The following is a 60,948-nucleotide window of genomic DNA, read 5'->3' as shown; positions in this document are numbered from 1 at the left end:
TTCTTGGCTAAGTTGACTTGTTGAAGATTAGGTGACTGTATACAATCATGGGATTATTTCTGATATTTCTATTCTGTTTCATTAGTCTATATGTATGTTTTCATACCAGTACTTCATTGGTGAGTTCTATCTCTGGAAATATTTAAATATTAGAATTCACTGGACACTGGATGTTTGAAAAAATTCACTAAGAAACTCAATAAAGATGCTTTTATTGGTCAAAGAATTTCTGAATTTTCTTCAATTTTTCCACTTCTTGGGCAAACTGTGACACATCTATTCCTGGAGAATCTTTGTGTCACAAAAATATCAAATTTATTTTTATAGAGATGATCATTCAATTTCTTACATCTCTGTGGTTAACACATGCACTCTCTCTCCTCCCTCCTCCACCCTAGCGACTTATGTATAATTCTCCCCATTACTCTTTTTTTTTTTTTTTGAGACAGAGTCTCACTTTGTTGTCCAGGGTAGAGTGAGTGCCTTGGCATCAGCCTAGCTCAACTCCTGGGCTCAAGCGACCCTGCTGCCTCAGCCTCCTGAGTAGCTGGGACTACAGGCATGCACCACCATGCCCAGCTAATTTTTTGTATATATATATTAGTTGGCCAATTAATTTCTTTCTATTTATAGTAGAGATGGGTTCTCGCTCTTGTTTAGGCTAGTTTCTTTCTTTCTTTTTTTTTTTTTTTTGAGAGTCTTGCTTTGTTGCCCAGGCTAGAGTGAGTGTCATGGTATCAGCCTAGCTCACAGCAACCTCAAACTCCTGGGCTCAAGGGATCCTGCTGCCTCAGCCTCCCGAGTAGCTGGGACTACAGGCATGCACCACCATGCTCGGCTAATTTTTTCTATATATATTAGTTGGCCAATTAATTTCTTTCTATTTTTAGTAGAGATGGAGTCTCACTCTTGCTCAGGGTGGTCTCGAACTCCTGACCTCTAGCAATCCGCCCGCCTCAGCTTCCCAGAGTGCTAGGATTACAGGCGTGAGCCACCTGCCTGGCCCCAATTACTCTTTTGAGACAGAGTCTGACTTTGTTGCCCAGGCTAGAGTGAGTGCCTGGCTCATAGCAACCTCAAACTCCTGGGCTCAAGCAATCCTGCTGCCTCAGCCTCCCAAGTAGTTGGGACTACAGGCATGCGCCACCATGCCCAGCTAATTTTTTCCTCTCTCTATACATTAGTTGGCCAATTAATTTCTTTCTATTTATAGTAGAGATGGTGTCTTGTTCTTGCTCAGGTTGGTTTCGAACTCCTGACCTCAAAGGATCCGCCCGCCTTAGCCTTCCAGAGAGATAGGATTACAGGCGTGAGGCACCGCGCCCAGCTCCCCTTACTCTTGAGTTAGGGATCAACGTTACTTTTTTCTGCCGATTTATGCCTATCTGCTTTACATAAATGTATTGAAATTTTCTCTGGTTTCTTCAACTGATTTCTTAAACCAATTTAAAAAAAAAATATTGATGGATTCGGTTTCCGACGCTTTTAACCTTTTGTTTCTCACACAATGGGCAGAAGGTGCAGTGCGTCCCTAGGCGACCAGCGTTGCTACCACGTAAGGTCACCCACGTACCGCCGAGCAGTCTGGGTAATGTAGTCTGGGAGGCGCCGTACTCACGCGCACGCGCACTCTCAAGGTCCCCCCGTTTTCAGATCGCGCTTTCCTGCCCTTTGTGCTGCGCCGCCAGGTGAGAGGTGAGTGCGCGGGCGCGGGTGCGCGCGCACTCTCGCACCGACTTCGCTGCGGGTCTGGCTTTCCTTGTCGGGACGCGCGGGTCGCCTGGAGGCGCCGGAAGGGCGTGCACGGCTGGGGGCCCTGAGGCCGCGGGGTCGCGCGGTCCTGGTCGCGGCGTCGCGGTGCGGGCCCCTCGGTGAGCCTGGCGGCTGGGCGCGGCGGGCTCCACGACGGGCGGCGGGGTCGGGGGCCGCGGCGCGGGCGGGGGAGGGGCGGTCGTGTCGGCGCGCAGGCTTCACCCGGGCGGCGGGGTCGGGGGACCGGGCGCCGGCGGGTCCCCTGATCGGAGGCGGCTGGACCGAGGCGCCCCCGGGGCGGGCGTGCGGCGGAGCTGTCTGCGCCCCTGAGGGTGGGTCCGGGGGCCGACGGGCCTCGGTTTCTTTGGAGGTGTTTGGGGTCCCTTGGGTGGGTCAGTGACGGGAAGCTCTGCGGCGTCCCCTGAGGTGAGAGTTTGGGGCGCGGGGAGCAGGGAGGGTCTGGGTGCCGGCTGGGGACAGCCCTCCCCCCCACTGCTGCTTTTGCCTCCAGGGTTCTTCTGGTTCTTGGGTGTTTCCTCCCAGATTGATTTTTTTTTTAATTTATTTTTGAGACAGAGTCTCGCTGTGTTGCCGGGGCTAGAGTGAGTGCCGTGGCGTCAGCCTGGCTCACAGCAACCTCAAACTCCTGGGCTCAAGTGATCCTCCTGCCTCAGCCTCCCGCGTAGCTGGGACTACAGGCATGCACCACCATGGCCGGCTGATTTTTTCTATATATATATTTTAGTTGGCCAATTAATTTCTTTCTAGTTTTAGTAGAGATGGGGATCTCACTCTTGCTCAGGCTGGTTTTGAACTCACGACCTTAAGCGATCCACCCGCCTTGGCCTCCCACAGTGCTTAGGATTACAGGCGTGAGCTGCAGGGCCTGGCCCCAGATTTAATTATTTAAAGATCAGGCCTTCTCTATGTGATGCAGGCATCCCTGGATTTCTTGGCTGTGCCCTGTCTGGGCAGGGCAGATTGGAGGGCTGGGGCCCATGGCTGAACAAAATTAATTGCCTGAGTGTCTGTAGATCGAGCTGTGGTCCAGTGGTATTGGTGACTGGATGGCTGGGACTCATCCCTCCTTCAACCTGACTTCACCCAGCTCAGCTCTACTTAAGAGCGTTTATAAAGGGGCTTTTCCACTTATAAAACAAAACAAAACTTTTGACAATAGCTGGCATGGCATAGGGAACATTGGCCTGAAGTTATGTCTGATTTTATACCAGGTGTACTACTTAGTTTGGACAGTCCACTCACAATTTCTGGGTCTCATGTTTTTCATCTGAAAATGAGTGAGTGAAAAGAAGTTATTTTCTTTCCTACTCACTTCTGATGCTCTTTAAAATACTCCATCTTATTTTACATATTTATTGCTTACTTATTGAAGTTAAACTGCTCCGCTTACTTGTTTTCTTGGGTTAAGGACTGTAACTTATTAAGTATAAATGTATACTTTTTTCTGTTATGATAAATTTAAAATATGTAGTCAATTTGGAGCATCTTGATAAACAGTTTAAAATAAATATCATGATCCCATTGACAGGAGATAGCCACTGTTAACATTTTGGTATATTTCTTTTATTCAATAAATGTATGTATGTTTTTATTGTATCTGACCCTAATATATTTCTTTCCAAAATTGAGAATATGCTGCATGTGCTGCTTAAAGCCATTACAACATATCATCAGTATCTCTCCTTAACTTGAAATATTTTGTCCCAAGTGGGGAGTTTAAATTTACCTGGGAGTTTTTTCATCTGTCCCCTGTCTTGTGTCTATTCTTGGTCTATTTTGGTGACATCCATTGTGTTTTGGGGACTATATTGCACTTGTATTGGGAATATAGATGGGGACACTGGGGCCTTTGCCTGCTTCACCCTCCAGTATTGCAGAGGTAATGTCACAAGCTCTGGGATGGATTCTGTGGGTCTGGTGGGCCCAGAGTGCTACCTCCTGACTTTGTCATAAATGTTGGACAAGTGGCTGAACCTCTTTATGCCTTATCATTTTTCTTATAGTCGGTGCTGGTATGTTAAAAAGACAATATGGTATATAAAACGTATGACACCTAGTAAGTGTAAGTAAGTTATATTTTCTTATTCTCTACTTTTCCCTAAAATTCCTTTAGAACTTGATGATGAGTGGAACTACAGGTGATAATGAAGGTTGTCCCTTCTGAAGAGAAATGTGAGAGCTGTTACAGGGAAAGCTGCAGTGTTATTATGCAGGAAACTGCCAAGGTAAAAAACCAGAACAAAAAACAATGAAGTTAAAATGGGCCAAATTGTACACCGAAGGGCTTGTTGTTAAGGGATTTCGAGCGAGCCAGATGTAAGAGTTAATTCAGGGATAACTTCTCCCTCAAGGATCAACTTTAAAAAACATTTTTTGGCCAGGAGGGCGCAGTGGCTTGCGCCTGTAATCCTGCACTCTGGGAGGCTGGGGGGGGGGGGGATTGCTCAAGGTCAGGAGTTTGAAACCAGCCTGAGCAAGAGCGAGGCCCCATCTCTACTATAAATAGAAAGAAATTAATTGGCCAACTAATATATATAGAAAAAATTAGCTGGGCATGGTGGTGCATACCTGTAGTCCTAGCTACTTGGGAAGCTGAGGCAGCAGGATTGCTTGAGCCCAGGAGTTTGAGTTTGCTGTGAGCTAGGGTGACACCACAGCACTCACTCACTCTAGCCTGGGCAACAAAGTGAGACTCTGTCTCAAAAAAAAAAAAAAATGTGCATTTTGCTGTTTGCTTAATGAAATGGTTTTAGTGATAAACATAGTCTATTCTTCATGATGTCAGAATTTTTATTATGTGAAATTAAGTAAAAGCATAATGCAAAGTAAATGACATGTTTGTTGTAGGTATATTTTCCTGGATTGTGGTGTGTGTATGTATGTGGATGTTATGCTTTTTTAGCCATACAGAGGTTTTACATTTTTTAATGGTTACATTTACTAACTTTAAAAGAAAATGTTATGGCTTTTGCCTTTTGTGTTGTGTGTAATCTCCCCCCAAATTATACAGATATTCACTTGTGTTTTCTTTAGGCATTATTATGGTTTCTGTTATTTTAAATTCTAATCCCAAGTACTTTGTTGTATGAGATAGATAACTATCGTTTATTTTCTTTCAAATGTTAATCCTATTCATTAAGTAATCCAGTTTTACTTGTGGCTTTGAAGTGTTATTTATTACATGCTGTTGTATATTTTGACAGTTATGCATTTTTCATCTGTATGATGAAAGTGGTATCAGTGTCAAATGTTCTTCTGATTATTATAATTTTATAATATGTATTATTACATTGGTCCTGTTCACATTATTTTTTATTTCCAAAAGTATCCACACTGATCCTGAACCATTTTTCTTACAGATAAACTTTAAAATTGCTTGTTGAAGAAAAAATTTTGAGATTATGATTGGAGTTGAATTAACTATAAAAATCATTTGGGGTCACATTATCTTTATAATATGAAGTCTTTCTATCCCAGAATAAGGTAAAATTATAGATTTATGTAATTCTGTTTTTATAGTCCTCATTGATGTTTTTAGTTTGTTTCAAATGGGTCTTATATATTTATCAAGTATATTCCTACGTATTCTGTGTATTTTTTTAATTGAGTAGGATTTTATTTATCTTTTTATTATTTTAGAAAGCTGTTGATATTATAGAAATAAGTTTATTGAGCAGGAAAGATGTTCTTTATATAATGGGGAAAAAACAAAAACAGTTTGTTGTGTTTTTTGTTTTTTTGAGGCAGAGTCTTGCTCTGTTGCCCTGGCTAAGTGCAGAGTGCATCACTATAGCTCACTGCAACCCAAACTCCTGGGCTCAAGCAATCCTTCTGCCTCAGCCTCCCAAATAGCTGAGAATCCATGTGCATACCAACACATCTGTTGAATTTTTCTTTTTTTTTTTTTTTTAGAGACAGGATGTCTCTCAAATTCCTGATCTGAAGTGATCCTCTTGCCTTGGCCTCCCAGAGTGCTAGGATTACAGGCGTGAGCCACCACACCCAGCCCCAAAACAGTTTTTAAACATGAGCGTATGCTTAAATTTTTGTTCATCAGTATCAGAGTAGTTTCCACGATCTCTTAAGAATGATTGCTTGTGTTGTGGTGAGATCATAGATAATAGTTATTTCTTATGTAGCTGATACGCATTTTTTATATTTTGCCATTACATTTTACTTTTGTAATAATAATTGTGGCTAATACTTGTTTAGTGATGGCTGTGTGCCAGCTATAGTTTTAAGGTTTATATATTAAATTGGAGGTATAAAATAATCATTTCTTGTATAACAAAGAAATGAGGAAGAAACCTCAGTATGTATTTCTGAGTTGGCACTGAAATTTGAATCACAGAAAGGCATGAAAGGGAATAGTTTGGCTTTTTAAGTGCTGCTTTTTAGCGTGATACAAGGTGGAGCAGGTTGTTCTTCATTTGTGTTTTTGTAAGTATAAGTGACTGAATGTTTGCATGAAAATAAGAACTAATTCTAGGATTTATGTTGTGTGTGTGTGCATAAATATACACAAATGATGTTATGATTTGGGTAGCAAATGCTTTGAACATAGCAGGATGGAGGACAACATTCTAATTCTGCTCTTAATAGCTGTGTGATCATGAGCACACTCTAAATCACTCTAAGTTTCAGTTTTTTTCTGTGTAAAGTGGAGATTATTTTAAGTGCTTTATAGGGTTTTCTGTAAGGATTACGTTGTAAAATGCTTAGTATATTGCCTTACATATAGACAGCACTCAAATGTTAGCTATTATTATTGTTCCAAGACAGCAGTCACTTTCCTTTTAATATCTCACTTGTTCCTCAAACTCCCACTGTGAAGTCCACTTTATTTTCATCATTTTAGCAAATGAACAAATAGAGGTTCTGAAGGCAAGAGGAGGAAAAAAAAGAGCAATAATATAAAAACTACAGTAAATATAAAGGTATTGAATTTGTCAGTTAAAAGATAGCTTATTGGTTTGGATTACCAACAACTTTGAGATCTGAGATGCTTGAAAGGGACAAACATAATGATGGTGAAGTTTTAAATGTAGTTGGATGGAGGGTGATAGGTATATATCTATAAATATAGATATATAGATATAGATAAATACTAACCAAAAAAATGCTGATGTTGCCAACTTCATCTAAGATTATAATAGGTTTTTTAGGCAAAAGGCATTATTTGGGATACACATTATCATTGCATAATGATTGATAAAAACTATGATTAATAAATGATTAATAAATAAAAAAATATAATCCAAACATCAACAGAATTATAAGGAAAAACTGGTCTATAGTGATATTGGGAAATTTTAACACACTTCCTTCAGAAATTGATAGAAATGGCAGACAAAAATTAGAAAGGATATAGAAGATTTTAATAGTAGGAAAATAAAGCTCAGAAAGAAGAAGTTTGTTTTTGCCAAAAGTCACATAGCCAATAAAGGAAAAAGTTGATTGAAATTCAAATTTGTTTTAATACAAGTCACACGGGCTTTGAAGAATTCTGCCTACCTAGAGTTGTCTTTTTCTTCATAGGACTTGTTAAAGTGATTTGCATTTCAGTCCACAGTGAATATTGAACAACTCTTAGAATTATTTTATTTCTCATATTTCATTATCTGTTTACAGAGACATAGGCTTCTACTGTTCTGTTTTACTATATCCTATTTCTTTCCCTGAGAGCCCTGTTTCAATTATATAACAAACATATTCTGGCCTTGGATAATCATGAATTCTAAGTTCCTAGCAAGAGAGGAAAGGATTTCAGGAACAATGTGAATATACCAGTTGAGGTGCATTTGTCTCTAAGTCTACAGATCCTGGTTCCTCACAAGTAAGCCTGCTCATGTGAGATAAGAAGGGAATTTCTGGAATCAAGAATTCATTCTCAGTGTAGAAGACCTTGCCACGACCTCACTCCAGAGCTTTGAAACAGAGGCAAAAGGGACACAGAATAGAACAGATCACAGCTTTGTTAATCATCTCACACAGACAACAGACAATGAACATGCTGCAGGTGAGTAGATTGTTTATTTCTATTTTTTTTTTTTTACCCAAGGGGTTAGAAGAGATGTATAAGTCTTCCAGTGAAAAAGAAAACTATATATAGTTAAGAAGTCTGGAGAAAATAGCCTCAGAATAGAAGATCAGGTTTGGGGCAAAATTGGAGCAGTGATTTATTAACTATCAGGCCTTGAAAAGTTTGACTATAAGCCATGGTGTCCTGCATAATTATTGCATTTGAGCTGCAAACTTGGTTCTCAAATTGTTGGCAGTTTTAGTAAAGAAATGTGAACATTTATATGAGTTGCATAGTTCAAAGGAAAAAGCAAATCAATTTCTTATAGGAAGTAAACATTTATTGGTAATTACATACATTTTTTTCCTTTGATGAAGCCTTTAAGTAAGTGATATGCAATAATTTCCCCATCCAAAGTTTTGCTTTCTGTAGTTTCAGTTACCTGAGGTCAGCCACAGTTCAAAAATAATAAATGGGAGCTGGGCGAGGTGGCTCTTGCCTTTAATCTTAGCACTCTGGAAGTTCTAAGGTAAGACGATCGCTGGAGGTCAGGAGTTTGAGACCAGCCTGAGCAAGAGCAAGACCCTGTCTCTACCAAAAATAGAAAAATTAGCCCAGTGTGGTGGTACCCGCATGTAGTCCTAGATATTTGGGAGGTTGAGGCAGGAGGATCGCTTGAGCCCAGGACTTAGAGGTTATAGTGAGCTATGATGATGCCACTGCACTCTATCCCAGGTGACAGAGTGAGACTGTCTCAAAAAGAAAAAAAATTAAATAGAAAATTCCAGAAATAAGCAATTCATAAGATTTAAATTATGCATTTAATATGAGTATGAGTAGGGTGAAGTCTCAATTGCACACTCTCTCCACTGGGTACCCACCCTGTATATGCTACCTGCCCGGTAGTTACCCAGTAGCCATCTGAGTTATTAGATTGACCGTTGTGATATAGCAGTGCTTGTGATTAAGTAATAAACCTTATTTTACTTAATAATGGCCCCCAAAGCACTAGGGTACTCAGTCTACCAATTCAGATAGGCTAAAGAGAAGCCATAAAGTGCTTCCTGTACTTTCTCAACATAAGGACAGGAGAAAAATCATATGCTGACATTGCTGATATCTACAAGAACGAATCTTCTGTGAAATTGTGAAGAAGGAAAAGGAAATACTTGTTAGCTCTGCTATTGTACCTCAATCTGCAAAAGTTACCATAACAGTATGTGATATTTTCTTACGGCACATTGTTGTCCTATTTTAGTATTGTTAATCTCTCATTGTGCTTATTTATATACTAGACTTTATCATTGGTATCTATGTGTAGGAAAAAACATAGTATATGTAGGGATTGGTACTGTCCAGTTTCAAGCATCTACTGGAGACTTGGAACATCCTGGGTGGATAAGGTAGGGACTTATGCTGCAGTAGGTAAGGTTCTCAAGAGAAACAGCATAATAAGTGCTTGGGTCTAATGGCTATTTTTCATAGTATTCTTCAGAATATGACCGTAGTTATTTACTTATCTACCTTTTTAAATTGTGAAGCCTCATTTACATGCAGAAAAGTACATAAAAAATAAAAGTACAATTTAATGAATTATTGTCAAGTGAATATGCATGAAACCACCACTCAAGTCAAGCGCTTAGTACAACATTCCCAACCCAAACAAGCCCTTCATGTGCCTTCTCCCAATCACAATCTCTTCCTGACAAAGGTAACCAGGATCCTGGGTTTTCTGATAATTATTTCCTTGCTTTTCTTTATGGTTTTACTTCTATCTGTGCATCCTTAAACATTATGGTTTGGTTTTGTCTGTTGTATATGTTCATTTGTATCTTCTTTCCACTTAACATTTTGTTTATGAAATTTGTTGCGATTGCATCCCTTCCCCCAATTGAGGTAGCTTCTTAATATCACCAAATCTAGTAAGTGTTTAAATTTCCAATTCTCTCATAAAATTCATAAGTTGTTTGCAGTTTTAAAAAATCAGAATAAAAATAAAGTCATACAATGCAATTGGTTGATCTGTCTCTTAAGTCCCTTTTAATCTATTGGCTTGTCTTATTTTTTTCTAGTCAAATTATTTGTTGAAGAAGCCAGGTCTTTTTTTCTGCATAGTTTCCCTCTGTCTAGATTTTGCCAGTGGCATTGTCACAGTGTTGTTAATGTGTTTTTGTCACATGTATTTGGTATAAATTGGTAGACTTAAGAGTTGCACTGTCCAATATGGAAGCCACTGGCTACACATGACTATTTAAATTAATTAAAATTAAATCCCTCAGTCACAGTAGCCACATTTCAAGTGCTCGGTAGCCACCAAGTAGACAACTATGAATTGGATAGCACAGATAAAGAATATTTCCATCATCACAGAAAGTTCTGTTGGACAGATCTGATCTAGTTTGACTTTTTGTGTTGGCAGGAATGCTATAAGACTAAGTAGTTTTTGAGAGTTTTATTTTATCATGTTTCTTTTGCTACTACCTCTTTCAGTGCCAAATTTGAGATCCAGCAAATATTTTGTTGGTGGTTCAGGAGATTTACAGTTCTCATGTGTTGTGTGAGAATTGTCAGAATCAAAGTGGATTCTCTAGTGTTTTTTTAAAAACCCTGACAAATAGAGCTAGAGAAGCCCATGAAGAGAAGATTCTCATGCTTGTATGTTTGATAACAAAAAATACCACACAAGATTGCAAAAACCACAGCCTTGTACAAAGGCCACTGCAACCTTACACAAAAAATACTTCTGTGAGTACATCTGCCCTGAAACTGCCTGTTCAACCTTGGACTGGTGTCACCCTGTTGTTGATCTTTATAGCCAAGATTAATTATTTAAAACAATTATGTAATTCTCCTCATTTTTTCCTTTAAAACCTTTTGTCTTCCTTTTCCTTCCTGAATACACACATCGTTTAGAGTGCGTTTCTGTATTTGCTATTTAGGTTGACAGTTATACAAATGGAAAGATGGAAGAATGCACAATGGCATTTTGTCACACAAAATATGCAAAGATGGGGGCATAGTAAGTATTTTACATAACTTGTTATGAGGACAGTGTGCTCAAGCTCCAGTACTTCTTTCCCATGTCATGTACTGATAACTGCTTCAGACTTACTAGAATTGTGCTCTTACAGGAATCATTTTCATTTGAAGATTTATCTGTAGACTTCACCCAAAAGGAATGGCAGCTGTTGGATCCCTATCAGAAGAATTTATACAAGGATGTCATGTTGGAGAACTATAGTAGCCTAGTGTCACTGGGTAAGAAAAGCTTCCTTGAGTACCTTGGAGTGTGCCCAGTGTGTTGCATTGTCTTTTTTAGTTGCTTAAAGCAATAGACTTCTGAAATTTTTAATGATTTTGGACCAAAATTTAGGAGATCCAAGTTCCTTGGGCTGTGACACTGAGAAAGTATTTGGATCTCACCTTCCAGTAATAAATTCTTAAGTTTGTTGTGCAGCCTCTGAAACTTAAGTAGTAATAGGGATAGTAGTAGTGTAGCTCCTGAAGCATATAATTCACTATAGGCCACATACTGTACCAAGCGCTTTACATATATTGACTCATTTAATCATCAGAGCAGTCCTGTGTGGCAGGAATAATCATCCCTTTTTCTAGATGAGAAAATTGAGACAAAGAGAGCTTAAATAACTTTCTCAAGGACTGACAGCTAGTAAATGAAAGATCCTAGAAGTCAAAGGTTCTTAAACCCTATTAGCTCCCTTGGAGACTGTTACCATAACTTTGAGAATCATTGACTCTCTAGAGGTACAATTTTATCAGGCCAACTCTGATGTTAAACCTTGCTCATTCTTCAGAGGCCCTGAAGCCCAAGCAGTATTTGTGATTTCTCATGAACAGGATATGAAGTTATGAAACCAGATATCATCTTCAAGTTGGAGCAAGGAGAAGAGCCATGGATAGGAGATGGAGCAGTCCCAAGTTCAGACTCTCCAGGTGAGTGTATGACAACCATGGAGATGGGAGAAAGTAGAAAAGTTCAATCTCAGTTGGTCAGTGATGGGTTTGCATCTTTGAAATGTGCTTTAGACAGCTCTTTTCAAAACCTCTAAACTTTTGGTAGTGATTCAGAACAATTGACATCAGCTACTCGGGTAAATCACATTTAGATGTGGTTTCTTTTTTTGTAACTTAAAATGAAATGTGTCCTACTTATGTGAACCATGATGTTTTGCTATTCCCTGTCTGTCACATCTAAGACTTTGAATTCTTGTTTGGTATTCTGTCCCCTGACATATTTGACTACTTCTGTCCCTCCTTCCCCCATGCTCAAAGATACTTCTGTTTGTAAATTCAAGAATTCTGATTTTTTCCTCACGGTGGGTGTCTCTGGTACTTAGAGGACCACCTGCAAAGCCCCACTCCATTTGGTCTCATTGTATTAGAAAATGGAGCCATGATATCTCGCAAATAATTTGTACTTGTCTTCTCTTTAAAATTAGAATCTATTGGTTTTATTCTATAGTTTAGACACCATAGAATGTAGAAATAATCTCTACCATCCTTTCTTATTTTTAAGTTTTTTATTCTTTTTTTTTTTTTTTTTTTTGAGACAGAGTCTCACTTTGTTGTCCAGGCTAGAGTGAGTGCCGTGGCGTCAGCCTAGCTCACAGCAACCTCAAACTCCTGGGCTCAAGCGATCCTCCTGCCTCAGCCTCCCGAGTAGCTGGGACTACAGGCATGCGCCACCATGCCCGGCTAATTTTTTTTTTATATATATATCAGTTGGCCAATTAATTTCTTTCTATTTATAGTAGAGACGGGGTCTCGCTCTTGCTCAGGCTGGTTTTGAACTCCTGACCTTGAGCAATCCGCCCGCCTCGGCCTCCCAAGAGCTAGGATTACAGGCGTGAGCCACAGCGCCCGGCCTAAGTTTTTTATTCTTTACAAAATATCTTTTTAAAGCTTTCTCTTCCTCAGCTTCCACTTAAAACTAGGCCCATGATGTCTTGTTCCTGAAGTTCTCAAAAGCATCCAACACTACTGTGATCATTTTCATTATCTGCTGTGGGACATTGACTTACTTCAAGTTCCCTCAAAAGCATGCCCTAAAATACACGTCTGAGTGTAAGAATTTATTGAAGATGTAGTCCCCACAAGTGCAGTGAGGGAATGGAGGAGTGAGATTGGGGTAGTGCCAGGGAGACTAATGCGAGTGTATGGTGGACTGATGCTTGGACTGCTGTGGGCAGTAGGGGCTCATTTCTGCTGAGAGCTCTGACGCACCATGAGAACATACCTCAGACACAGAACATACCTCTGTGGGAACAGGAAGCCCAGGCATTTATCTTCCAACTCCCATCTCTTAGTGGTTGCAGATTCTCTGGGGCTTATTAAGTCCCCAGAATGTCCAGCGTACCTGCACACAGACCAAGCTTGCACTTGCAGCCCAAGAAAGGAAGGTCTTGGGAGAGAATTGAGGGTGACAGGGGTAGGCACTATGTCAGGAACCATCCATCAAAGTTGTAGGTGTCCACTGAATTTAGCTGAGGGCTGTGGGTGAGGCAACAAAAGCATCTGCTACAGACTTGTCATCTCTTCTTTCAGGGACCTCCATAGTATGACACTACGTTGCCTATTCATTTATTTTTACTTTCCCCCACCAAATTTATGGTTAATTCCATTTAAACATTTCTCATTGTTTACAGGCTTGTACTATTTACCCTTCTCTGTATTCAAACTTTTGATGGTGCCTTGCTAGTTACCTAGAAATTCTTTATCTTTTCTGAAGGAACTGTTTTCACTGCATTCAAGTTCACGAAATTTTCCTTGAATACTCCAGCCTAAATTTTTCTCACCTTTTTCTTTCTTTTCTTTTCTTTTTTTTTTTCAAGATAGGGTCTCACTCTGTCACTCAAGCTAGGGTGCAGTGGCATCATCATAGCTCACTGCAACCTCAAACTCCTGGGCTCAAGCGATCCTCCTGCCTCAGCCTCCCGAGTAGGTGGACTACAGGTGCATGCTACCATACCCAGCTAATTTTTCTCATTTTTTTTGCAGCAGTGGGGTCTTGCTGTTTTTGCTCAGGCTTCTCACCTTTTTCTTAGGTCCAGTCCCAGACCAGATCGCAGTGTGTATGATATTTCGTTGGTGGTCCCTGAGCTTTATTTACACACATATATGCAAGGCTTTATAACTTAATATCTTCACTACAGTTAGGGAACACATGGTATTCAATAAATTGTTTTCTACAAACTTTGGTTTTTTTTTTTTTTTTTTTTGAGGCAGAGTCTCACTTTGTTGCCCAGGCTAGAGTGAGTGCCGTGGCATCCTCCTAGCTCACAGCAACCTCAAACTCCTGGGCTCAAGCAATCTTCCTGCCTCAGCCTCCCCAGTAGCTGGGACTACGGGCATTCACCACCATGCCTGGCTAATTTTTTCTGGATGTATTAATTGACCAATTAATTTCTTTCTATTTATAGTAGAGACGGGGTCTTGCTCTTGATCAGGCTGGTTTCGAACTCCTGACTTTGAGCAATCCACCCGCCTCAGCCTCCCAGAGTGCTAGGATTACAGGCGTGAGCCACCACGCCCGGCCCAAACATTGTTTTAATACAGCTGTTTTTAGCCAGAGTGTGCATTACCTTACCTTGGGATTTTTTTCCAACTATAGGCATCATGGATCCAATAGCACAAACTGATTTAATAGAGTGATGTGTGTTTAGCTTTTGAATTTGTTATGGTAGGACTGGTATTTGTAATTTGAGAAACCTCTTGTGATTTGTATATGCCCTGTTTAGTTGAGACCCACACTTTAATGATTACTGAAAAGCATTAAAAAGTAAGAGACCAGAAAATAAGTTTCAGAAGTGTAGAACTTAGTTAAGAAGATGAGTCATTTGCATCTATTTTTTTTTAATTCAGGATTTAAAAATTGAGCATTTATTTTGTTGTAAGGCAGTGCAAGGTTAATTGTTAATTAATTATATAAATAGGGACTATGTGTCTAAGACCTATGTTTACAGAGTCACTAGGACTCACAGGACTCAGCATATAATTGTACTTATGACTAAGATTTATTACAATGAAATTACATAGACACATACAAAAGAACAAGGCACAGGGAGAGTCTGGAAGAATCCATGTGCAGGCTTCCTGTGCTCCCTCCCTTCCGTAAAGGTCACACAGTTTCCTATCCCCTTGCAACAAAATGTAGTAACATGTATTTGATGTTTCTGATCAGAGAAGCTAATTAGAGACTCAGTGCCCAAGATCTTTACTGGGGGCTGGTCATGTAGATTTTGTTTGCCTAGATCGTTCTAACATTTCAGACTCCAAGAAGGAAAGCAGATGCTAAGCATAGATCATATTGTTTGTATATAGTTGAGGCACAGTAAGACACTCTTATCATTTAGGGTATGGTGGGAATATCTCTGAAACCCAAGCAGGGCTTTCTATGGATAGCAGTCTCAAGCCTGATGCTAATTCTTTTCTGTACAGATTGCATTAGCAGGTTAGAGAAAATGGAATATTTATTGATTTCTTCTATTTTTCAGGTATTATGCTAGGTTCTCGGGCACAATAGGGAACATTAGAGAAATATTTTCTGCCCACATAGTGCTTACTTTTTAGTGGGAGGATAAAGAAAATGAACAAAGTAGCAAATAACCAAGATAAAATCTAGGCCCTGATAAATGCTATTATGGAAATAAATTAGGTGAAAGATTATATTACTCTTCTTAGGCTGCCATAACAAAATACCATAGACTGGGTGTGTTAAATAACAAATTTATTTTTCCCAATTCTGGAGACTGGAAAGTCCAAGATCACAAGGTTTCTACCATGATCAGTTTCTCATGATGCCTTTCTTCCTGGCTTGTAGACAGCGCCTTTTCAATGTGTCCTTACATGGCCCTTCTTTGGTGTGTGCATGTAGAGAGAAAGTGTGTGGTGTTTTGGGGTCTCTTTTTTTTTTTTTTTTTTTTTTTTTTTTGAGACAGAGTCTCACTTTGTTGCCCAGGCTAGAGTGAGTGCCGTGGCGTCAGCCTGGCTCACAGCAACCTCAAACTCCTGGGCTCAGCAATCCTACTGCCTCAGCCTCCCGAGTAGCTGGGACTACAGGCATGCGCCACCATGCCCGGCTAATTTTTTGTGTGTGTGTGTGTATATATATATATATATATATATATATATATATATATATATATCTTTAGTTGGCCAATTAATTTCTTTCTATTTTTGGTAGAGACGGGGTCTCGCTCAGGCTGGTTTCGAACTCCTGACCTTGAGCAATCCACCCGTCTCGGCCTCCCAAAGTGCTAGGATTACAGGGGGTCTCTTTTTATAGTCACTAATCCCATTGTATCAGGGTCCCACCCTTATGACCTTATTTAACCTTGATTACTTCCTTTAGAGGTTCCTTCTCCAAATAGTCATACTGAGGGTTAGGGATTCAACATATGAATTTTGTGAAGACACAAACATTTAGTCTGTAACAGAACAACATGAAGATGCCAATTCTAGATGTGAGGAATGTGAAATAGTAAAGCTATGTGAAGAATTAGGGGAAAACATCTCAAAAAGGAATGATGAAAATGAATGTGTTAAGTCAGGAACAGGCTTGGTAACTTTAAGAAACAAGCCTATGTGACTGAGATCAGTGGACCAGGAAGGTATAGAGACACTGGAGAGAGTGTGGGAACTAAATCATACCTCAATTTGTAGGTGATAGCAAGGAGTTAGAATTGAAGTAATTTTAAATAAAAGTTGGGTTATCTGATTTATAATTTTGAAAGCTCAATCTGACCACGGAGTGGAAAATGTAATTGGTAGCAGTGAAACCAATTAGAAGGATATTTAATCTAGATGATATGATGGATTAGAGTAGAGTAGAGAAAGTCATGGGGGATGGTATTTCCAATATACCAGAAGTGACCAAATACAAGGCAGTCCCAATTTTTCTAATAGGAAAAAAATTAAAAATTTGGAGAAAGGTAAATGATAATTTCAAATATGTACTTAGTTTAATGTTATAACATTTAAAGTAAGAGATGGTAAGTTTAATTTACAAATACTCCATTTTCTGCTCCTACATTTCCTGATACCATTTTATTCAAACTCTTCACATGTCTCAAAATGAAGACATCTATAGTGGAATCTTCTTTTCTTTTTTTTTTTTTGAGACAGAGTCTTGCCTTGTTGCCCCAGCTGATATGCCATGGTATTGGCCCACCTCATGGCAACCTCAAATTCCTGGGCTCAAGCTATTCTCTTCCCTCAGTTTCCCAAGTAGCTGGGACTACAGGCACAACTAGCTAATTTTTTACACGACTAGCTAATTTTTTCTATTTTTAGTAGAGACAGGGTCTTGCTCTTGCTATTGCTCAGGCTGGTCTCAAACTCCTTACATCAAACAGTCTCCCACCTTGGCCTCCCAGAGTGCTAGGATAATAGGCATGAGCGACCAGGCCCAGCCAATGTAGTGGAGTCTTAATTTTAACCTCCAGATTTCTTTTCCCTCAGTCTTCTCTAACTCATTAACACTATTAACACCAAATTGCTCAAACCCCAAACATAAAGAATCACTCTTTTTTTTTTTTTTTTTTTGAGACAGAGTCTCGCTTTGTTGCCTAGGCTAGAGTGAGTGCCGTGGCGTTAGCCTAGCTCACAGCAACCTCAAACTCCTGGGCTCAAGCAATCCTTCTGCCTCAGCCTCCCAAGTAGCTGGGACTACAGGCATGCACCACCATGCCTGGCTCATTTTTCTATATATATTAGTTGGCCAATTAATTTCTTTCTATTTATAGTAGAGACGGGGTCTCACTCTTGCTCAGGCTGGTTTCGAACTCCTGACCTCGAGCAATCCGCCCGCCTCAGCCTCCCAGAGAACTAGGATTACAGGCGTGAGCCACCGCGCCCGGCCAAAGAATCACTCTTGATTCCTTGTTTTCTCTTATCCCCTTCACATGAAATTTATCAGCTAATCTTGCTGATTCTACCTTCAAAATATAATTTATGACTAAAAATGAGTTATGAGCTTTCTGCAAATGTATTGCTGTCAATTAACATTTACATTTGTAACACATTTTGCTTTTACTGATAATCTTTCATAGCTCTAGCTGTTACTTCACAAAAAATTCTAAGCATAGGTTTTTATTGAAATATAAGCCTTTTGAGGAGCACTTATAACATAAGTGGCTTTGTTGTGAGGATAATGGAAGTAAAGCCATATAATAAATATCAAACTGTCAGAATATTTTAAGAATGGGAACTTGTGTCTTGGGATAGTTTAAGTAAAAGTACACACAGATTTTAAAGTTCTGTGCTTGAATAGTTTAAATGAAAGATAATATGTTTTGAAAATGTGTTGCATGAAGTGGCTTCCCTGGTAGTAATGTGGACATGTATAGGACAAGTTTAAATAAAAGTTTCAGAAAATGTGAGAATGGGAAAACATACATAAAATATTTTATACACTGCAAGCTTGAATTAATTTTAGCCAATTAGTCTTTCCAATGTGTTCATTTTCTTCATAGTATTTGCTAAGTACAGTGTATAGTTTTGTTGTTTACTAATATTTGTTTATTCTTTATCTTTTCTGTTAAAAATTTCATAATAGCAGGGCCCTATTTTTTTGTCTTGTGTCTCCAGACCTCACACATTGCCTGGAGCATAGTATATATTCGGTAGTTACTCAGTGAATTAATTCCTCAAAACATTGGGTCAATGATTCTTCAAACCTCCTTTGTTCTTCATTGCTCTTCATGTACTTTTCCCATTTGATAAACATATTATTTGTCAATAACCAAAGGTGGCTTTATCTATAGTCAGTTTCCTGCTCCTGTTTTCAGCATTTCATTTTTCAATACCCAGAAGATAGATATTATACTTGGGACATATTTCAGACTATGAAACTAAGCCTTAAAAAACAGGCCCTCAACACAGCATTTCTAGTTTTTTATTCAGTAAGCACACCCGATTTTTTGTTTCCTTTATAGAAGAAGCCTGGCAAGTAGATGGTCATGTGATGTGGCACCGGGATAACCAAGACAAGCTTAAAAATATGCAAAGGATTCTTGAATGTGATGCATTTGGAACAAAATTCAATCTAAATATGAACTTTGTTCCTTTAAAGAACTCAAACAATGAAGATAACTTAGATGGCTTGATTTTAAAACATCATTTAGATTTGCTTATTCCAAAAGCAGATTGTAGAAAAACAGAATCAGAGGACTTTAATGTATTTGATAAATTGTTTCTCCCTTCCAAGCCTGAGAAACCTGATACTTGGTTAGAATACTATGAATGTGATAAATATGATAAAGACATCTATAAAAAGTCACAGATTGTCATATATCACAGAACTCGTTTAGGGGAGAAACTCTATGAATGCAGTGAATGTAGGAAACGTTTCAGTAAGAAATCAAGTCTCATTAAACATCAGAGTAGGCATATAAGAGAAATAGCCTATGGCTGTGGTAAATGTGGCAAAACCTTTCCTCAGAAGTCACAGTTTGTTACCCATCACAGAACTCATACAGGAGAGAAACCTTACAATTGTAGCGAGTGTGGAAAAGCCTTCTCCCAAAAGTCACAGCTCACATCCCATCAGAGAACACATACGGGAGAGAAACCATATGAGTGTGGAGAGTGTGGGAAAGCCTTCTCCCGGAAGTCACATCTCATATCACATTGGAGAACGCACACAGGAGAAAAACCCTATGGATGCAATGAATGTGGGAGGGCCTTTAGTGAAAAGTCAAACCTCATTAATCATCAGAGAATTCATACAGGAGAGAAGCCTTTTGAATGCAGAGAATGTGGGAAAGCTTTCAGCAGGAAGTCACAACTCGTTACACATCACAGAACTCACACAGGAACAAAACCCTATGGGTGTAGTGATTGTAGAAAAGCCTTCTTTGAGAAGTCAGAGCTCATTAGACATCAGACAATTCATACTGGAGAGAAACCCTATGAGTGCAGTGAATGTGGGAAAGCATTTAGAGAGAGGTCAAGTCTCATTAATCACCAGAGAACTCATACAGGAGAGAAGCCTCATGGATGCATTCAGTGCGGGAAAGCCTTCTCCCAGAAATCACATCTCATATCACATCAGATGACACACACAGGAGAAAAACCCTTCATTTGCAGTAAATGTGGGAAAGCCTTCAGTAGGAAATCCCAGCTTGTTAGACATCAAAGAACTCATACGGGAGAAAAACCCTATGAATGCAGTGAATGTGGGAAAGCTTTCAGTGAAAAATTAAGTCTGACTAATCATCAGAGAATTCATACTGGAGAAAAACCCTATGTATGCAGTGAGTGTGGGAGAGCCTTTTGTCAGAAGTCACATCTCATATCACATCAGCGGACACATACAGGAGAGAAACCCTATGAATGCACTGAATGTGGGAAAGCCTTTGGTGAGAAGTCAAGTCTTGCAACTCATCAAAGAACTCATACAGGAGAAAAACCCTATGAATGCAGGGACTGTGAAAAAGCCTTTTCCCAGAAGTCACAGCTAAACACACACCAGAGAATCCACACAGGAGAGAAACCCTACGAATGCAGTTTTTGTAGAAAAGCCTTCTTTGAGAAGTCAGAGCTTATCAGACACCAGAGAACTCATACAGGAGAAAAACCTTATGAATGCAGTGAATGTAGAAAAGCCTTCAGGGAGAAGTCAAGTCTCATTAATCATCAGAGAATACACACAGGAGAGAAACCCTTTGAATGCAGTGAATGTGGCAAAGCCTTCTCTCGGAAGTCACACCTCATACCACATCAGAGGACACATACAGGTGAGAAACCTTATGGTTGCAGTGAATGTAGGAAGGCCTTCTCTCAGAAATCACAGCTTGTTAATCATCAGAGAATTCATACCGGAGAGAAGCCTTATCAATGTAATGAATGTGTGAAAGCCTTCTCACAGAAGTCACAGCTCATTAATCATCAGAGAACTCATAAAGTAAAGAAATCCTAGGAATGTAATTAATATGAGTCTGACATCATAACAGTTGTACTTCAGAAAATGCAGTTTAATTTTTCAGATAATAGTCACATCATATAATATGTCAGAGCAGTCCTTTTAAGTGGGGAACTCTATTATGTAGGGAAAACTTTCAGCAAATAAACATGCTTGTATATCAGAATTGATAGGGTATAATGTACTTATGAATGAATGCAGTGTTTCTCAAAACCCTTTGAAACCACAATTGAGCCTTATACAGTAGAAAATTCACAGCAAAGAGGAGTCCTGTGAATATTGCAAATATCCAAAACCCATCCAGTGGTCAAATCTTATAAACTATCAGAAATATTCCCACTGGTGATGAGGAGAAATCCCATGAATATAGCAAGTGAGGCAATATTTTTATTAATAAATCACAGTTCATTGTACATAAGAAAATGCCCTTAGGAATGAAATTCTGTGACGCTTCTAAATACAGGATAAGTAATCGAATATATTGTATTTTAGAAAATTCATATTGTGGATAAACCTAATAATTGAAAGACATTGGAAACATATGCCCCTTGAAATAATACTATAAAGGGAAGCCATATTCTTTCTGTAGATATGTGTATGAAAAATACCCAATTCTAAATGGTTGACAGATGTTCCTTCTGAAGTATAAAGATTTAAAAATATATGAATAAATTGGTCATTGAAACATCTGAGTAAGAAATTTCTTACTGGTATTTATGGTTTATTTTCCTGTGTTGCATAATACGTTTTGTATTTTAGGATTGCATATAATGTAATTGCGAGCATGAAATGCATATACCTTATAGTGCCTATGATGTCTGTCAAAATACACTACATATCACTATTTTTTCCACTTTAATACTATAAAAATGGAAACTGATATAACATGACTTACTGCTGAATAAGTAGCTTAAGTGATAATACCACATTTCTTTTTATTGTCTATTGGCGATAGATGGGGTCTATTGTTACCTTTCTCTTCAGCAACTGAAACTAACATCATCTAAGTCTTCTGCATCCTCCAAATCTGAAAAACAGTCTATATAATAAGTATGCAAAAGCAAGAACTACAGAATAGCATTAGTGATATATGATACTGAGGGAGTAAAAGAAAGATGTGTGAACTATATTACTCAGCCCTCAAATAGATGAAAGTGGGTAATGCTGTGCAAAATTTTTTTCTCATTTAGTGATATGCCTTTATACATCATGTGTGTGTGTATATATATATATATTTAAGTGTTATGTAACCCAAGTACCACTGGTATTTTAATTTAGTATAATGAAATACCATGGATACTTTGTGCTATTTTGTTTTTGGTGTTTCGTAAAATATCTTGTAAAAAATAGATGTAGAAACTGATGAAGAATCACTGTTCAGAAGATGTAAAATATAGACATTTTGTGCTTAAAAAAAAAAACAAACCTTTTGACACATTCAAGGAAGCCTATTTTGTTTTCCCGATCAGTCCTGTGATTACTGGACAAATACAGAGGCTCCTTGGTTTACAGTGGGGTTCTGTCCTAATAAACCCATTGTAAGTTGAAAATCTTGTAAGTCAAAAATGCATTTAGGCCGGGTGTGGTGGCTCACGCCTGTAATCCTAGCTCTCTGGGAGGCCGAGGCGGGCGGATTGCTCAAGGTCAGGAGTTCGAAACCAGCCTGAGCAAGAGCAAGACCCTGTCTCTACTATAAATAGAAAGAAATTAATTGGCCAACTAATATATATAGAAAAAATTAGCCGGGCATGGTGGCGCATACCTGTAGTCCCAGCTACTCGGGAGGCTGAGGCAGGAGGATTGCTTGAGCCAGGAGTTTGAGGTTGCTGTGAGCGAGGCTGACGCCACGGCACTCACTCTAGCCAGGGCAACAAAGCGAGACTCTGTCTCAAAAAAAAAAAAAAAAAATGCATTTAATATACATAGCCTACCAGATAGCATAGCTTAGCCTAGCCTACCCTTAAAAGTGCTGAGAATGCTTACATTAGCATACAGTTGGCAAAATCATGTAACAAACCCTATTTTATAATGAAGTGTTAAATATCTCATGTTACTGAGTATTGTACTGAAAGTGAAAAGTAATGGTTGTATGGTACCATTGTAAAGTTGAAAAATTGTTAAGTTGAGCCATTGTAAGTCCAGGACCATCTGTTATTAGGAAACAAGATTTCCATTATTTTATAATTTGAAATGTTTTGTTTTCCCTTCTTACTATCCACATGAGAAACTTCCCATTGGGAATGTAGAACATATTATATAAGTATGCTTCCTTTTAAAATTGCATGAACTATACCTTAGCTAGGTTAGAATTTTGTAGTGTTGTCTCTATAATGTTGCTTTACAAGGTTAATATTTTTTTGTATGGTGATGAAATTCAGAAAAGTCCAACATTGAGCTTCATTCCAAACTTAGAAAAATCAAGACTTCTCATATGCACACATTGTTGTATCAGTATGGCGTATTGCACCTTTGATTCTAGCAGTGTTTTTTCCTTTGATTAACAATTTTGCAACGTTTTGGAAAATTGGGACTTTAATTTTCTAAACATATCTACCAGAATTTCAACAGCCATATAATCTTGGTTTTTTCTCATAGTAATTTTCAAAAGCATCCAATTTCCAAATTTTTTATTTATATGCAAATGTATGGACTTTCTACTTTTCTCTTTAATATCTGAAAGTGATTGTACTAGATGTGGGCGACAAACCTTTGTAAATGAACAAATAGATAATAGAGTGATGTTCTACTTTGCGATTTTTGCTTTTTTTTTTCTTTTCCATCTATCATGATTCTCTTTCCTATTCCCAGAGATTGATTCATTAGATTTTGGATTGGTCTCAAGTCTGTTGCCTACAAATTTTCAAATTTTGCTCACCCTTATTCTAGATCATTCCATTAACTATTAAGCAGTGAAACCTAATAATTCCTGCATCAGATAATGGAACTTCAGCACTAGCCTATTGATTGAATCCCCAAGAGCAAAAAAAAATCATTTCTCAGGGTCAGGTGTTACTCACAGAGTGGGCTGATGCTGACAACAGAGGTCTGTTTATGAGAATGTCTTCTGTGGAGACTCAGATATATTGTGCACTACCCACTGGAGCTCACCATTGCCCTGAAGTGTCATGAGAGAGCTCTGATTCTGAAACTAGAGGTTTTTAATGTATTTTTGGAAATTACCTTGGTAAACCAGAAACACAGGCCTCCACATTTCCCCTCATTGAGTCCTACCACAGACCACATATCAAGAAGACAGTTTTAAAGTTAGACTGGATTTATAATTTTGTGGAGCACAGTAAGTCACAATGAGAGACAATACTAAAGGAGGCCAAATTGAGGAAGAGGAAATGTTAGCTTTTCTTATCCTCTTTCACTGTCCATATTTTCCCACTGTCCTGGAATTGCTTATTGTTCTACAAAGCACAATTTATATTGCATTTCTTTTACTAAGTAATGGCTTTTGGGGTTTTCTTTTTTTTTCTTTTTATTTATTTATTTATTTTTTTGAGACACAGTCTCACTCTGTTGCCTGGGCTAGAGTGCTGTGGCATTAGCCTAGCTCACAGCAACCTCAAACTTCTGGGCTCAAGCAATCCTTCTGCCTCAGTCTCCCGAGTAGCTGGGGCTACTGGCATGTGCCACCATGTCTGGCTAATTTTTTCTTTCTATATATTAATTGGCCAATTAATTTCTATTTTTAGTAGAGACGGGGGTCTCACTCTTACTCAGGCTGGTTTCAAACTTGTGATCTTGAGTGATCCTCCCGCCTTGGCCTCCCAGAGTGCAAGGATTATAGGCGTGAGCCACCGCTCCCAGCCTTGGGGTTTTCTTTTGTTTGTTTGTTTTTGGAGGTCCAGACTGAATTTGAGACTTATACCAGGAGTGCATTATGTTCATTTTTCTTTGTGGGCTCTGACACAGTTATCTATGGATCCATATATTCCCGATATTTTGCTTTCAAGAACATCACTTTTAAAACTCCAAGGTGAAATGCACCCAAAGAATGCCAGATTTATCTAATGGTAACTTTATTAAATAGCAGAATGTAAAGCAATGGTCATTGAGAATCTACACTTGAGACCTTCTCAGTCTTTTTTTTTTTTTTTGAGACAGAGTCACACTTTGTTGTCCAGGCTAGAGTGAGTGCCGTGGTGTCAGCCTCGCTCACAGCAACCTCAAACTCCTGGGCTCAAGCAATCCTACTGCCTCAGCCTCCCGAGTAGCTGAGACTACAGACATGTGCCACCACTCCCGGCTAATTTTACATATATATGTCAGTTGGCCAATTAATTTCTTCCTATTTATAGTAGAGACGGGGTCTTGCTCTTGATCAGGCTGGTTTTGAACTCCTGACCTCGAGCAATCCGCCTGCCTTGGCCTCCCAGAGAGCTAGGATTACAGGTGTGAGCCACCGGGCCCAGCCTCTTCTCAGTCATTTGATCATTCCAGCAGTATACACCCAGGATGTCAACTTAGTCGGTGTGTTAGTCTACAAATATGGTACCAGTAAGCTTTCAGATATACAGCACCTAGCCCTGGCCTAAGTGCTGATAAACTTATCCATAACCCTTGCAGTTGCATGCATATGTTTTGCACCTTTCATTCTTTTAATCCATTTTCACACTTACACATAGTGATTATTTTTTTTTTGAGATAGTATCTCACTCTTTCCTGGGCTAGAGTGCCATGGTGTCAGCATAGCTCACAGCTACCTCAAACTCCTGGGCTCAGGCGATCCCCCTGCCTCAGCCTCCGAGTAGCTGGGACTACAGGCATGTGCCACCATGCCGCGTTAATTTTTTCTATATGTTTTTAGTTGGCCAATTAATTTCTTTCTATCTTTTAGTAGAGACAGGGTCTCGCTCTTGCTCAGGCTGGTTTTGAACTCCTGACCTTAAGCAATCCACCCACCTCGGCCTCCCAGAGTGCTAGGATTACAGGTGTGAGCCACCGCGCCTGGCCTCATATTGATTAAAATGCAACTTTCATTACGCACTGCATATTGAAATATTGTGGGCTCATTGTGGACCTAAGTGTAACATTCTCATCATAGTAATCAAGGACTTTTATACGAACTCATGCCTATCACTTCACTATCATTTTTGAACGTTTTTTTTTTTTTTTTTTTTGAGACGGAGTCTCACTTTGTTGCCCAGGCTAGAGTGAGTGCCGTGGCGTCAGCCTAGCTCACAGCAACCTCAAACTCCTGGGCTCAAGCGATCCTGCTGCCTCAGCCTCCCAAGTGGCTGGGACTACAGGCATGCGCCCCATTTTTGAACGTTTTATCTTTCCTCCTATGCAGTATTTTCTGGCCTCCTTGAACAACTTGTAATTCCTTGAGATTTCTATAATCTCTTAGCTTTTGCAAATCTGTTGCAGCTGAAATGTCCTTGTTCTTTGTTAATGCCCATTCAACCTGTATGAACCTATACATGTATTTCCCACTGTGATGATATCATTACAGGTTTTATCTTTTCCATTATAAAGCTTCTGGAAAGCTGCAATTATCTTTTTTGTCTATATAATTTTAAGAGCTAAAGCTATAATATTCAAATATGGGTGCTATTAGTGGCTATGTTTTCTACATGTTGAAACATAGTCTGCAATGAGAGAGAAGAATGAAGCCATCATGAAGGCAATGTTGAGAGTCTTGATTGTGTTCCAGTACCTGGTTCTTGACGTCCAGATCCACCCTCTGCCCTTTTTGTGTCTTGATTGTTGAATTCTGTGAGATACCCCAAGTATCCTACTAATAAATTCTCATGTTTGCTTCAGTTGTGTTCAAGTTGTGTTTGTTACTTACAATCCAAATATTCCTACTAACAGGACATCAGGCTCAGTCATATTTTGGGTTCCCTGGAAGCAGATACTGAAAAGGAGTTTTGGGTGCACAATGTTTATTGAGGAGCAACAACTAAGAAATTATAGAATAAATAGAAAAAAATCAAGCAGAATAGCCAAATTATACTGCTTGGAAGCCAGGGAGCTCTGGACAGTGTATTGCTCATCAGTGTTTCATATCAGGTCACAATGGTCAGGCCTTTATAACCCTTCATTTTGAGTCACCAAAGTCAGGCAGACTTGTTAAGGGAATAATAGCCTCTGGTTAAGCAGCTGTTTTCAGCTGAGGACAACTTGGAATAAGCTGTCATCTAGAGCTAATGGCTCTCTCTGCCACCGGGCAGCAGGTCTCTCTTTGAGGAGGGCTCTGGGTGATGCATCTGTGTGACTACATAATCCATCCCTTCTACTGCTTTAAATCCCCTTTTCTATATGACATGTGGGAAGCTATTGCTGTAGGACTCTGGGGGAGCTCTTTCTGAGGAAAGACTAAGAAAAGGAAGATTAGTAGGACAAACCATGGGCCCTACTGTTGGAGTTGCTTTCTCTTCTCCATTACCCACTGTCATTTCTTGTACTATTACCCCCTCTGCTGGCATCAGTGGCTTATCTGGTAGTATGTTCCAGATCCCCATTCCTGAGGGTGTCTGAGCCTGTCAGCATGCGCTTTTCAGACCCAAGTTGCTTTACCTGTCCATTTATGTCACGTTTTGGCAAGGAAGTTCTGAGAGGCACCTAGGTGAATCACCTGAGTTCCACTCATACTTCTTCCTGCCCTGTCATCTAACAGCAGCACAAGTTCCACTTTTGATGATTAGTGGCAAATACCCCTGTAAAAACAGCAACTCCTCTTCTGGTCTACTGGTCCCTGGACACAGCAGCACAAAGTTCCCATGTTGTATCTGTAGCTTATAATTCAGAATACTTGCTCTGTCCTCTGGTGAAAAGTGTGCCCTGTTTGGGGATCAAGGCCTCCAACCCTGCATAGCCCAGAATTGTCACGGGAAGCACAAGGTCCCCCAGAGGATCATTGATAATAGAAGAATATGAGGCTATTCCTGCTATCATTCAGTGCTACTCAAAACCCATGTAACTTTCTTTTTTGGTCCATTCATATATTGCATTCTAAAGGTAGTTCCCTGTCCTGACCATAGGACCATGCAGACAGATCATCATTCATAGTCCTCTTTCCAGAGAGCTTCTCAGGCGGATCGAGCTCTGGCGTCCGAAAAACCAGGGCCACCCTGGCAGCTGTGTTCATTTTCTGGCAACAACTGAGTACTTGAGAGTCCGGGTTCAACCAGACTAAGAAGCCTGCCGCTGTGCCCCGACTGACTGCACTTCCCAGAGCGCACCGCGGGCTCCGTGCGTGGGATAGTTTCCCTCTCCTACGCCTCCCAGAGTGCCCCGCGGCCACTCTACACAGAAATGCAGTCACCTGAGGTTTTTGTCTCTGGCCGCCACGGAAGCGTCCCAAGTTTTCTGGCTAATATAGTTACCTGAGGCCAAAGGTTTCTTACTCAAGCACTGACTCCGCGGTCGCTTCTGGGAAATGTAGTTGTTTCATGGTTGCGGTCCTAAAGCTCAGGTCGACGCCGCAGACGGCTCTGGGAGTTGTAGTTAATGAGGCCGGCGTAGGGCATAGCCAATGCTTTGGGTGTGGCCAAAGGTCCCTCTGGGAGTCGTAGTAGGGGAGGGAAACCGACTATCCCACGCGGGGAGACTGCAGTGGGCTCTGGGAAGTGTAGTTGTCTGAGGCCGGCATTTGCCTCACTTGGCGTTGTAGGCGTTGCCACAGGTCACTTTGGGCGTCGGATTAGGAGATAAACGCACTCCTTCCCACGCAGGGAGGCCGTGGTGGACTCTCGGAATTGCAGTTGTCGGAGGCCCGTGTTTGCACCACTGGCGCTGTTCGCGCGGCCGCGGTGTACTCTGGAAGTTGTAGTAGGGAAAGGAAACCCTCTCTCTCTCTCTCACACACACACACACACACTCGCACAGAGGCCGCGGTGCGCTCTGGGAAGTTTGCTTGTCGATGGCCAGCGTTTCCACCACTGGCGCTGTGGGGGTGACCGTGCAGCACTCTCGGAGTAGGAAATAAACGCCCTCCGTCGCCCCCACATGAGCTGCTCTGGGCTCCGGGAAGTGTAGATGTCTGAGGCCCCCGTAGGCACTACTTGGTGCTGTGGGCGCGGCCGCGGGGCACCATGGGAGTGGTAGTAGGGGAGAGAACCCTGTGTCCCACGCGGAGCCCGCGGTGCGCTCTGGGAAGTGCAGTCTGAGACCGGCCTTCTGCGTGTGTGGGCGCGTCCGCGGGGCGCCCTGGGAGTGGTAGTAGGGGAGGGAACCCTGTGTCCCACGCGCGGTGCGCTCTGGGAAGTGCAGTCTGAGAGCGGCCTTCTGCGTGTGTGGGCGCGTCCGCGGGGCGCCCTGGGAGTGGTAGTAGGGGTGGGAATCTTGTGTCCCACGCGCAGTGCGCTCTGGGAAGTGCAGTCTGAGAGCGGCCTTCTGCGTGTGTGGGCGCGTCCGAGGGGCACCCTGGGAGTGTTAGTAGGGGAGGGAACCCTGTGTCCCACGCGGAGCCCGAGGTGCGCTCTGGGAAGTGCAGTCTGAGAGCCGCCTTCTGCGTGTGTGGGCGCTGTGGGCGCGTCCACGGGGCACCATGGGAGTGGTAGTAGGGGTGGGAATCTTGTGTCCCACGCGCAGTGCGCTCTGGGAAGTGCAGTCTGAGACCGGCCTTCTGCGTGTGTGGGCGGGTCCGCGGGGCGCCCTGGGAGTGGTAGTAGGGGTGGGAATCTTGTGTCCCACGCGCAGTGCGCTCTGGGAAGTGCAGTCTGAGAGCGGCCTTCTGCGTGTGTGGGCGGGTCCGCGGGGCGCCCTGGGAGTGGTAGTAAGGGTGGGAATCTTGTGTCCCACACGCAGTGCGCTCTGGGAAGTGCAGTCTGAGAGCGGCCTTCTGCGTGTGTGGGCGCGGCCGCGGGGCACCCTGGGAGTGTTAGTAGGCGAGGGAACCCTGTGTCCCACGCGGAGCCCGAGGTGCGCTCTGGGAAGTGCAGTCTGAGACCGGCCTTCTGCGTGTGTGGGCGCGTCCGCGGGGCGCCCTGGGAGTGGTAGTAGGGGTGGGAATCTTGTGTCCCACGCCCAGTGCGCTCTGGGAAGTGCAGTCTGAGAGCGGCCTTCTGCGTGTGTGGGCGCGTCCGCGGGGCGCCCTGGGAGTGGTAGTAGGGGACGGAACCCTGTGTCCCACGCGGGGCCCGCGGTGCGCTCTGGGAAGTGCAGTCTGAGAGCGGCCTTCTGCGTGTGTGGGCGCGTCCGCGGGGCGCCCTGGGAGTGGTAGTAGGGGACGGAACCCTGTGTCCCACGCGGAGCCCGCGGTGCGCTCTGGGAAGTGCAGTCTGAGAGCGGCCTTCTGCGTGTGTGGGCGGGTCCGCGGGGCACCATGGGAGTGGTAGTAGGGGAGGGAACCCTGTGTCCCACGCGGAGCCCGAGGTGCGCTCTGGGAAGTGCAGTCTGAGACCGGCCTTCTGTGTGTGTGTGGGCGTGTCCGCGGGGCACCCTGGGAGTGGTAGTAGGGGAGGGAACCCTGTGTCCCACGCGGAGCCCGCGGTGCGCTCTGGGAAGTGCAGTCTGAGACCGGCCTTCTGTGTGTGTGTGGGCGTGTCCGCGGGGCACCCTGGGAGTGGTAGTAGGGGAGGGAACCCTGTGTCCCACGCGGAGCCCGCTGTGCGCTCTGGGAAGTGCAGTCTGAGACCCGCCTTCTGCGTGTGTGGGCGCGTCCGCGGGGCACCCTGGGAGTGGTAGTAGGGGAGGGAACCCTGTGTCCCACGCGGAGCCCGCTGTGCGCTCTGGGAAGTGCAGTCTGAGACCGGCCTTCTGTGTGTGTGTGGGCGTGTCCGCGGGGCACCCTGGGAGTGGTAGTAGGGGAGGGAACCCTGTGTCCCACGCGGAGCCCGCTGTGCGCTCTGGGAAGTGCAGTCTGAGACCCGCCTTCTGCGTGTGTGGGCGCGTCCGCGGGGCACCCTGGGAGTGGTAGTAGGGGAGGGAACCCTGTGTCCCACGCGGAGCCCGCTGTGCGCTCTGGGAAGTGCAGTCTGAGACCGGCCTTCTGTGTGTGTGTGGGCGTGTCCGCGGGGCACCCTGGGAGTGGTAGTAGGGGAGGGAACCCTGTGTCCCACGCGGAGCCCGCGGTGCGCTCTGGGAAGTGCAGTCTGAGACCGGCCTTCTGCGTGTGTGGGCGCGTCCGCGGGGCGCCCTGGGAGTGGTAGTGGGAAAGGAACCCTGTATGCCATGCTCTGAGCCCGCGGTGCGCTCTGGGAAGTGCAGTCTGAGAGCGGCCTTCTGCGTGTGTGGGCGCTGTGGGCGCTGTGGGCGCGTCCGCGGGGCGCCCTGGGAGTGGTAGTAGAGGAGTGAACCCTGTGTCCCAAGCGGAGCCCGCGGTGCGCTCTGGGAAGTGCAGTCTGAGACCGGCCTTCTGCGTGTGTGGGCGCGTCCGAGGGGCACCCTGGGAGTGGTAGTAGGGGAGGGAACCCTGTGTCCCACGCGCGGAGCCCGCGGTGCCCTGAGGGAAGTGCAGTCTGAGACCGGCCTTCTGCGTGTGTGGGCGCGTCCGCAGGGCACCCTGGGTGTGGTAGTAGGGGAGGGAACCCTGTGTCCCACGCGGGGCCCGAGGTGCGCTCTGGGAAGTGCAGTCTGAGAGCGGTCTGCGTGTGTGGGCGCATCCGCGGGGTACCCTGGGAGTGGTAGTAGGGGAGGGAACCCTGTGTCCCACGCGGAGCCCGCGGTGCGCTCTGGGAAGTGCAGTCTGAGACCGGCCTTCTGCGTGTGTGGGCGCGTCCGCGGGGCGCCCTGGGAGTGGTAGTAGGGGAGGGAACCCTGTGTCCCACGCGGGGCCCGCGGTGCGCTCTGGGAAGTGCAGTCTGAGAGCGGTCTGCGTGTGTGGGCGCATCCGCGGGGTACCCTGGGAGTGGTAGTAGGGGAGGGAACCCTGTGTCCCACGCGGAGCCCGCAGTGCGCTCTGGGAAGTGCAGTCTGAGACCCGCCTTCTGCGTGTGTGGGCGCGTCCGTGGGGCACCATGGGAGTGGTAGTAGGGGAGGGAACCCTGTTCCCACGCGGAGCCCGCGGTGCGCTCTGGGAAGTGCAGTCTGAGACCCGCCTTCTGCGTGTGTGGGCGCGTCCGCGGGGCGCCCTGGGAGTGGTAGTAGGGGAGGGAACCCTGTATCCCACGCGGAGCCCGCAGTGCGCTCTGGGAAGTGCAGTCTGAGACCGGCCTTCTGCGTGTGTGGGCGCATCCGCGGGGTACCCTGGGAGTGGTAGTAGGGGAGGGAACCCTGTGTCCCATGGGAGCCCGCAGTGGTCTCTGGGAAGTGCAATCTGAGACCGGCCTTCTGCGTGTGTGGGCGAGGCCGCGGGGCACCCTGGGAGTGGTAGTAGGGGAGGGAACCCTGTGTCCCACGCGGGGCCCGCGGTGCGCTCTGGGAAGTGCAGTCTGAGACCGGCCTTCTGCCTGTGTGGTCGCGGCCGCGGGGCACCCTGGGAGTGGTAGTAGGGGAGGGAACCCTGTGTCCCACGCGCGGAGCCCGCGGTGCGCTCTGGGAAGTGCAGTCTGAGACCGGCCTTCTGCGTGTGTGGGCGAGTCCGCGGGGCGCCCTGGGAGTGGTAGTAGGGGAGGGAACCCTGTGTCCCACGCGCGGTGCGCTCTGGGAAGTGCAGTCTGAGAGCGGCCTTCTGCGTGTGTGGGCGCGTCCGCGGGGCGCCCTGGGAGTGGTAGTAGGGGTGGGAATCTTGTGTCCCACGCGCAGTGCGCTCTGGGAAGTGCAGTCTGAGAGCGGCCTTCTGCGTGTGTGGGCGCGTCCGAGGGGCACCCTGGGAGTGTTAGTAGGGGAGGGAACCCTGTGTCCCACGCGGAGCCCGAGGTGCGCTCTGGGAAGTGCAGTCTGAGAGCCGCCTTCTGCGTGTGTGGGCGCTGTGGGCGCGTCCACGGGGCACCATGGGAGTGGTAGTAGGGGTGGGAATCTTGTGTCCCACGCGCAGTGCGCTCTGGGAAGTGCAGTCTGAGACCGGCCTTCTGCGTGTGTGGGCGGGTCCGCGGGGCGCCCTGGGAGTGGTAGTAGGGGTGGGAATCTTGTGTCCCACGCGCAGTGCGCTCTGGGAAGTGCAGTCTGAGAGCGGCCTTCTGCGTGTGTGGGCGGGTCCGCGGGGCGCCCTGGGAGTGGTAGTAGGGGTGGGAATCTTGTGTCCCACACGCAGTGCGCTCTGGGAAGTGCAGTCTGAGAGCGGCCTTCTGCGTGTGTGGGCGCGGCCGCGGGGCACCCTGGGAGTGTTAGTAGGCGAGAGAACCCTGTGTCCCACGCGGAGCCCGAGGTGCGCTCTGGGAAGTGCAGTCTGAGACCGGCCTTCTGCGTGTGTGGGCGCGTCCGCGGGGCGCCCTGGGAGTGGTAGTAGGGGTGGGAATCTTGTGTCCCACGCCCAGTGCGCTCTGGGAAGTGCAGTCTGAGAGCGGCCTTCTGCGTGTGTGGGCGCGTCCGCGGGGCGCCCTGGGAGTGGTAGTAGGGGACGGAACCCTGTGTCCCACGCGGGGCCCGCGGTGCGCTCTGGGAAGTGCAGTCTGAGAGCGGCCTTCTGCGTGTGTGGGCGCGTCCGCGGGGCGCCCTGGGAGTGGTAGTAGGGGTGGGAATCTTGTGTCCCACACGCAGTGCGCTCTGGGAAGTGCAGTCTGAGACCCGCCTTCTGCGTGTGTGGGCGCGGCCGCGGGGCACCCTGGGAGTGTTAGTATGCGAGGGAACCCTGTGTCCCACGCGGAGCCCGAGGTGCGCTCTGGGAAGTGCAGTCTGAGAGCGGCCTTCTGCGTGTGTGGGCCCGTCCGCGGGGCGCCCTGGGAGTGGTAGTAGGGGTGGGAATCTTGTGTCCCACGCCCAGTGCGCTCTGGGAAGTGCAGTCTGAGAGCGGCCTTCTGCGTGTGTGGGCGCGTCCGCGGGGCGCCCTGGGAGTGGTAGTAGGGGACGGAACCCTGTGTCCCACGCGGGGCCCGCGGTGCGCTCTGGGAAGTGCAGTCTGAGAGCGGCCTTCTGCGTGTGTGGGCGCGTCCGCGGGGCGCCCTGGGAGTGGTAGTAGGGGACGGAACCCTGTGTCCCACGCGGAGCCCGCGGTGCGCTCTGGGAAGTGCAGTCTGAGAGCGGCCTTCTGCGTGTGTGGGCGGGTCCCGGGGGCACCATGGGAGTGGTAGTAGGGGAGGGAACCCTGTGTCCCACGCGGAGCCCGCGGTGCGCTCTGGGAAGTGCAGTCTGAGACCGGCCTGCGTGTGTGGGCGCGGCCGCGGGGCACCCTGGGAGTGGTAGTAGGGGAGGGAACCCTGTGTCCCACGCGGAGCCCGCTGTGCGCTCTGGGAAGTGCAGTCTGAGACCAGCCTTCTGTGTGTGTGTGGCGTGTCCGCGGGGCACCCTGGGAGTGGTAGTAGGGGAGGGAACCCTGTGTCCCACGCGGAGCCCGCGGTGCGCTCTGGGAAGTGCAGTCTGAGACCGGCCTGCGTGTGTGGGCGGGGCTGCGGGGCACCCTGGGAGTGATAGTGGGAAAGGAACCCTGTATGCCATGCTCTGAGCCCGCGGTGCGCTCTGGGAAGTGCAGTCTGAGAGCGGCCTTCTGCGTGTGTGGGCGCTGTGGGCGCTGTGGGCGCGTCCGCGGGGCGCCCTGGGAGTGGTAGTAGAGGAGTGAACCCTGTGTCCCAAGCGGAGCCCGCGGTGCGCTCTGGGAAGTGCAGTCTGAGACCGGCCTTCTGCGTGTGTGGGCGCGTCCGAGGGGCACCCTGGGAGTGGTAGTAGGGGAGGGAACCCTGTGTCCCACGCGCGGAGCCCGCGGTGCCCTGAGGGAAGTGCAGTCTGAGACCGGCCTGCGTGTGTGGGCGGGGCTGCGGGGCACCCTGGGAGTGATAGTGGGAAAGGAACCGTGTATGCCACGCTCTGAGCCCGCGGTGCGCTCTGGGAAGTGCAGTCTGAGAGCGGCCTTCTGCGTGTGTGGGCGCGTCCGCGGGGCACCCTGGGAGTGGTAGTAGGGGAGTGAACCCTGTCTCCCACGCGGAGCCCGCGGTGCGCTCTGGGAAGTGCAGTCTGAGACCCGCCTTCTGCGTGTGTGGGCGCGTCCGTGGGGCACCCTGGGAGTGGTAGTAGGGGAGGGAACCCTGTGTCCCACGCGGAGCCCGCGGTGCGCTCTGGGAAGTGCAGTCTGAGACCGGCCTTCTGCGTGTGTGGGCGCGTCCGCAGGGCACCCTGGGTGTGGTAGTAGGGGAGGGAACCCTGTGTCCCACGCGGGGCCCGAGGTGCGCTCTGGGAAGTGCAGTCTGAGAGCGGTCTGCGTGTGTGGGCGCATCCGCGGGGTACCCTGGGAGTGGTAGTAGGGGAGGGAACCCTGTGTCCCACGCGGAGCCCGCAGTGCGCTCTGGGAAGTGCAGTCTGAGACCCGCCTTCTGCGTGTGTGGGCGCGTCCGTGGGGCACCATGGGAGTGGTAGTAGGGGAGGGAACCCTGTTCCCACGCGGAGCCCGCGGTGCGCTCTGGGAAGTGCAGTCTGAGACCCGCCTTCTGCGTGTGTGGGCGCGTCCGCGGGGCGCCCTGGGAGTGGTAGTAGGGGAGGGAACCCTGTATCCCACGCGGAGCCCGCAGTGCGCTCTGGGAAGTGCAGTCTGAGACCGGCCTTCTGTGTGTGTGGGCGCATCCGCGGGGTACCCTGGGAGTGGTAGTAGGGGAGGGAACCCTGTGTCCCACGGGAGCCCGCAGTGGTCTCTGGGAAGTGCAATCTGAGACCGGCCTTCTGCGTGTGTGGGCGAGGCCGCGGGGCACCCTGGGAGTGGTAGTAGGGGAGGGAACCCTGTGTCCCACGCGGAGCCCGCGGTGCGCTCTGGGAAGTGCAGTCTGAGACCGGCCTTCTGCGTGTGTGGGCGCGTCCGCAGGGCACCCTGGGTGTGGTAGTAGGGGAGGGAACCCTGTGTCCCACGCGGGGCCCGAGGTGCGCTCTGGGAAGTGCAGTCTGAGAGCGGTCTGCGTGTGTGGGCGCATCCGCGGGGTACCCTGGGAGTGGTAGTAGGGGAGGGAACCCTGTGTCCCACGCGGAGCCCGCGGTGCGCTCTGGGAAGTGCAGTCTGAGACCGGCCTTCTGCGTGTGTGGGCGCGTCCGCGGGGCGCCCTGGGAGTGGTAGTAGGGGAGGGAACCCTGTGTCCCACGCGGGGCCCGCGGTGCGCTCTGGGAAGTGCAGTCTGAGAGCGGTCTGCGTGTGTGGGCGCATCCGCGGGGTACCCTGGGAGTGGTAGTAGGGGAGGGAACCCTGTGTCCCACGCGGAGCCCGCAGTGCGCTCTGGGAAGTGCAGTCTGAGACCCGCCTTCTGCGTGTGTGGGCGCGTCCGTGGGGCACCATGGGAGTGGTAGTAGGGGAGGGAACCCTGTTCCCACGCGGAGCCCGCGGTGCGCTCTGGGAAGTGCAGTCTGAGACCCGCCTTCTGCGTGTGTGGGCGCGTCCGCGGGGCGCCCTGGGAGTGGTAGTAGGGGAGGGAACCCTGTATCCCACGCGGAGCCCGCAGTGCGCTCTGGGAAGTGCAGTCTGAGACCGGCCTTCTGCGTGTGTGGGCGCATCCGCGGGGTACCCTGGGAGTGGTAGTAGGGGAGGGAACCCTGTGTCCCACGGGAGCCCGCAGTGGTCTCTGGGAAGTGCAGTCTGAGACCGGCCTTCTGCGTGTGTGGGCGAGGCCGCGGGGCACCCTGGGAGTGGTAGTAGGGGAGGGAACCCTGTGTCCCACGCGGAGCCCGCGGTGCGCTCTGGGAAGTGCAGTCTGAGACCGGCCTTCTGCGTGTGTGGGCGCGTCCGCAGGGCACCCTGGGTGTGGTAGTAGGGGAGGGAACCCTGTGTCCCACGCGGGGCCCGAGGTGCGCTCTGGGAAGTGCAGTCTGAGAGCGGTCTGCGTGTGTGGGCGCATCCGCGGGGTACCCTGGGAGTGGTAGTAGGGGAGGGAACCCTGTGTCCCACGCGGAGCCCGCGGTGCGCTCTGGGAAGTGCAGTCTGAGACCGGCCTTCTGCGTGTGTGGGCGCGTCCGCAGGGCACCCTGGGTGTGGTAGTAGGGGAGGGAACCCTGTGTCCCACGCGGGGCCCGCGGTGCGCTCTGGGAAGTGCAGTCTGAGAGCGGCCTTCTGCGTGTGTGGGCGCGTCCGCGGGGCGCCCTGGGAGTGGTAGTAGGGGTGGGAATCTTGTGTCCCAGGCGCAGTGCGCTCTGGGAAGTGCAGTCTGAGAGCGGCCTTCTGCGTGTGTGGGCGCGTCCGAGGGGCACCCTGGGAGTGTTAGTAGGGGAGGGAACCCTGTGTCCCACGCGGAGCCCGAGGTGCGCTCTGGGAAGTGCAGTCTGAGAGCCGCCTTCTGCGTGTGTGGGCGCTGTGGGCGCGTCCACGGGGCACCATGGGAGTGGTAGTAGGGATGGGAATCTTGTGTCCCACACGCAGTGCGCTCTGGGAAGTGCAGTCTGAGACCGGCCTTCTGCGTGTGTGGGCGGGTCCGCGGGGCGCCCTGGGAGTGGTAGTAGGGGTGGGAATCTTGTGTCCCACGCGCAGTGCGCTCTGGGAAGTGCAGTCTGAGAGCGGCCTTCTGCGTGTGTGGGCGGGTCCGCGGGGCGCCCTGGGAGTGGTAGTAGGGGTGGGAATCTTGTGTCCCACACGCAGTGCGCTCTGGGAAGTGCAGTCTGAGACCCGCCTTCTGCGTGTGTGGGCGCGGCCGCGGGGCACCCTGGGAGTGTTAGTAGGCGAGGGAACCCTGTGTCCCACGCGGAGCCCGAGGTGCGCTCTGGGAAGTGCAGTCTGAGAGCGGCCTTCTGCGTGTGTGGGCGCGTCCGCGGGGCGCCCTGGGAGTGGTAGTAGGGGTGGGAATCTTGTGTCCCACGCCCAGTGCGCTCTGGGAAGTGCAGTCTGAGAGCGGCCTTCTGCGTGTGTGGGCGCGTCCGCGGGGCGCCCTGGGAGTGGTAGTAGGGGACGGAACCCTGTGTCCCACGCGGGGCCCGCGGTGCGCTCTGGGAAGTGCAGTCTGAGAGCGGCCTTCTGCGTGTGTGGGCGGGTCCGCGGGGCACCATGGGAGTGGTAGTAGGGGAGGGAACCCTGTGTCCCACGCGGAGCCCGAGGTGCGCTCTGGGAAGTGCAGTCTGAGACCGGCCTGCGTGTGTGGGCGCGGCCGCGGGGCACCCTGGGAGTGGTAGTAGGGGAGGGAACCCTGTGTCCCACGCGGAGCCCGCGGTGCGCTCTGGGAAGTGCAGTCTGAGACCGGCCTGCGTGTGTGGGCGGGGCTGCGGGGCACCCTGGGAGTGATAGTGGGAAAGGAACCCTGTATGCCATGCTCTGAGCCCGCGGTGCGCTCTGGGAAGTGCAGTCTGAGAGCGGCCTTCTGCGTGTGTGGGCGCTGTGGGCGCTGTGGGCGCGTCCGCGGGGCGCCCTGGGAGTGGTAGTAGAGGAGTGAACCCTGTGTCCCACGCGGAGCCCGCGGTGCGCTCTGGGAAGTGCAGTCTGAGACCGGCCTTCTGCGTGTGTGGGCGCGTCCGCGGGGCACCCTGGGAGTGGTAGTAGGGGAGGGAACCCTGTGTCCCACGCGCGGAGCCCGCGGTGCCCTGAGGGAAGTGCAGTCTGAGACCGGCCTGCGTGTGTGGGCGGGGCTGCGGGGCACCCTGGGAGTGATAGTGGGAAAGGAACCGTGTATGCCACGCTCTGAGCCCGCGGTGCGCTCTGGGAAGTGCAGTCTGAGAGCGGCCTTCTGCGTGTGTGGGCGGGTCCGCGGGGCACCCTGGGAGTGGTAGTAGGGGAGTGAACCCTGTCTCCCACGCGGAGCCCGCGGTGCGCTCTGGGAAGTGCAGTCTGAGACCCGCCTTCTGCGTGTGTGGGCGCGTCCGTGGGGCACCCTGGGAGTGGTAGTAGGGGAGGGAACCCTGTGTCCCACGCGGAGCCCGCGGTGCGCTCTGGGAAGTGCAGTCTGAGACCGGCCTTCTGCGTGTGTGGGCGCGTCCGCAGGGCACCCTGGGTGTGGTAGTAGGGGAGGGAACCCTGTGTCCCACGCGGGGCCCGCGGTGCGCTCTGGGAAGTGCAGTCTGAGACCCGCCTTCTGCGTGTGTGGGCGCATCCGCGGGGTACCCTGGGAGTGGTAGTAGGGGAGGGAACCCTGTGTCCCACGCGGAGCCCGCGGTGCGCTCTGGGAAGTGCAGTCTGAGACCCGCCTTCTGCGTGTGTGGGCGCATCCGCGGGGTACCCTGGGAGTGGTAGTAGGGGAGGGAACCCTGTGTCCCACACGGAGCCCGCGGTGCGCTCTGGGAAGTGCAGTCTGAGACCGGCCTTCTGCGTGTGTGGGCGCGTCCGCGGGGCGCCCTGGGAGTGGTAGTAGGGGAGGGAACCCTGTGTCCCACGCGGGGCCCGCGGTGCGCTCTGGGAAGTGCAGTCTGAGAGCGGTCTGCGTGTGTGGGCGCATCCGCGGGGTACCCTGGGAGTGGTAGTAGGGGAGGGAACCCTGTGTCCCACGCGGAGCCCGCAGTGCGCTCTGGGAAGTGCAGTCTGAGACCCGCCTTCTGCGTGTGTGGGCGCGTCCGTGGGGCACCATGGGAGTGGTAGTAGGGGAGGGAACCCTGTTCCCACGCGGAGCCCGCGGTGCGCTCTGGGAAGTGCAGTCTGAGACCCGCCTTCTGCGTGTGTGGGCGCGTCCGCGGGGCGCCCTGGGAGTGGTAGTAGGGGAGGGAACCCTGTATCCCACGCGGAGCCCGCAGTGCGCTCTGGGAAGTGCAGTCTGAGACCGGCCTTCTGCGTGTGTGGGCGCATCCGCGGGGTACCCTGGGAGTGGTAGTAGGGGAGGGAACCCTGTGTCCCACGGGAGCCCGCAGTGGTCTCTGGGAAGTGCAATCTGAGACCGGCCTTCTGCGTGTGTGGGCGCGGCCGCGGGGCACCCTGGGAGTGGTAGTAGGGGAGGGAACCCTGTGTCCCACGCGGGGCCCGCGGTGCGCTCTGGGAAGTGCAGTCTGAGACCGGCCTTCTGCGTGTGTGGGCGCGGCCGCGGGGCACCCTGGGAGTGGTAGTAGGGGAGGGAACCCTGTGTCCCACGCGGAGCCCGCGGTGCGCTCTGGGAAGTGCAGTCTGAGACCGGCGTTCTGCGTGTGTGGGCGCGTCCGCGGGGCACCCTGGGAGTGGTAGTAGGGGAGGGAACCCTGTGTCCCACGCGGAGCCCGCTGTGCGCTCTGGGAAGTGCAGTCTGAGACAGGCCTTCTGTGTGTGTGTGGGCGTGTCCGCGGGGCACCCTGGGAGTGGTAGTAGGGGAGGGAACCCTGTGTCCCACGCGGAGCCCGCGGTGCGCTCTGGGAAGTGCAGTCTGAGACCGGCCTGCGTGTGTGGGCGGGGCTGCGGGGCACCCTGGGAGTGATAGTGGGAAAGGAACCCTGTATGCCATGCTCTGAGCCCGCGGTGCGCTCTGGGAAGTGCAGTCTGAGAGCGGCCTTCTGCGTGTGTGGGCGCTGTGGGCGCTGTGGGCGCGTCCGCGGGGCGCCCTGGGAGTGGTAGTAGAGGAGTGAACCCTGTGTCCCACGCGGAGCCCGCGGTGCGCTCTGGGAAGTGCAGTCTGAGACCGGCCTTCTGCGTGTGTGGGCGCGTCCGCGGGGCACCCTGGGAGTGGTAGTAGGGGAGGGAACCCTGTGTCCCACGCGCGGAGCCCGCGGTGCCCTGAGGGAAGTGCAGTCTGAGACCGGCCTGCGTGTGTGGGCGGGGCTGCGGGGCACCCTGGGAGTGATAGTGGGAAAGGAACCGTGTATGCCACGCTCTGAGCCCGCGGTGCGCTCTGGGAAGTGCAGTCTGAGAGCGGCCTTCTGCGTGTGTGGGCGCGTCCGCGGGGCACCCTGGGAGTGGTAGTAGGGGAGGGAACCCTGTGTCCCACGGGAGCCCGCAGTGGTCTCTGGGAAGTGCAATCTGAGACCGGCCTTCTGCGTGTGTGGGCGCGGCCGCGGGGCACCCTGGGAGTGGTAGTAGGGGAGGGAACCCTGTGTCCCACGCGGAGCCCGCGGTGCGCTCTGGGAAGTGCAGTCTGAGACCGGCCTTCTGCGTGTGTGGGCGCGGCCGCGGGGCGCCCTGGGAGTGGTAGTAGGGGAGGGAACCCTGTGTCCCACGCTCTGAGCCCGCGGTGCGCTCTGGGAAGTGCAGTCTGAGACCGGCCTTCTGCGTGTGTGGGCGCGTCCGCGGGGCACCCTGGGAGTGGTAGTAGGGGAGGGAACCCTGTGTCCCACGGGAGCCCGCAGTGGTCTCTGGGAAGTGCAATCTGAGACCGGCCTTCTGCGTGTGTGGGCGCGTCCGCGGGGCACCCTGGGAGTGGTAGTAGGGGAGGGAACCCTGTGTCCCACGCGGAGCCCGCGGTGCGCTCTGGGAAGTGCAGTCTGAGACCGGCCTTCTGCGTGTGTGGGCGCGGCCGCGGGGCGCCCTGGGAGTGGTAGTAGGGGAGGGAACCCTGTGTCCCACGCGGAGCCCGCCGTGCGCTCTGGGAAGTGCAGTCTGAGACTGGCGTTTTGCGTGTGTGGGCGCGTCTGCGGGGCGCCCTGGGAGTGGTAGTAGGGGAGGGAACCCTGTGTCCCACGCGGAGCCCGCGGTGCGCTCTGGGAAGTGCAGTCTGAGACCGGCCTTCTGCGTGTGTGGGCGCGGCCGCGGGGCGCCCTGGGAGTGGTAGTAGGGGAGGGAACCCTGTGTCCCACGCGGAGCCCGCGGTGCGCTCTGGGAAGTGCAGTCTGAGACCGGCCTTCTGCGTGTGTGGGCGCGTCCGCGGGGCGCCCTGGGAGTGGTAGTAGGGGAGGGAACCCTGTTCCCACGCGGAGCCCGCAGTGGTCTCTGGGAAGTGCAGTCTGAGAGCGGCCTTCTGTGTGTGTGTGTGTGGGCGCGTCCGCAGGGCACCCTGGGAGTGGTAGTAGAGGAGGGAACCCTGTGTCCCTGGCGGAGCCCGCGGTGCGCTCTGGGAAATGCAGTCTGAGACTGGCGTTTTGCGTGTGTGGGCGTGGCCGCCAGGCATCCTGGGAGTCGTAGTGAAAATGAAACGGCGTTTCTGACACGCACGGAGGCCGCGGTGGTCTTCGGGAAGTGTAGTTGTCCGACGCTAGCGGCCTGTTGGGTTCGTCCCTGGGGTTCTGGAAGGCGCAGTTCCAGCGAAGCCCGCGGCGGAGCCTTGTGGGCGGAGCCGAGAGTCGGGCCACGGAGCACCCGAGGCAGGTAAAGGGGTCCGCCCGGTGCTACGGGAGCCCGTCCGGAGCCCGGAAGCCCTTCGCGTAAAGCGCAGCAGAAACATCCCTGCACTGGCCACGGTTACGCGAGGAGGTGCTGGGCATGCAGGTCAGGGTTCCGGGCCCGGAGCCCCGGCGGTGCAGGAGGGAACGGTCCCTCCGGGCCCTGGCTGTGGCGAGGCCGGGAGCGGGAGGCGACGGGACTCCCCAGCTGGGCTCCGTGGCTGGGCTCGGCCCCGCTGGCCTGTTGGCTCAGGGCGCCTTTCTCCCCCGCCAGGTCCGCCGTTTTACAGTTGGTCTCCGCGACCCCTTCTGTGAGCCATGGCTCAGGTATGCTGATATTTCCTCTCTTCGTACCGTGTTTTTCAGGATTTGGAGACATAGTCTTTCTTTCTCCTGAAACTACGTGCTTGACAGAACCCCAAGACCCTATCCCCATTCTTTCTCTTTAGGGGTTTCTTATGTTTTATGGTGAGCGGGTAGGGTGTCAGTTGCTACATTGCCTCCTCTTTTCTCCAGTTGTTAGAACGAAGAGTATTTTTTTTTTTTTTTTTTTTTTGAGACAGAGTCTCACTTTGTTGCCCAGGCTAGAATGAGTGCCCTGGCGTCAGCCTAGCTCACGGCAACCTCAAACTCCTGGGCTCAAGCAATCCTCCTGCCTCAGCCTCCCAAGTAGCTGGGACTACAGGCATGTGCCACCGTGCCCGGCTAATTTTTTCTATATATGTATTAGCTGGCCAATTAATTTGTTTCTATTTATAGTAGAGACGGGGTCTCGCTCTTGCTCAGGCTGGTTTCGAACTCCTGACCTCGAGCAATCCGCCCGCCTCGGCCTCCCAGAGTGCTAGGATTACAGGCGTGAGCCACCGTGCCCGGCCTGAACGAAGAGTATTTTACTTTATGTTGTTCACTCTAGCCGCCCTTCATTTGTTTATTCAACTTTATATTTTGCCGAGCATTTATTTTCAGCACCCATATCAGTGGTTCTCACAGTGTGAAGATTCTTGAGCCCTACCTTAAATCTTCTGAATCAGAAACTTCGGGTCTGTGGCCTAGCAGTCGGTGTTTTTACAGTCTCTCCAAGTGATTCTAACGCATGACGCATCCTGTGTCTTGGGGATTCAACAGTGAGCAAAACAAAATCTCCGAACTCACTTTTCAAACATAACATTAAATTCCTTTAGCAAGGAACATTGATTATTTTTATTCTAATTAGTGCTAAATGCTTGGCTGGTAATTGTGCTTCACAGAGGTAGGGATAACAAGGCCAATCATTCCAAATGAGTCTCTGATTTTGAGCTCCCCTTCTTTGTCCTACCTTTTGTCATACTCATTTCCAAATCCAGAGGCTGAGGTTTGCTAGGAAATCCAATTTCCATCTCTGCCACAGATCTCACTATTTACTGTAGGAATGAGTTTCCTTTATTAGTCAACAATCTTTTACCACTTTTTTTTTTAACTTGAAAACTATAAAATATAACTCTACCACACATATGGGGTTGCTACTAGTTTGGGATCTTTTAAATTCCCATTCATGCCTTATATTAATGGTTATGTCAATCACTCAAGTGGTGTAAAACCAGGCTGCAAAGCAAGAACTTGTTTATTATTCCCCTTAACCCCAAGGGAAAGAGCTTTAGGTTCCATCCTGGGAGGTATTATATTCCCTTCTTGGGAGATCCATGTATTTTATAGCTTATGCTCTTTGTCCTATGGTATTGCTAAACTTACCATTAAGTTTCACAGCTGTTTCTTCATGATTGGGGATGACTGACAAACTTGAGAATGCTTGCTCGTTTTGAAGGGTGCTACAGCAGGTTATTGCCATGAAGAAATTTTAACCAAATTATATTAAAATAGGCTGGTATTTAGGAAAATATACATTGCTTATTAAACATGAAAGAACAGTCATCACTATTCATGAAGTAAGATCTTAAGAATTGTTATAACCAAAGCCAAAAATCCATATTGTGCACATGTATAATCCTTTATCATGAACAAAACTGTAAATTATCTCAGAACAAATCATTTATATTTTTTCTCCTTTTCTCCAATTGTATGACAAAATATGAAAGCTAGGCTCTTAGTTATGTAATCATTACTCAGAATTCTGAAAACTCTCATTGCCTCTGCTTACACACATTGTCCTTCCTGCACAGTGAGACTCATTTCACTTCTTGATAAGGGCCTTTGGGTGCATGGGTGCTAGTTGTGCAGACATCTGTTTGCCATTTCAGGGGTCAGTGACATTCAGAGATGTGGCCATAGACTTCTCCCAGGAGGAGTGGAAATGGCTTCAGCCTGCTCAAAGAGATTTGTACAGGTGTGTAATGTTGGAGAACTATGGCCATCTGGTCTCACTGGGTAAGTATTCCTCATCTCCCTCAAGTCAGAATTTGACCTTTATAATTTCTGTTTTAAATCTTGATTATCTGGCTGAATAATCCCAAGGGAAATATGGAGGTTTTTGTTTTTGTTTTTTTTTTAATTAGTTTTAAAGATGGGGCTTGTAACTGCATCTAATCTTTAGACATTTTTTGTACTTACATCTGACATTTCTTTTCATGACCCTTCTTTTCTTAGGATTCAAGGACTGATTTTGAATTTATTTCATTTTCTGCAAGCAGGTCTTTCCATTTCTAAGCCAGATGTGGTTTCCTTATTGGAACAAGGGAAAGAGCCTTGGCTCAGGAGAGGGGATGTGAGAAGAGATCTGTTTTCAGGTGAGTGAGTTAGAAGCTGGTAGGGAAAATTTTTTAAAATACCCAGTTAGTCAATTAGAAACCAGTAGCACTTTCTTTTCATATGCTGGTTGAAATTTTTTTCTTAAGATACCAGAGAAGTGGAGACCATAAGTCTCACCCACAACTCTATAAAGGACCATTTGAAACCCAATTCACATCTTATACTTTCTACACTTTCTCACAGATAGATAGGTCTTTCTTTCTTTCCATTGTTAGGTCTGTCTGGTCTCTGAATTTTGTTTCTTTTTGTTTCCACCCTTTCTTCAAATTGGCATATGTTTCTATTGTCCAAATAAAAGGTGTATATACTTTTTACAGTGCTGTTTTATTTAATCATCTTGGAAAGATTAATTCATTACTCTTTGATTAATTCATGTATTCATTGATTTACATATTGTATTAACAATAGTTACTGAAATTTTAATTTTGTCAGACTTTCTCAGGTGCTACAGAGTCTAGAGGGCATACAAAAGTTTAATAACTCTCAAGGGATTTTTGTTCTAGTGATATGACTCTAAATAACTTGTGTTAGATATGCTCAAATTAACAGTTCAGCAGTGAGAGAAAAGGAATTTCTTGTTGATGTTTTAGGCCTAGATAATTTGGATAGGTATAGTAGTAATAGAAACATAAAACACAAGAAAAGGTTAGTTTTGGAGAACAGGGGATGAATTAGTTTGAAAAGTGTGAGTAGAGGATATTTCCAAGCGAAAATGTGCAACAGACTGTTGGAATATATCTTAGAATAAAATTCAGGTTAGAGATGTAGATGTGGGAATCTTACATTAAACAAAAATTGAAGCTATAAGATTGAATGAGAAGTAGAAGTACTCTGAAAACCTTCACCTTTGGTTGACAATGGAACTGCTGGCAATATTCTTTAAAAATAAATATCGCCATGGCCTACCCCTGCAGAAGATGCTGACATGGAAGATCTATGGAGCCTAAATATATGTATGTGTGAAAACTTATAAAGAAACAGAAAAGTTCTGTAGTTGATACAGAAGCAAATGTCTGATGGAGGTATACTGACCTTTAAAGAGTGGTCCCACTGAGAGAAAAGAAAGATTGTCTATGTTTAGGAAGCAGGAGCTCAGAAGGACTGATTAGGGAACAGGAGACCTGTGCCATGAAAACAGCTCTTGCTTTAAGGAGAGTGGTGGTAGTTAATATCAAATGCTACAGGGACCCCTAGGAGGATGTAGAGAAGGATTTGGAAAGAAGGTACTAATGTAGACTCAAGTCATAAGGTGGATCAAGTGCAAGGAAACTTCATTTAAGTATGAGTTAAAGAAGAAAAGTGTCCTTTTCTAGATTAAAAAAATAAAACCAATAAAACCAGGTACAAGGGAAGTGAGAAAAAGGAAAACATGGAAAAATTACCTCTAATTCCACTACTTTAATAATACAGGTTTTGCAATTTTCATATATTTCTTCCAGTATCTTATTTTGAAAATTCTTTTTATTGTGAAATATCACACAGACAAAAATAATACATAAACCTAAATGTACAGCTTAACACATTATTAGAAGACAGACAACCATGTAGTCAGTAAACAGAGCACTGCCAGGCCCCTGAGAACCTTCTGTGTGCCCATCCCAGTCCCCCAGCAAAGGTAACCATCCCCTTGCTTTTATGGTAAGGTAACTTCTTTGGTTTTCTTTATAGTTTCATCAGCTGTTTGCATCTATATTTCACTATGGTTTAGGTTTTATGTTTGTGAACTTTTTTATATAGAAGGACTCATAGGATATTTATCATATTGTGATTTGCTTCTCTCAAAATTATTTTTGAAAAGATTTTTTTCATTTTGCATATTGCTGAAGTAGTTTGTTTAACCACTTTGGTACTGTACTCACCATCCGCAAAACCTTGCCCACAGCTGGCATTCATAGTCCGCGTGATAGTTTCTGCTGTGCATTGATAATGCATCTGTTTTGCTCTTGTGTGATGAGGAAAGCTTTAAAGCACTGAAAGCTTGTTTTACTTTACAGGCAGCTTTACTTGTAATGTAAATCAGAATAGATAACATACATATATGTTTTCATTACGTTATTTTAAAATGTTCACAATTTATTTTGATAAATGAAAAATTAAAGTCATATCATGGCTATCGGCTAAAGACAACGCTTGGCTGTGCACCTTCATATCACGGCTGTTGGCTAAAGTCGCTGTGCGCATTCATCTGTGGCTATCGACTATAGTCGACTCTGGTACTAAAGTGGTTAGTTGTACAACTTAAGTATACCACAATTTATCCATTTTACTCTTGAGGGCTTCTTAGGTTGCTTGCAATTTAGAGATATTGCAAACAATGTTATTATTGTACCTGTATTCTGGTACATACTGGCATAGGTTTCTCTGTGACATATTGGATTGGAATTGTTGGATTAGAGGATAATGTATCTCTTTCATTAATGCCAAAATGTTATCTAAAGAGCTTTTACTGACTTAACACTTTCACAAACACAGTGTGTTCCTGGTAGGCATCATAATTTTCTCACCTATCAGAAGGATGTGCAGTGGTAGCTTTTGGGTTAAATTTGCATTTTTAAGATAACTGATGAGGTTGAGCACCTTTTCATGTTTGTTGAATATTTAGACATCCCCATTTGCAAAGTGCATCTTGAATGATTTTGCTCATTTATCTATTGGAGTCTGTCTTTTTCTTATTAATGTGTAAAAGTTATATATTTTGGATATAAATCCTTTGTTTATTACATGTACTGCAAAATCTCTCATAAGTGGCTTATGTTATCCCTGGATAGCCTCTTTTGATGAACAGAAATTCTTATTTTTAGTACAGTCAGATTTATCAATCTTTTCCTTTATGGTTTTTTATTTTTATTTTTTTGACCTGCTTAAGAAATCTTTTTGTACTAAAAGGTTATGAAGACATCTTCCTATATTTTCTTCTTAAAAAAGTCTACTTGTTTTTCCATTCACCTTTAGATCCATGGTTCATTTAAAATTTATTTTTGTATGTCATGTGAATTAGTAGTCAACTTTGATATATTCTGTATGATACCATTTATTGACACATCTGTCCTTTCCCTCACTGTGTGTACAGTTAGCAGCTCTACATTCCTGGTTTAAATTCCACTTGGTGGTGGGACATAATTCTTCTTAGACATTCTTGGATCCAATTTGCTAATAATTTGTTGAGTATTTTTACATCTATGCTTATGAGAGATACTGGCCTGTAATATGTTGACCTCCTAGAATGAGGAAGTAGTCCCGATGCTTCTATCTTCTGAAAGAGATTATAGAGAATTGGTATACTTTTTTCATTAAATAGTTGGTAGAATTCACCAGTGAACTCATCTGGGCCTGGTGCTTTTTGTTTTGAAAAGTTATTAATTATTCATTTGATTTGTTTACTAGACCTAGATCTATTCAGATGCTCTATTTCTTCTTGTGTGAGTTTTGGAAATTTGTGTCTGTCAAGGAATTGATCATTTTATCTATGTCATCAAATTTGGGGGCATAGAATTGTTAATAGTATTCCTTTATTATCCTTTTTTTTTTTTTTTTTTTGAGACAGAGTCTCGCTTTGTTGCCCAGGCTAGAGTGAGTGCCATGGCGTCAGCCTAGCTCACAGCAACCTCAAACTCCTGGGCTCGAGTGATCCTTCTGCCTCAGCCTCCCAAGTAGCTGGGACTACAGGCATGCGCCACCATGCCCAGCTAATTTTATATATATATATATCAGTTGGCCAATTAATTTGTTTCTATTTATAGTAGAGACGGGGTCTCGCTCTTGCTCAGGCTGGTTTTGAACTCCTGACCTTGAGCAATCCGCCCGCCTCGGCCTCCCAAGAGCTAGGATTACAGGCGTGAGCCACAGCGCCCGGCCTTATTATCCTTTTAATGTCCATGGGATCTGTAGTGATGTCTTCCCTTTCTTTGCTGATATTAGTAATGTGTGACATCATTTTTCTTAGCTTATCAATTTTGATCTTTTTAAAGAATGAGCTTGATTTGGTTGATTTTCCCTATTGATGATCTATTTTCAATTTCAATTTTGATTTCTGCTCAAATTTTTAAACATCTTTCCTTCTGCTTACTTTGGATTTAATTTGCTCATTTTTAGTTTCCCAAGATAGAAGCTAGATGATTGATTTTAAATCTTTGTTTACAAGTGTATGCATTCTATGCTATAAATTGGTGTCTAAGCACTGCTTTCACTGCATCCCACAAATTTTGATAAGTTGTGTTTTCTTGTTCATCTCATTCAAAATATTTTAAAATTTCTCTTGACATTTCTTGTTTGTGTTATTCAGAAGTGTATTGTTCAATAGTCAAGTATTTGGGGATTTTTCTAATTATTGATTTCTAGTTTCATTTATTGTCTGAGACCACACATGTGATTCCTTTTTTTAAAATTTGTTAAGGTGTGTTTTATGGTCCAGAATTTAGTCTTTCTTGGTGAATGTTCTATGTGAGCTTGAGAAGAATATATAATCTGTTGTTGGATGAAGTAGTCCCTAGATGTCAGTTATATCATGTTAATTGATGGTCCTTAATAAATTCAACTATCTTCTAATTGATTTTCTACCAGCTAGATCTGTCCATATTTTTTAATCAATTAATTAATTAATTAATTAATTTTTTTTTTTTTGAGACAGAGTCTCGCTTGTTGCCCAGGCTAGAGTGAGTGCCGTGGCGTCAGCCTAGCTCACAGCAACCTCAAACTCCTGGGCTCAAGCAATCCTTCTGCCTCAGCCTCCCAAGTAGCTGGGACTACAGGCATGCGCCACCATGCCCAGCTAATTATATATATATATTAGTTGGCCAATTAATTTCTTTCTATTTATAGTAGAGACGGGGTCTTGCTCTTGCTCAGGCTGGTTTCGAACTCCTGACCTTGAGCAATCCGCCCGCCTCGGCCTCCCAGAGTGCTAGGATTACAGGCTTGAGCCACCGCGCCCGGCCTTAATTTATTTTTTATTTATTTTTTTAAGGCTGGTCAAGTGAAGCAGTGGGAGTAGAGAAGGAATGTCCATTTTTGATAGAGCAGGATTGAAGTCTTCAACTTTAATAGTGGACTCACCTATTTCTCCTTGCAGTTCTATCAGTTTTTGCCTCATGTATAATATTTTGATGCTCTATTGTTAGGCATATGCGCATTAAGGATTTTTATGTTTTCTTGGAGTATTGACCCCTTTATCATTATGCAGTTCCCTTCTTTATCCTTGATAACATTCCTTACTCTGAAGTCTGCTGTCTGAAATTAATTTAGCTACTCCTACTTTCTTTTGATAAGTGTTATATACCTTTCATTTACTTTTAATCTATATGTACCTTCATATTTAAAGTGGATTTCTTGTGGACAGCATATAGTTGGAGCTTGTTTTTTTAATCCACTCTCACAGTCTGAAATAGTTGTGTTTAAACTGTTGACATTTAAAGTGATTATTGATATATTTGGGTTAATAGCCATGAGATTTGTTATTGTTTTCTATTCATTGCCTATTCTTAGTTTTTATTTGTGTCTTCCTCTCTTTTTCTTCCTTTTGTTGTTTTTATTGAATATTTTATGATTTGCTTTTGTAGCATATTGATTACACTTTTTTTAGTGGTTGCCCTAGAATTTGCCCTAGTGTTCAGCTAATCAAAGTCCCCTTTCAAATAATACTATATCACTTCATGTGTAGTATAAGTACCTTATAATATTTCTAATTCTTTTCTGCAGTCTCTTGTATCATTGTTATCATTTATTTTACTTATATATAAGCTGTAATCATTAAATACATTGTTATTATTTTGAATAAACTCTTATCTGTTAGGTCAATTAAGAATAAGAAGAATGAAAGATTTCATTTTACTTTCACTTACTCCTTCTCTAATGCACTTCGTTTCTCTATGTAGATCCAACTTTCTGACCCATATAATTTTCCATAGCTTTGAAGAATTTCTTTTCAAGATTTGCAAAGGAGGTCTACTGGCAACAAATTCCTTTAGTTTTGTGTGTGTGTGTGTGTTTTTTTCTGAGAAAGTCATTTCTCCTTCATCTTTGAAGGTTAATCTCACAGGGTACAGAGTTATGGGTTGATGGTTTTTTTCTCTCAACACTTTAAATATTCCCCCCCACTCTCCTTGCTTTCATGTTTTCTAAGGAGATTCGATATATAATAGCCCCCCCTTATATGTGGGGGACATGTTCCAAGACTCCCAGTGGATGCCTGAAACCATAGATAGTACCGTATCTGATTGCTGTCAATCAGAACACATTTCTGATTGTGTCTTTGACCCACAAATTTAATGTTTTTTCTATCTTTTTTTTTTTTTTTGAGACAGAGTCTTGCTTTGTTGCCCAGGCTAGAGTGAATGCCATGGCGTCAGCCTAGCTCACAGCAACCTCAAACTCCTGGGCTCAAGTGATCCTCCTGCCTCAGCCTCCCGAATAGCTGGGACTACAGGCATGTGCCACCATGCCCGGCTCATTTTTTCTATATATAGTAGTTGGCCAATTAATTTCTTTCTATTTATAGTAGAGATGGGGTCTCACTCTTGCTCAGGCTGGTTTCGAACTCCTGACCTCGAGCAATCCGCCTGCCTCGGCCTCCCAGAGTGCTAGGATTACAGTCATGGGCCACCGCGCCCGGCCTTTTTCCATCTTAACTAAATGCTTACCATGTACTGTGGCTGTAACTTTTGTAGTTTGAGGCGGGACAGCAAAACTATTATAGCATGAATTGCTTTTTTTCTTCCTCACATGAATAGAAGATTCATTCTTACCATAAGCCTTAGCAAGTCAGCATACAATTGTTTTTATCCTTATTGAGAATTTTCATCTCTTCACTTAAAAGAAACATTTTATGATTTTTCTTTGGCATATTCAAATTGTCAGTGTCACTGCTCTTGTGTTTTGAGGCCATTATTAAGTAAAATAAGTGTCTCTTAAACATAATCACTATGATACCACAACAGTTGATCTGATAACTGTGACAGCTACTAAGTGACTAACAGACTAGAAGCATAAATAGGCTGGAAAAAGAAGGATTCATGTCCTGGGTGTGATGTAGTTGAGCAGTGTAAAATATCATCATACTACTGAGAACAGCATGCAATTTAAAACATGAATTATTTCCAGAATTTTCCATTTAAGCTTTTTAATATTTGTGGACTTACTGAAACAGTGAAAAGCAAAACCACAGGACTGCTGTAATTCTTAGCTTTATTCCTTTATAGGTAAGATGGTTTTTTTTCTCTCTGCTTTCAAGATTTCTTTATCTTTTATTGTCTGAAGTTTGAATATGTATACCTAATTGTAGTGATTTTTTTTTTTTTACATTTATCCTACTTGATGTTCTCTAAGCTTTCTAGATGTGTGATTTGGTGTCTGACACTAATTGAGGGAAATTCTCAGTCATTATTACTTCAAGTATTGCTTCTGTTCCTTTTTCTCTTTCTTCTTCTGGTATTCCTATTATTCACATATTACACCTTTTGTAGTTGTCCCACAGTTCTTGAATATCTTGTTCTACTTTTAAAAATCTTTTCTGTCTTTGCTTTTCAGTTTTAGAAGTTTATATTGAGATATCTGTACAGACTACTGATGAGCCCATCAAAGGCATTCTTTATTTCTGTTATAGTATTTTTTATTTATAGCATTTTTGAGTCTTAGAATTTCTGTTTCTCTGCATATATTATCTATCTCCTCTTGCACATTGTGTACCTTTTCCATTAAAACTTCTAGCATAGCAATCATAGTTTTAACAATTCCTGGACTGATAATACCAATATTCCTTCCATATCTGACTCAAGTTCTGATGCTTGTTCAGTCTCTTCAGGCTTTTTTTGTCATTTAGTATACCTCATAATTTTTTGTTGAAAGGTAGGCATGATGTACTGAGTAAAAAGAACTGCAGTAAATAGGCCTTTAATACTGTAGAGGTAAGGTATCAGGGGAGAGGAAGAATTTTATAATCCTAAATTAGGCCTCAGTCTTTTGGTGAGCCTGTGCCCCTGGAATGTAAATGTCACCAGTTCTTCTCAGTTTTTTCCCACCTTAGAAAAGTGAGAAAGGTGGGCCCTACCTTGGGACAACATGGCTATATGGGGCTGGAGTTGGTTTATTCCCTATCCCTATGTGGAGGCTCCAGCTGCCTGGATTTGGGTATTTCCCTTTCCCAAGGCAGGACAGGCTCTGCTAAAACCCCAACAAGTTAGGCTGTGGTAAAATAGTTCCTCCTGAGGGTAGGCCTTGTTGAGAAGAATTAGAATGCTCTAGTGTATTTCAAAAGGTTATTTTCCTTTCCTCTCCACCAGTAGTACAAGGGGATTTTTCTTTGATAGTCACTGTGAGGATCTGGTAGAGCTCCTGGAGGTAAAACTCACAAAAGCCTAGAGGGGCCCATATGACTAGAGTTTTGAACCACTGACTTGTCTGCACTGAGCCTCATCTATTTGTCAGTTATAGTTCAGGCTTTCCTATCGAAGCACTGGCTCCTGAGAGGTTTCTGCTCATTGATTTCTACTTTGGCGAGTTTTGATTCTCTATATCTTCCTGTCTCTCCAGTTTTGGGGGCAGTGGTTTGCCCTATGACTGTACTTCTCTGAGGGATCTTAGAAGAGTTATTGATTTTTCAGTTTGTTTAGCTTTTCACTTCTTGAGACAGAGTAGTGACTTCCAAGCTCTTTACATGTCAGATTGGAAACTGGAAGTCTCCCTGTAACGATTTTTTTAAAAACTTTTATCCATAGTTTCCTTTTTTCAATATTCATACTATATTAAGTACTTCCTGAATGATCTTAAATAACACTGGTGATAGGAGATATTTGGTTTTTTCCCTAAGAACAGCGAATACATCTAAAAATTTTACTTTTTTACATTAGTTGCTGGCTTATTAAAAGAATCCTTTATTGTATTAAGAATGAATCTTAGGCCGGGCGCTGTGGCTCACGCCTGTAATCCTAGCTCTTGGGAGGCCGAGGTGGGCGGATTGCTCAAGGTCAGGAGTTCAAAGCCAGCCTGAGCAAGAGTGAGACCCTGTCTCTACTATAAATAGAAAGAAATTAATTGGCCAACTGATATATATATTAAAAAAAAAAAAATTAGCCAGGCATGGTGGCGCATGCCTGTAGTCCCAGCTACTCGGGAGGCTGAGGCAGAAGGATCACTCGAGCCCAGGAGTTTGAGGTTGCTGTGAGCTAGGCTGATGCCACGGCACTCACTCTAGCCTGGGCAACAAAGCGAGACTCTGTCTCAAAAAAAAAAAGAATGAATCTTTAGGGCCGGGCGTGGTGGCTCACGCCTGTAATCCTAGCACTTTGGGAGGCCGAGGCGGGCGGATTGCTCAAGGTCAGGAGTTCGAAACCAGCCTGAGCGAGACCCTGTCTCTACCAAAAATAGAAATAAATTAATTGACCAACTAAAAATATATATACAAAAAATTAGCCGGGCATGGTGGCTCATGCCTGTAGTCCCAGCTACTCGGGAGGCTGAGGCAGTAGGATCGCTGAGCCCCGGAGATTGAGGTTGCTGTGAGCCAGGCTGATGCCACGGCACTCACTCTAGCCTGGGCAACAAAGTGAGACTCTGTCTTAAAAAAAAAAAAAAAAAAAAGAATGAATCTTTATATCTTTCTAGGCTTTTAATAAATATAAGTACTAAGTTTCATCAAATCCATCTGGCATCTACCAAGAAGAGTATAGGCATAGTAGGTAATGGGAAGACATGAGGTGACTTTGAGGAAGGGAAAATGGAAGAATATATCATTAGCATTCTACTTTCATATGTTAACTTAGATTCTTGATTGATTTTTGCTCTAAGTTTTGTGGAAAACCATATGGAAAATACTATATTAAATCTATACAGTTAACTCCAACAGCTTTTAAGTTTTATTTTATTTTTAATTGACACAATTAATAAGTATATACACTTATGGAGTACAATGTAATGTTTCAATAAGTATATACAACATGTAATTAGCAAATCTGTCACCTCAGACATTTAACATTTCTTTGTGGTAAGAACATTCAAAATCCTCTCTTCTAGCCATTTTGAAGTATACATTATTGTTAACTGTAGTCACCCTAATGTGCAATAGAACATCAGAATTTAACTCTTATCTAACTATAATTTGTATTTATCCAACAGCTTTTTCTACTCTGATTAAATGTACAGGTTCCCTTGGTGTATTTCAGTTCCCAACAAGTTGGTTTGGTGAAGCATTTCTAGATGAAACCTTTCTTAATCTGTTGCAATGGATTTTTATATCTTGTCTCTGGTCTTTTGTAAGGCCAGAGTAAAAGACCAGAGAAAGTTAAATAAACTTCCTTATGTTTTATGTCATTAACTAATGTTTCCTGTGTTCTCTTTCTCCCTATTTATAGTTTCATCTCCTGAAGAGAATTACTCAGTTTATATCCCTAGATACTCAGTAGGTATGAAATTAATTTACAGAAGAGGCAGGAAAGGAATTTAATATTTCCCTGTTATTGAGATCATGATTTTAACAGAACAGCTGTTTCACTGCATCCTTAATCCTAATCTGTCATGTATTTTTGTGTACCTACCATATAGGTATACATCTTGATTCATTACTGAGATAGGTATTAAAGAAATATGATGTCTATTTACTTCTCCTTAATAGCTTATGGTCAGAGTGACAATAACAAATGGTATTTTCCCCTTAAAAAAATAAATGTCAAAGTGTTTAGAGAAAAATGCATTTTTAAATGTTATTGGGAAATGATTTTAAAATTACTTAAAAGTTGCAAGAATAATACAAAGAATACCCACATGCCTTATACCCACATTCACCTTTGCTAATTTGCCTTATCATTTGGTATAGGACTTTTTGTTCTGGAACATTTGAGAATAAGTTGCATATACTTCATGGCTTTTTAGGCCTAAATTCATAAGTGTTCATTTCCTAAGAATAAGGACATGAATGTGTTTTTTAAAAAGTACTTGATACTGTGAAATGCTGTTCCAATTTAAAAGTGATGAAATCTGTTTCTAAAATTCACCTTGGAGAAAATCAGGACTTCTATTTGTCAAAGGCATTTGATGGGAAGGTACTGTTGTACCAAAGATGAGCTTCATAACAGTTAAGAAGGTGCAGTTACTGAGGATCATAGACAGCAGTTTTCAGAGAAACCTTTTTTTCCCATTTAGAATAAATTATTATTATTATTATTTTTTTTTTTGAGACAGAGTCTCGCTTTCTTGCCTAGGCTAGAGTGAGTGCCGTGGCGTCAGCCTAGCTCACAGCAACCTCAATCTCCTGGGCTCAAGTGATCCTCCTGCCTCAGCCTCCCGAGTAGCTGGGACTACAGGCATGTGCCACCATGCCCGGCTGATTTTTATATTATATATATTAGTTGGCCAATTAATTTCTTTCTATTTTTATGGTAGAGACGGGGTCTCGCTCAGGCTGGTTTTGAACTCCTGACCTTGAGCAATCCGCCCGCCTCGGCCTCCCAGAGTGCTAGGATTACAGGCGTGAGCCACCGCGCCCGGCCTTAGAATAAATTATTGTAAGATGTTCCAAAGGCACTAAGTGAACAGAGTCAGACGTCTTTGTGGCACCTGAAGGACACTTGCTGTGTGTTTATTAGCTGCATTGTGATATTGTCATTTTCAGATAGTAACCTATACTTCACAATTACTTTTCTTTCTACTTGTTCCACTTTTCCATCTCCTTCAATTACTTCTATTTAATCTTTTTATTTAATTCACCCATATCTCTATTGATTTGTTCTGAATTTTGGGGCATACTTGTGAAATCAAGAGTCATATTGATTTCAGAAGTAATGAAATCAATATGACTCTTGATTTCACAGTCATATATGACAGCTATGAATGCCATGCAATTGATAAGATTTTTTTCTCTACTTAATTTTCTCATTAAGGGAGGAATGGCTTTATTTTACTTAGTATAGAAAAAAAAAAGGAAACAATTGCTTTGTTTTTTGTTATCTTTCAGTTTCACAGTCAAATGATGAAATCAAAGCATTTTCTCCAAAAAATGTTATTTATGATAACTCATCCCAGTATTTGATAATGGAAAGAATTCTAAGCCAAGGCCCTGTGTATTCCAGTTTCAAAGGAGAGTGGAAATGTGAGGAGGACACTGAGATGCTGCAAGGAAATCAGGGATGTATCAGGCAAGTGACAGTCTCTCATCAAGAAGCCTTGACTCAGCATATGAATATCAATACTGTAGAGAGGCCCTACGGATGCCATGAGTGTGGAAAATCTTTCAGTCGGCGCTTTTCCCTTGTGTTACATCAGAGAACTCATACTGGAGAGAAACCCTACGTGTGTAAGGAATGTGGCAAAACCTTTAGCCAGATCTCAAACCTTGTGAAACATCAGATGATTCATACTGGAAAAAAACCCCATGAGTGTAAGGACTGTAGTAAAACATTCAGTTATCTTTCATTCCTTATTGAACACCAGAGAACACATACTGGGGAGAAACCTTATGAATGTACTGAGTGTGGAAAGGCCTTTAGCCGTGCCTCAAACCTCACTCGACATCAGAGAATTCACATAGGAAAGAAACAATATATATGTAGGAAATGTGGGAAAGCCTTTAGCAGTGGCTCAGAACTCATTCGCCATCAGATTACACATACTGGAGAGAAACCTTATGAATGCATTGAATGTGGGAAGGCATTTCGTCGTTTCTCACACCTTACTCGACATCAAAGCATCCATACAACCAAAACCCCATATGAATGTAATCAATGTAGAAAAGCGTTCCGTTGCCACTCGTTTCTTATTAAACATCAAAGAATTCATGCTGGAGAAAAGCTCTATGAATGTGATGAATGTGGTAAAGTTTTCACTTGGCATGCATCACTTATTCAACATATGAAAATTCATACTGGAGAGAAACCCTATGCATGTGCTGAATGTGACAAAGCCTTCAGTCGGAGCTTTTCCCTCATTCTACATCAAAGAACCCACACCGGGGAGAAACCTTATGTATGTAAGGTATGCAACAAATCCTTCAGCTGGAGCTCAAACCTTGCTAAACATCAGAGAACACATACTCTAGAGAACCCCTATGAATATGAAAATTCATTTAATTTTCACTCATTCCTTACTGAACACCAGTGAATTGACACTATAGAGAAAACTTAAAGTGTATGGGATATTAGAAAACATAATGCCTTACCTTTCCTTCAGAGAACTCTTGGAAAGAAGCCTTATATGAATTTGATGAATGTGAAGAAATGTGGCCCATACCTTATTCAACATCCTGGAGAAAACCCCCAGGAATATGTGAGAAAGCCATTAGTAGCTGCTCATTCTTTTTGCAGTAATAGAAGATGGAATCAGAATTGAGAAGATTCTTATCTGATAATATTGAAAGGACTTCATTTGATAGGATTCCCTTACTCTACATTTGTAAATTCCTATGAGGAAAGAGCACCTATACAATAGATGTGAGAAAGCCAGAGATCAGCCCTCATTCTGCAATCTGTCAGCTCAACCAGGACAGAATGCATGAGTAAGGAATGAGCTTTGCAAAATGTACTTTGGGCATCAGAAAATTCATATGTAAGCAAAGTAATACAAACACAGAAATTGGGAAATGCCTTTATGATGTAATACTTATTACATTTTTAAATACTCTTTAAAGCAATTTTATAAGTGAATGTAGGGTGACTTTCTACACTATTTGAAACCTATATTAGAGAATTATACTGGGGGGAAAACTACCATTGTAATGAATGTAGCAAAACCTTAGATAGCTGAGAAGTCATGATAGATCGAATCTGTGGGAAGATCTCTTATTTTGGGGGAGGGGCAATTGTTTTTTAAGTGAATTCAGAAAAGAAAGTTATGAATAAATCTTTTGTTGTTTAACAAATTAATCATGTATTTGCTGATGTTTTCTACAACATATGATTCTGAAAATGTAACTACCACAATGTCAACATCAATAATGAAGAGTAGTATGCTTTTGTAGAAACAATATAGAAACGTAATTATAGAAGCATTTGTAGGTATCAAGGTTTTAACTTTGAGAGATAGAGTTTGGATTTAAGGTTATGCTAACTCACAGTTATCCTTCAATTTGACCATAGCCATTACTTATACAGTCTGAAATAAGTGTAAATACATTCAAGGAAAAAATGCCAAGGTAGATTTCCTTTTTTCTTCTATGTACAGTGAGAACAGGTCTTTGGAAAGCACATATTTAAAACTGTTCTGGCATTATCAGCTGCCCAGCTGGCAAAGCTCACATGATCGGAGCAAGTTTGTTTTGATCAGGAAGGTAAGTAATTTTATTTTATAGAAAGAAAAACATAGAACATGAGTAGGAGTGACTTTATTGAGCATTAATGTGGCTGCATTGAGGGCACATCTGTAGAAGGTGTTATTAGATAAATATCATTTAATGAGTCATTTTGTAGGAGGTGGAATTTATTTAATAGAAGACTTTTAGTTCCGATCAAAGGCATTGTTTACATGTACTAGAGTATTAAATACATTATCATAAGTGTATTTCCTCAAACCTGCCATCAGGTATGCCATTTTTCTACATACACGTTGAAGCTTTCCAGTTTTCCATAAGAGTTGTTTAGGAGTGGTTGATTTATCTTAAAATAGTGTACAATCTGGCTCAACCACTGATAGGCGTACCTTCATATGTACCTAGTATCTTATTTGGTTTCCTAAGGTAACAGTGGTTTGTCTCAGAGTGAAAGTCACGTTACCATGAGCTGTCAGCAATGTTAGGACATGAAAAACTCATTGTTGATTTAAGTTGATATTTTATTTCTTTGAGAATATACTGTATATCTTCAACTTTCTGCACCCTGTCTACTCTCTACTATTCTCTGTACTCTATGGGATCTCACCTGTTTGAACCATCACAGGTCATCAATCTACAGCCCATTGGCCAGGTATTGACATTGTGTTAGTGTCATTGACATAGTGTTTATGGCTGCTTATCTGCTACAGTAGCAGAGTTGAGTGTGTTGTCATGTTGCCATCAGGCTAAAACTTACTATCAAGCTCTTTATAGAAAAAGAGCTTGCCAAGCTCTGACAACATCAAATCTTTGCCCTCTAGCTTTTGGTGGATGCCGCCAGTGTTAAGAACATTATTTAGAGAGAGATGTGAATATCAGAATGGATTTATTATGTGTATTGCGCTCAGCCGTCCTCTAGCCTGGGAAAGGCTAAAAGACACTCCCTTCAAGGAATTAAGAAATAGGCTGGGTGTAGTTACTCCTACCTGTAACTCCAGCAATTTTGGAGGCCAAGGTGGGAAGACCTCTTGAGGCCAGGAGTTTGAGACCAGCCTGGGCAATATAGTGAGACCCAGTTTCTATAAAAAATAAAGAATAGCTGCGTGTACTGGTACACACCTGTAGTCCTGGCTACTTGGGAGGCTGAGGCAGGAGAATTGCTTGAGCCCAGGAGTTCACAGCTGCAGTGAGCTATGACCATGCCACTGCACTGCAGCCTGGGTGACAGAGTGAGACTCTGTCTCAAAAAAAAAAAAAAAAAAAAAGAATTAAGATATATATTGGTGAGGAATGTACAACCATCCTCAAAGAAGTCGGTGGTACCTGCCCTCTCTAGGATATAGATGCTGTTGGGAAGTTCTATAATGAAAGTAGGATTCCAATTTCAATAAAGACCATGGGATCGTGACATGGTAGAGGTTGGGTAAAATTAGCACAAGAATTCGAGGGATGGGGTAGTAGTAATCAAGAGTTTAACCATAAAGGTCTGTGACAAAGGCTAAATGATCACAGGGTTCCAAAAGATAAAATAGATGGATCGCCTTCCATGGCACTATTTAATATATATGGTAGGAAAATTCTACATTTGCTGGGCAGAAATCCAACTGAAATCACTATATTGGGGATGTATATCCAATCAGCTTCCAGATTGAAGCCAGTTCATAGGCTGAAAGCTTCTCAACTGAGGGAGAGGGCACATCCCTTTGAGGAAAATTGTTGCACTCGCACACTATAAAAACTGCTAATCTACATTTCCATACAAAGTTAAAATATTCTTCAAAAATAAAGATGTTTCAGAATAATAAAAATGGAGGGCACTTATGGTAGCATGCCTATGCTGAAAGAAAAAATAAGTTCTTCAGCCAGTATGAAATGATCTTAGATGAAAGCTTGGAAATGCAGAATGGAATGGAGAACACTGGAGGGGTAAATATGTTGATAAATACAAGTCAGGTTTTGTGTAATCATGGCCCATGGACCAAATCAGTGCCTGTGAGCTAAGAATGATTTCAAAATCTTTAAATAGCTGCTTAAAAAAAGGATGAAGAATAATATACAACAGAGACCATATATGGCCTGCAAAGCCTAAAATATTAACTATCTGGACCTTTACAGAAAGTTTGCCAATACTGATACAAATTAATATTGACTTTACATAAT

The 60,948-nt window shown here is 45.4% G+C and overlaps 2 protein-coding genes across 19 annotated transcripts; both read left to right on the top strand.

Moving 5' to 3' along the window:
- The first annotated feature begins 1,602 nt into the window (after positions 1-1,602).
- On the top strand, positions 1,603-26,512 carry ZNF84 (zinc finger protein 84). 6 transcript variants are annotated; one of them, XM_012747639.3, is made up of 8 exons: positions 1,603-1,695; positions 3,887-3,998; positions 5,133-5,256; positions 7,586-7,792; positions 10,735-10,814; positions 10,927-11,053; positions 11,654-11,749; positions 18,751-26,512. In XM_012747639.3, the coding sequence occupies exons 5-8, from the start codon at positions 10,767-10,769 to the stop codon at positions 20,733-20,735; spliced, it is 2,256 nt and encodes a 751-aa protein (XP_012603093.1). In that variant the 5' UTR covers positions 1,603-1,695; positions 3,887-3,998; positions 5,133-5,256; positions 7,586-7,792; positions 10,735-10,766; the 3' UTR covers positions 20,736-26,512. The 6 variants fall into 6 exon arrangements, with proteins under 6 accessions (XP_012603093.1, XP_012603096.1, XP_012603095.1 ...); XM_012747641.3 differs by having other exon boundaries at positions 1,612-1,688; XM_012747640.3 differs by lacking the exon at positions 1,603-1,695 and adding an exon at positions 1,730-1,871.
- A 15,162-nt stretch (positions 26,513-41,674) lies between these two features.
- Positions 41,675-58,405, top strand: ZNF140 (zinc finger protein 140). Of its 13 annotated transcripts, none has more exons than XM_012747649.3 (5): positions 41,675-41,804; positions 42,097-42,149; positions 44,057-44,183; positions 44,444-44,542; positions 56,503-58,405. In XM_012747649.3, the coding sequence occupies exons 2-5, from the start codon at positions 42,141-42,143 to the stop codon at positions 57,642-57,644; spliced, it is 1,377 nt and encodes a 458-aa protein (XP_012603103.1). In that variant the 5' UTR covers positions 41,675-41,804; positions 42,097-42,140; the 3' UTR covers positions 57,645-58,405. The 13 variants fall into 13 exon arrangements, with proteins under 13 accessions (XP_012603103.1, XP_075852503.1, XP_075852498.1 ...); XM_075996388.1 differs by having other exon boundaries at positions 44,403-44,542; XM_012747647.3 differs by having other exon boundaries at positions 41,681-41,808.
- The last annotated feature ends 2,543 nt before the right edge of the window (positions 58,406-60,948 follow it).

This window comes from Microcebus murinus, chromosome 22 (genome assembly GCF_040939455.1).
Source record: "Microcebus murinus isolate Inina chromosome 22, M.murinus_Inina_mat1.0, whole genome shotgun sequence".
NCBI classification, from domain to species: Eukaryota; Metazoa; Chordata; class Mammalia; order Primates; family Cheirogaleidae; genus Microcebus; species Microcebus murinus.
This window is presented reverse-complemented; position numbering and strand designations above follow the sequence as displayed.

Coding starts and splice junctions, on each gene's coding strand:
- ZNF84 (XM_012747642.3), top strand. CDS start 10,767: ATGCACAATGGCATTTTGTCACACAAAATATGCAAAGATGGGGGCATA. Junction 11,054..11,653: donor TAGTAGCCTAGTGTCACTGG/GTAAGAAAAGCT, acceptor TCTCATGAACAG/GATATGAAGTTATGAAACCA. Junction 11,750..18,750: donor CCCAAGTTCAGACTCTCCAG/GTGAGTGTATGA, acceptor TTTCCTTTATAG/AAGAAGCCTGGCAAGTAGAT.
- ZNF140 (XM_075996383.1), top strand. CDS start 44,018: ATGGGTGCTAGTTGTGCAGACATCTGTTTGCCATTTCAGGGGTCAGTG. Junction 44,184..44,443: donor TGGCCATCTGGTCTCACTGG/GTAAGTATTCCT, acceptor ATTTTCTGCAAG/CAGGTCTTTCCATTTCTAAG. Junction 44,543..56,502: donor GAGAAGAGATCTGTTTTCAG/GTGAGTGAGTTA, acceptor GTTATCTTTCAG/TTTCACAGTCAAATGATGAA.